The sequence below is a fragment of the Ipomoea triloba genome, chromosome 4, assembly GCF_003576645.1.
Source record: "Ipomoea triloba cultivar NCNSP0323 chromosome 4, ASM357664v1".
NCBI classification, from domain to species: domain Eukaryota; kingdom Viridiplantae; phylum Streptophyta; class Magnoliopsida; order Solanales; family Convolvulaceae; genus Ipomoea; species Ipomoea triloba.
Window position 1 is genome coordinate 4981104 of NC_044919.1, and position 68863 is coordinate 5049966.

Consider the following 68863-nt stretch of genomic DNA (forward strand, 5'->3'; position numbering starts at 1 on the left):
TATTGTTTAGTCAAATTAGTTTTATCACTGATTGAATAATTGGGTAAGCACCCGACTCGAATCACAGGCATACAAGCGGACGCAGGAAGTCAAACGGCTACCCATTACACTTGCAATATGTTTGGTTCACATAATGAATTTTAAGGGAATATTTAAAGTGGACCTTGAGATTATTTGGGAAGTTATATGGTGTATGTTAACATTCCAAATTTATGAAATTAGAGTTTTGGTTTATTGTCTAAGTTAATTGAATGCTTCTATGACTCAACTATCTTTTGGCTATTTTGATGAGTGGAAGTGGCAGACGTGTCAATTCCAAGCTATTAGCCGTTAGAGGTAGTGTTTAATTTCAGTTATAAAAAGAGTCATGGAATACAGTTAGCATTATGCTAACATTAAGAGATCTTACTTAAGGCATGCTTTTAAGGATTTTAGAAATCATAAAATGTACTCTTTTGTACAAATAATTTGGATGGTTTCTTCTCTTCAGTTGTGCACATAATATATTTTGAGAAACATCCCTTAAGTTACTGAGAATAAACATTGGGTTTGTTCATGAGGGACCTAAGTTGGAGAATTAAAATGCATGTAATCATAATGGATATTACTCTGTAAAATAGAGACATATCATTATGATTCGTGTGTTTTGTTCTTTGATGAGGGTTGTGCTAGTACTTGCACCAAGTGGGAGAATGCAAGATTTTTCCTAATATATATATATATATATATATATATATATATATATATATATATATATATATATATATATATATATATATATATATATATATATATGGGTTTTAATTAAGTTGTGCAAGTTGACTGGGCTTATTAAGTGGTTTGGTTGGACTGAATAACTAGTAGTTATTATTCAACCAGACTCTGTGCCTATATAAACCTGTATTGATGGGATACATGATAAGCATTATATAGCACATACAGTTCGCGGTACTCATACAGCAGTCAAGAGGCATCACATCAACTATCAAGGTCAAGTTTCTCGTAAACTATTTTGTATCTATTCTGTATCGCTAATTCGCTACTACGAGGTCAGGTTTCTCGTAAATTAAACTATTCTATATGGTTAGATTATTTATATATCTAACACCTCATACCCGTGCGGGTATACAAAATTCCCCCATCTCCGTATTTGTTACCATATCGTGCAAGTATTTTAAAACTCATTAAGACGGAAATGTTGAGAACTTATAAAGTACGAGTAGAATTGTCATCCCTATCTACAATACACTTGCAAGGAAAACAATGGAAAATGTGGCAGTCAAAATGCGAAATTTCAATGAAACTTGGCTAGGATTGAATGACAAGGACAATGCATGACATGCACATGCCTTGCCTACAAACTTCCATAGTAGTAAAATACAAATCTCAACATTTTATTATATAATATGGTACATCCATTTGACTGATATATCCATTGTTAAGTCAGCCACGAAATCTTTTGACTTTTCCAATCTATATATATTTTAGTTTACTTTTCTTATTATTTTTTTTAGTTAGACTTTATAAAAATGCCAGAAAAATGTCAAATAAATTTTTTAAGTATGTAATTAAGTTTCTTTGGTGAAATTAAAAGAAAAAATCATTCAAACCTAAAATGTGAACAAATTAAAAGAATATAATTAACTCCCTTAGTAAGTGAATCAATTTATTTTATATTTGATGGTCTATCTTTGTCCATGCATGGCTATTCCGTGTGGGTGTAGTTTTTATTTTATTTATTTTTAAGTCATACAAGGACATTCCTAGACAAATTAGAACAATCTTTGCAAAGGCTTCCTAGCTAGCATCATGGCCTTAACTAACCTAACTTCAATATCTTGATCAATTAATACGCCCCTTCAACCCAACAACATATATATTTGGCTAAAGTCCAATGAAATCATGACCCATTCGGTATCCTAAACCAATCCACCCTTCAATATATCACTTGATATTATATTTTAGAATTTCAATGTTGGTTCAAGACATCGAAATCCATTTACAGAATTGAATTTAGGTAGCTGTAGCTCCATTTGGAATAAGAACTTATAAAAGTGGAAGAAGAGTCTCTAGGCAATAATTTCCACTATATATTCTATGGAAGTACAAGCTAAGGCATGAAGGAAAGGATAAAGACTCCGTCAATAATTCCATGAAAGAAATCTCAGGTCTATTTTTATACTTAGATTGGATCAGTAGTGCAGTTAACTTGTTTGACAATAACCTTCAATTAGTTGGAATAGTGTTAACATACAAGGAACGCGTTAATTGTATAATGAAAAGTTTATTACAATCTCACTTAGTTGGGTCAAATAGAATACAACAAATTATTACTACGTACATTTTTTCTTAAAAACAATAATGAATTATGAAGAAAAAAAATACAATTGATTAAATTGATGGGGGAGGAAAACTAAATTGAAGAATGAAGCTAGTTCAAAGCACCACACACTTTCCTAATGATCCCATTTTGACTGGTGAGGGGTTGAATTTCAGACATTTTAATCATGGCTGAAGCAAAATCTGCTTGGAATGCCCGAGGGCTCCTGGCATACTCTGAAACAATACTGTCCGTTGCTCCACCACTAAATAGAACTTGATCCGATTGAAGCAGACCTTTCTTTTGCAATAGGTTCTTGTAGTAGTTGTTATCGAAAGAATTTGGGGTCACTAAATCAAGCGGTGCCAAATTCCCATTTCCGGTGTCTTTAGGACATTGGCGTCTTCTAGTGCTAGCAAAACCGGCATCAATGTCAGTACCATTGCCGTAAATTCTATCACGAAATAGGAAGCATTGAGCTTGGCCGAGAGTGTGTGCACCAGACAAGGCAACCATGTCTCTTGTATTAAGGCCTTTGCGTGCAAAGCTCGATATTAGTTTATCCAGATTGTCGAAAGGGCCGGGAAGATCAGTTTCAGCTAGGGTATGGCTAGCCGTGGTGGAATCTCTTCTTCCTAGCTTCACTGTCCAAGAAGGACCTCCCACAGCAGCTGACGCATCACGCGCTGCCACGGACAATACATCAGCACAAGACACAATACCGGGACAAGATTTCTCCAACTCACGCTTGGCAGCCTCTATCACGTCGTAACCCCTAGCAGAGCCAAGGTTAGGCAACGCAGTCTTTTCGCTCTCGATGGTTGGTGACTCGTCCAGTAAGATGGAAGCATCGCAACCCTGAACAAAGCAATCATGGAAATGGAGACGAACCAAGGAGGCGGCCATGCGGCGCTCACGAGAAACTGCTTGCCTTACAGCAGTGCGAATGATGTTTAGAGCGTTGGGACATGTTTTATTGTAAAATGTAGGGGAGAGTTGCCCTTGACATTTCGAGGAGGAGAGCAGCAAAATGAGGGAGTATACCAATAATACTGCAAACGCCATGCAAGGCCTGTTAGACGCCATTATTATTATTATTATTATATATAACTATAAATAATGGGATTGAAAGAAGAGTTGAGTTGAGAAGATGAGAATGGAGATAGGCAAGGTGATGAGAGAATGGAGAGGGTACAGGGAGTATTTATAGGAAAGGGAAGGGGAAAAGTAAAGTAAAATGGTCACTATTGGCTGCGACGCCGCGTTATGTATGTATTTTACAACGTTAAGTTGTAGAACAGCAGTGTTTGCATTCCAGCTAAGAAGGGCTGACGTGACCCAGTCACCTATCCTTGACTTCTAAATCTCACAACTGCTTTCCCATTGGCCATTCTTATATATATGTTCTTCAATTTAATTAATATTTATACAACTCCGTAAATATTCGGTCGCACTTTGAGTTTCCACATGCATACTCGGTGCCTTGCACACCCCAAGGCTCTTTACATCTTTCTTATATATAATTTGCCCACCATCATTGATTCATTGGTGCTAAATAAAACATAACTGTATTTAGAAATAACCTTTTAATTTCTTGTCTAAAAACGAGGCCTAATGACTAAGATAATAATTTGTCTCTCTAACAGAAAGGCATATAAATAAGTAAATAACTTGCTTCGTGAGATTCACATAGTTAAATTAAATTAGCTATTGAAAAATTATTAAAGTTACGTGGTTAAAGTTGGGGTTCAAATTACTATTCCCAAAATTATATTACCATGAGTTCTATATAATTTACATGTACTAATACACTCAAAACACAATAGAATTTGACTAGCTCTAACCCAAGAAGAACTATGGTTTTCATTATGATTTTATGTTAAAATTTTCGTGTCTTGGTTATTTTATATAATTTACTTTAATTTATATTTTGTATTTTACATGTAAAATTGCCATTTAGTGAAATTAGTTTTATCACTGTAAAAAGAAAAGAAAAAAAAAAACTTCAATTGCTCATTATTTATTAATTTCTAATTTTGTATTTATATTTTATCAATGCTTATACCCTTTAGGGAAATTTGAAATGAAATTGAAATGGTATTGTTTACAATAGCACTTGCCGAAAAACAATGGAAATGTCGTAGTCAAAAATCAAAATGCGAAATTTCCATGAAACTTAGGATTGAATGACAACGACAGTGCATGCCATTCACCTGCTTTAGCTACCAACTTCCATATCTAGTAATAAAATACAAATCTCAATATTTTATTATATAATATGGCACATCCATTTGACTGATGTATCCATTGTTAAGTCAGCCAAAACGCTTTTACTTTTTATAATATTAAGTTTAGCATTAATATATAAAATTTATATACTTAGAAAATACATTAAAAGTACTATTAAACACAAAAAAATTAAATTTAAAAATAATAAAAATTATTAAAAAAAATAAGTAATAAAGAAAAAGTAAATTTGACCCATGAATAGTAAATATGACAGGTGGTAAAATGAGACAGATGGAGTATATTTTAGTTTAGTTTTTTTATTTTTTAGTTAGACTTTATAAAAATGTCAGATAAATGTCAAGTAAATTTTTAAAGTATGTAATTAATTTTGTTTCTTAGGTAAAAAAAAAATCATTCAAACTTAAAATGTGAATGACAATTACCTTAATTCCAGATCTAGTTGTCTAGGACAATGAAGGTAGACAGGGAGAGGTTGTCTTTGTCCGCCTTTGTCCGGTAATATTTTAAATATATTTTAAAAATCTTAGTCCATGAAATTATCACGATACACAATGTTAAATTAGTGTCAATTTATTAATTTCAAATTAAAAATATATGAGATCCAATATAGGTATACCTAACATTAATTTATCATCAACTCATCAGCCTCTTTAACTTGCTAAATGAGACAATTGCATTTCGGTCTACTTTTGAGTTCCGGATGAATGTTTTTTTTTTTTAAATGTTTGAGGATTAATTTACACTATTTTAGCTGTTTCAACAACTTAGACACTTATAGCTAAAAATATTGTGTATGTATATACTTGGTGTGATTATGGTCATGTTTGGTAAATAATCAGCCTATTAGCCAATTTTGGCTTATTTGACCACTATTAGTTGTTTGACTTGGTTAAAAAGTCAATGTAAGTGTTTGGTTAATAAGCTTTTTGTAACTCCAAAATATTAAAATTCAAAAGGCTACTCAAAGCAACATTTTCAATTAGCTTTTTGAGAAATGAAATTATACCAAACAGCTATTAGCTAACAACTAATTTATCAAACAACTTTCTACAATCAACCAATGTTATCAACTAATCATACTTTCTAACACAATCCGCTAACAACCATTTACCAAACAGGGCCTATATCATTATAAATATTGCCACCATAAAACTTATGGTTCCACCCATACCACCAAAGTCATAATACAGATTATTATTATTATTATTACTATACTTAATAATATATTCCTTATTGCTTAAAGTGAAGCGGCCAGTTATTATATTAGCTGGATTACAAAAATATAGAATTGGCATGCACTACATCTGATCCTTAACGCGACGTCGCAGACAATAGAGACCACCTTCTTCCTTGCACCAACGGTACTGACATTGATGCAGGTTTTGCTAGTACTAGCTAGAAGATGCTAATGTTCAAAAGACACCAAAAATAGAAATTTGGCACCACTTGATTTAGTGACCCCAAACTCCTTCGATAACTACTATTACAAAAACCTGTTGCAAAAGAAAGGTCTGCTTCAATCGGATCAAGTTCTATTCAGTGGTGGAGCAACTGACAGTATTGTTTCCGGACATTTCAAGCAGATTTTGCTTTAGCGATGATTAAAATGTTTGAAATTCAATCGCTCACGGGTCAAAATGAGATTATTAAGAAATTAAAGTCTGCGGTGCTATGAACTAGTTTCGTTCTTGAATTCAACACTTTTGTGGGTCCATTAGAAAGAGAAAAACAAAGGAAAAGTAAGACACGTGCGCATTTCGCCATTTACTGGGCGAGTAAATCTTAATTTTTTTTCTTGAAGTTTTTTGGTATGGACTAAAATAAAAATAAGACAAATAAAGTGAAACATTCAAATTACATATCTAAATGTACAAATAACTAAGTATATATATAAATATATCCGAAATATTTATCTAATTACAGAATTTCTTATATAATAAATATGACAAATAATATCCAACCCAAAAAACAACTTTCATATTCCTTAGTCTAATAAATTATATGTCATTACAGAAAATACAAATAAATATTTAATTAAATGTATTTGTCACTTTACTCCAAATGCATTTACTATGGCCCTGTTTGGTAAATAATCAGCCTATCAGCCAATTTTGGCTTATTTGACCACTATTATTTGTTTGACTTGGTTAAAAAATCAATATTAGTGTTTGGTTAATAAGCTTTTTTATAACTCCAAAATGCTAAAATTCAAAAGGCTACTCAAAGTAGTCTTTTCAATTAGATTTTTGAGAAAAGAAATTATACCAAACAGCTATCACCTAACAGCTAATTTATCAAACAACTTTCTACAATCAGCTAATGTTATCAACAAATCATACATTCTAACCCAAACAGCCAACAACTATTACCAAACAGGGCCTATATATAATTATCACTCTTACTAATATAATAATATTGTTATTTTTGAAGAAAAATATTACTCACAGTACACATATCATTATCACTATATTTTCATCATTACATGATCTGATAATATTTACAAGATTACCATGCTTCGAATATCGTTACCATAGTATGAATTTGAAAGATGTTATCAAATTCAAACATTTTTGTGGGCCATTAAAGAGAGAAAAACAAAGGAAAAGTAAGACACGTGCGCATTTCGCGCAACTTGGCGAATAAATCTTATTTTTTTTTCTTGAAGTTTTTTGGTTTGGACTAAAATAAAAATAAGACAAATAAAGTGAAACATTCATATTACATATCTAAATGTACAAATAACTAAGTATATCTATAAATATATACGAAATATTTATATAAGTACGAAATTCCTTATATAATAAATATGACAAATAATATCCAACCCAAAAAACAACTTTCATATTCCTTAGTCTAATAAATTATACGTGTCATTAAAGAAAATCTAAATAAATATTTAAATGTATTTGTCACTTTACTCCAAATGCATGTACTATATATAATTATCACTCTTACTAATATAATAATATTGTTATTTTTCCAGAAAAATATTACTCACACATATCATTATCACTATATTTTCATCATTACATGATTTGATAATATTTACATGGTTACCATGCATCGAATATCGTTACCATAGTATGAAATTTGAAAGATGTTATCAAATTCAACATTTTTGTGGGACCATTAGAGAAAGAAAAACAAAGTAAAAGTAAAAAACGTGCGCATTTCGTGCATTTACTGGGCGAGTAAATCTAAATTATTTTTCTTGAAGTTTATTGGTATGAACTAAATTAAAAATAAGACAAATAAAGTGAAACAATCAGATTACATATCTAAATGTACAAATAACTAAGTATATAAATATATATGTAATATTTATCTAAGTACGAAATTCCTTAAAATAATAAATAAGACAAATTATATCCAACCCAAAAAACAACTTTCATATTCCTTAGTCTAATAAATTATACGTGTCATTAAAGAAAATTCAAATAAATATTTCAATGTATTTGTCACTTTACTCCAAATGCATTTACTATATATAATTATCACCCTTACTAATATAATAACATTGTTACTTTTCAGGAAAAATATTACTCACACATATCAGTATCACTATATTTTCATCATTACATGATCTGTTAATATTTACCATAGTATGAAATTTGAAAGATGTTATCAAATTCAACATTTTTATAGGCCCCATTAGAGAGAGAAAAATGAAAGAAAAGTAAGGCACGTGCGCATTTCGCGCATCTATTGTGCGAGTAAGGGCTAAAAGTACTATATCACCAAAATACGTGGACCAAATTAATTAACTATTTTTCCAATTCAATTAAAAAAAAATTGAAACCCCAATTTTTTTCTTCCCAAATTATTATTTTTATACCATAGAAGGAAGCCATGATGATTCAATTATAAATAGTTGCCCATAAACCCACCTTGCTAATATGGATGAGTTTTGAGACAAGTTCAATGTGCCTCAAATCCAACAGTTGGAGGATCGGAGAAGATGGCCTGGAAAGACTTAAACGGGTGTTAGTTTTTGAATTAATGTGGGGTGGGGTACGATTTTTTATTAATTTTTTCCTCCGGCAAATTCAACATTTTTTTGGGCCCTATTAGAGAGAGAGATAAACGAAGGAAAAGTAAGACACGTGAGTGTTTCACACATCTATTTGGCGAATAAATCTAGTTTTTTTTTTCTTGAAAATTTTTAAATCTAACGAAACAATGGATGGATCCGAAACCATCATCCCTAGCCGACATAACAAAATCAACACCTCAAAAAAAAAAAAAAGAACTAAAATTACTATATCACCAAAATACATGGACAAAATTAATTAACTATTTTCCCAGTTACAAATTTTTTTTAAACCAAAATTATTAATTTTTATAGCATAGAAGGAAGCTCGAATGCAACTATAAATATCTGCCCATAAGAACACCTCTTCATGAACATCATTCCCTTTTGATCATACACAAATCAAAGATCAAAGAAGAATGAGTGAAAGTGATGAGACAAGATCCCAGATGGTCAATTTTTGTAAGGAGCGAAATGCAATCGTGAAGACAGCAAACTAGATATCCACTCTTTGTACCGCAATTGTTGTTATCATATGTTTCTCCATTTACGGTCAAATATTTGTATCTGGTGATAAAACTATAATCAATGCTTTTGAAGCAGAAAACGCATACCAGTGCACATTCAAATGCATAACTCACAAACCCCAGGATTTTTTTAAGCTTCAAAAGTGGAGAACAAGAACGAAAACTTTGCTTCTCTTGCCACACGGAGAAAGTACAGAAGAATGGTGGCAAAAGTCCTATAAACCCCCTGCTAATATGGATGGGTTTTTATTCAAGCTCTATCTGCCTCAAATCGAACAATTGGAGGATCGGAGAATGTACAAGAATTTAAAGAGATAATGTCTCAATATATAGTATCTATTCCTATGCACTCAACATAATTGTTGGTGATGGACAATTTTAATAAAGTCATCGTAAATGCACGAATCACGATAGTAATAGTGTGTAACAGTAAAGATTGTACTCACAAGGAATGCAATTTAAAGACTTGAAATAATTGACTTAATAATTTAAAGTGCTTAAAACCAATCAATAATCAACATGCGTTCAGCTAAATGAATTGCACTTAGGAAACAAAGGTACCAATCAAGGGTTTTGTGGTCAAGTGGTATAGCTATGACCCCTCCAAGTGAGAGGTCACAAGTTCGATTTCCAGTGAGGGTGTTGGCATGGCCACTAATATTAGTTTAATTTTGCCAATCAATTACGTGCTTTTACATTCATATACAGGCACCCCATTAAATACTAAAAGAATTACGGAATACCCAATTTTAATTTGTAACCTAATAAATAATCTAATAAGACAATCAAATTATTTATCATTTTATCCTACAAAGCATGGAATTGAAAGGCATTTGTGTATTTTTTAAACAAATGAAAAGATGACGCCCCAGTGGGGTTCACCTTTTGGCATAATAACTATGCAATTGAGGCGCAGATTCGCGCCCAGGCGAGCGCGTGCACTCGGGCGCGTAATATTATTTTTTTAGTTTTTTTTTTATTTGTTTTGTCAGCTTTTTTTTTTTAATTTTTTTTCTTTTCTTTTTTTCTTCTGCCCTCATTTTCTCTTTCCTAGTCACACTTACAAAATCTCCTCAAAAACAACACCAAAATTTTATCTATTGTAGAAGGCCTTATAAAATTCATTTCCAACTTTTGTTAATAATGTCAAAAGCAAACTGATCATCACCATACCAAGTCAGCCACCAACTCTTTTGACTATCCCATTTGTATATTTTTATTAATATTATTATTCTTGTCTTCCTGATTTTTTTTTTTTTTGTAATCTTATCCTTACTCTTTTCATTTATTTGTGTACCCATCAATAAAATAATGTTATATCTAAAGAAAAAAAATTGCCCAAGAAAGTAATCATATGCAAGGTGCCCAGACTAAGTCATTGTCACGAATATTCCTCATTTTCTTAAAGTGAACCGCCCAGTTATTACATTATTAGCTGGATTACAAAATCCTTAACGCGTCGTCGCAGACAATAGCGACCATCTTCTTCGTTGCAACAACTATAAATTCACTTCCATTTTCCGATCCCATTCTCCATCATCAAACCAAACCAACCTAACCTTCAGTTTATGTTTTCTGAGCAATAATCCATTCATTTTCCTTCTGCAACTAAGCTCTATCTACACGTACCTATATAGATAGCGCCATTTCTCTATCTATCAATCCTATAATTAATATATGGCTTCTCATACTACAACGGCATGCATTGCTGCCTTCTTATCATGTTTGCTTCTTCTTCTCTCTTCCTCGCAATGCCAAGGACAGTTGTCCCCTACATTTTACGACAAGACATGCCCCAACGCTCTCAACATCATTCGCATTGCTGTAAGGCAAGCCGTATCCCGTGAGCGTCGCATGGCCGCTTCCCTGGTTCGTCTCCATTTCCACGACTGCTTTGTCCAGGGTTGCGACGCTTCCATCTTATTGGACGAGTCACCAACCATTGAGAGCGAAAAGACCGCGTTGCCTAACCTTGGTTCTGCGAGGGGTTACGACGTGATAGAGGCAGCTAAGCGCGAGCTGGAGAAAGCTTGTCCTGGTGTTGTATCTTGTGCTGATGTCTTGTCAGTAGCTGCACGTGATGCATCTGCTGCTGTGGGAGGTCCGTCGTGGACAGTGAAGCTGGGAAGAAGAGATTCCACCACGGCTAGCCATACCCTAGCTGAAACTGATCTTCCCGGTCCTTTTGACAATTTGGATAAACTCATATCCAGCTTCTCTAGAAAAGGCCTTAATACAAGAGACATGGTTGCCTTATCTGGTGCACATACTCTAGGCCAAGCTCAATGCTTCCTATTTCGCGATAGAATTTATAGTAATGGTACTGACATTGATGCGGGTTTTGCTAGCACTAGAAGACGCCAATGTCCAAAAGACACCGGAAATGGAAATTTGGCGGCACTTGATCTAGTGACCCCAAACTCCTTTGATAACAACTACTACAAGAACCTATTGCAAAAGAAAGGTTTACTTCAATCGGATCAAGTTCTTTTCAGCGGTGGAGCAACAGACAGCATTGTTTCAGAGTACGCCAGCAGCCCACGAGCATTTCAAGCAGATTTTGCTTCAGCCATGATTAAAATGTCTGAAATTCAGCCCCTCACAGGTCAAAACGGGATCATTAGGAAGGTGTGTGGTGCTTTGAACTAGCTTCGTTGTTTAGCTACCGCGTGCTACATACTTTCTCTTCGGCACTGTTGTTTTTCTAGAGTATTTAATAATTTAGTTTTCTACTCTCATCAATTTCATTGTATTTTTTTTCTTCATAACCATTGATTTGTTATTTAGAAAAATGCAATAATATTATTTGTTGTATTCTAATCAATCAATATATTGTACGCTCCCCCGATAATGCATGGATGAATGAAACATTGATTATATTCCCAAAGTAAACTCATTTGAATTGAAAAAGTGGTTAGGGAAAGACGAAACTTTTGTCCTTATTAAAAAAAGAAGTGAATTTACACTAATATAAATACAAGTCCTTTTTTAGAAGAGCTTGAATTATATAAGATAAAGGTTTTCTCTATCTCTCTCCGAATTTTAATACACCTACCTCAAAATTATACATCCTCTTTTTCAAGTTGCTAATTTTCAAAATGAAAAATCCATAAAGATTATTCACCCCTACCCCTCTTATCTCTACATAACATTTTCTAATATAACCTCTTATTCACCTGAGTATATCACTTGATATTTTTAGAATTTAATTCCTTTACTAAAAAGGTTTTATTCATTGTTAGCCTATCTTGTGGGGGCGAGCACTTAGGTGCCAAACTTAGTTGAATATATATATATATATAGAGAGAGAGAGAGATTTTATTTGGGTTACAATTATTGAATGACAAGGACAGTAGTACATGCCTTGGCTACCAACAATTACATAATAAAATTCAAACTCAAAATTTTATTATATAATATGGCGCATCCATTTGACTGATATACCCATTCTTAAGTCAGCCCTCGAAATCTTTTGACTTTTCCAATATATATATATTTTTTTAGTTTACTTTTCTTGTTTTTTAGTTACACTTTATAAAAATGCCATATAAATGCCAAATAAATTTTAAAGTATGTAATTGGCACAAACAGAAATTGTATATGCACAATTGTAAAATTATAGGAATGTACAATCAGGTATTACAAGATATATAATCATAATTATAAAAATAGTTACAGAAATACGTATTTATTTTCACATTTTAGAATGCCTAATTACTTGTCTGCCGAGGTACAATCAGACATTTCAAGATGCACAATAAGTTAGTTTGCACAAAAAATGTGATTCTCATTTGATCATGCCCCTACATTTTACAACAAAACATGTCCCGACCCTCTCAACATCTTTCACACTGTAGTAAGGCAAGGCCGCTTCCCTGGTTAGTCACTATTTCCACGATTATGACGTTGTCTAGGGCTGCGACACTTCCATCTTATTGGACGAGTCACCAACCATCGAGAGCAAAAGATGGTGTTGCGGCTCGATCTGTCAGGGTTACGACGTGAATCGTGATAGAAGATATCAAACGCGAGCTAGAGAAAGCTTGTCTTGATTTAATAATTTAGTTTTCCTCTCAATCAATCCTTGTGTATTTTTTTCATAACTCTTTTTTTTTTTTTTTTGGTGAATTAAGAGAGGCTAAGCCTCAAAATTATCTAATTCTACGGGTGGACGCGGGAACGCGCCTCTCGCGTCCAATTGTTATGCCATGGACCCGGGTCCACTTGCAAGGTGGACTCGAGTCTATATTCACAATTTCATAATTCCATGTCCATAATTTCATAACTCCATGTTCACATTTTCATAACTCTATGTTTACAATTTCATAATTCTATGTTCACAATTTCATAACTCCATGTTCACAATTTCTTAGCTTTATGTTCACAATTTTATTACTCCAAGTTCACAATTTTATAACTCCATGTTCACAATTTCATAACTCTATATTGTGAACATAAAGTTCTAAAATTGTGAACATAGAGTTCAAAATTACTTATATAAATTGTGAACATAGAATTCTAAAATTATGAACATATAGTTATAATATTGTGAACATAAATCCGGGTCCACCTTACAAGGTGGACTCGTGTCCATAATATAATTTGCCTCCCGCGTCACTCCTGAGAACACTGACCAATCCCTCCGCCGTACATCAAGAATTGATGTGCCCCATTTTCTGTGATTTAATTGTTGTATTCTATTTCATTAAGTGAGATTACAATAAACGTACTTCTCATTGTAAGTTTATTTTAATTATTTATGGAACATGTGCATACGAACGGAAAAGCAGTGGTGAGATTATGAAGTCAACGACAGCTTTCTGAGTCAACGTCAGCCTTCTAATTAGCTGGCATGCAAATGCTAGTGTTCTGTGACGCTATAACGCGGCGTCGCGGCCTCCAATAGTGACCGGACATTGCCTTGCTCCATGCATGCATTTGACTTACTATATTTTATTATGGGTCACACTTGTGCAGTTGTTTTACTGTGGACCATGGTCATGACTGATACTGCAGTTGTGTTGAATTGATACTGTAGTTGTATTGAAAGAGAACTGCAGTTGCGCGGAACAGATACCGTTTCATTTGTCTGTTTTCATTAATCAAAACGACGTCGTTTTGATGCTGCGATCCACAGTAAAATTTGCGACACTTGTGTGAGACCGTCTCTCGTATCTTTATTTGTGATGCGGGTCGGGTCGAATCAATATACAAATGTCATACTTATATGCTCAAATATAATACTAATCAGGAATAAAATTTTTGTCATCTATAAGGGGAAATGTAATACTTTTGAAGAAAAAATGTATATAAGTATTACATTTGAGCATATAAGTATGACATTTGTGCATATAAGTATTACATTTTCACATTGATCCGATCCGACCCGATTCGTCTCACACAAGTTTTTGCTTTTTATCATAGTTTATACCCTTAGAAAATAGAAAAAATGATAATTTTTTTCTTTTTGAATTATACCTTTCTAAATTATTCATATATCTATATTTTAAAAGTGGCGGTTTTTCCCCTCTCTAATAATTAAATAGGCCTTTGATTAGTTAAAAATAAAGAAAAATAGATAATTTAACTCAATTTCCTTCTCAAACAAACTATTGTTTATATGGACAATTATAATAAAAGCAAAAAAAAAAAAAAAAAACAAACTATAAATGTTATATATAATTATAATTTTAAACTAATTTTAGAAATAGAATTAAGACTTAAATACAAATAATTAATTATTTTAAAATTATAAATATAATTTTAAACTAATGCTAGTAACATATAGTTAAGACTTGAACACAAATTTAGTAATAATGAAAAAAAAAAAGTTAGACTACTAGCTTATTTGGAACGCTACACACTCTTATTTTAAGCTACTAACTTATTTTATTAAACAAAATTTATAATTTATTAGTAGTTTAAAATAAATTATAAGCTTTTAAATAGACTCTGCAAATAAAACCTTAATGTAATTTATAAATATATAAATGTTATATAATAATTTTAAACTTATGCTGTGTAACTTAGATAGGATCATAGTGTTACTATTATTGAATGAGGAGGACAGTACATATATGCATGGTGTGCTATACCAACTTCCATTATAAAATTCATCTTCAAGTTTTGTTAATATAATAATGTCGATCAAAAGCAGACCGATCATCACCGTACCAAGTCAGCGGTCAACTTTTTGTCGTTTAATTAATATACAGAGTAATAGGTAAAAATTTAAATGAAAACAAAATTCTGAAAGAATAAAAATAATAATAATGTATTATTATTATATGGTTACACCTTCCCTCTCACTTTACTATTGTGAATATTCTTTTATTATTTCTTATCTGACTAGGACTATGTATCCCTAATTCCTTATCTGAATAGGACTATTAGTATCCTATAAATAATCTCTATATGTACTTTGCATAGCCAAATTATTCAATATTAATAATCTTCTCACTTTCCTATTCAAAGCTAGCTACAATCCCTTCATTTTTCCTTCACCGTAACTAACCTACCTTGCGCCATTTCCCTATCTATCTATAATATATACATATGGCTTCTCATACTTTGCCATGCATTGCAGCTTTATCATGTTTGCTTCTGCTGCTCTCCTCTTTCTCGCAATGCCAAGCGCAGCTCTCCCCTACATTTTACAACAACACATGCCCTAATGCTCTCAACATCATTCGCACTTCCGTAAGACAAGCCGTGTCCACTGAGCGTCGCATGGCTGCTTCCTTGGTTCGTCTCCATTTCCATGACTGCTTTGTCCAGGGTTGCGACGCTTCCATCTTATTGGACGAGTCACCGACCATTAAGAGTGAAAAGACAGCGTTGCCCAACCTTGGCTCTGTCAGGGGTTATGATGTGATAGAGGCTGCAAAGAGCGAGCTAGAGAAAGCTTGTCCCGGTATTGTATCTTGTGCTGATGTATTGTCTGTGGCTACACGTGATGCGACTGTTGCTGTGGGAGGTCCATCTTGGACAGTGAAGTTGGGAAGAAGAGATTCCACCATGGCTAGTCATACCATAGATCTCCCTAGCCCTTTCGACAATTTGGATAGACTTATATCCAGCTTTGCAAGCAAAGGCCTTAATACAAGAGACATGGTTGCCTTGTCTGGTGCACATACTCTTGGCCAAGCTCAATGCTTCCTATTTCGCGATAGAATATATGGCAACCGAACTGACATTGATGCCGGTTTTGCTAACACTAGAAGACGGAATTGTCCAAAAGAAACCGGAAATGGAAATTTGGCACCCCTTGATTTGGTGACACCAAATTCCTTTGATAACAACTATTATAAGAACTTGTTGCAAAAGAAAGGTCTGCTTCAATCGGATCAAGTTCTATTTAGCGGTGGAGCAACTGATAGCATAGTTTCCGAGTATGCAAGGAGCCCTCAAGCATTCCAAACAGATTTCGCGTCAGCAATGATTAAACTATCTGAAGTTCAGCCACTCACACGTCAAAATGGGATCATTAGGAAGGTCTGCGGTTCTTTGAACTAGCTTCATTTCTTCAATTTAGTTTTTCCTCTCCATCAAATTAATTAATTGTATTTCTTTTCTTCATGATTGTACTTATTGATTGGTATTTTAGAAAAATGCATGTAATACTTTGTTGTACTTTTCACTGGATATCTACAACGCAACCTGTTTCTTTTATTGAACATCATTCCAATATTATTGTCAAATACATTTTTTTTCCGATTATATTATGAACAACAATCATAATGAATGTCTACTGTAAAATTTATACTTTGTATAGGAAATTAATTTATACAAAAATCACAAATGAATCACAATCTTTAATTTAAATTAATAAAAATTTGAAATTACATTCTACATATATGGATTTTGGAATTACTTAAAGTATAATATATAAATCACCTCCTTTTTCGTTAAATTATAATTGGAATGGCGTTCAGTCACCTGATAGAAATTTAATACGTACAAAGTTGTACAAAGAACATGTGTATATGTCAAGAATCTTGTGCTTAATTAGCACTTCTCTGACTTTCAATGAGAGAAGTTTATAAGATCGAATCCCGGTGATGAGATATTGACTCTTTAAACTACAACTAAGTACTATCAAAAGTTAAAAAAAATTTATATTTAAAAAAACATGTGTATACGAACGGGAAACCAGTGGTGAGATTATGAAATCAACCACAGCTTACTGAGTCAACGTCAGCCTTCTAATTGACCGCCGTCGCTTCCTCGCCGCCGCATGGGTGGTCGTTGTGTCGGTCGTCCCCGACTGGCCGACTATGCAGTCGCAACGATTTCTGCTGCTTCATTCGTGTTTCCAAGCTGGTTAGTTCTATTACTCTAATTGTTAAACCCTAATCACTAAGTTCCTGATTTCATAAATTCCTAATTCCATTTATACCTAAATCCTAATTTCATTTTGCCCTAAAATATTGCATTTACAATATAAAATTGTTTAGTACTGCAAAGCTTGATAAGTGATCTCTTTGCTTATGCATTTACAATATCTTTGCTTTATATAGCTTGATATGTGCTCTCTTTGTTGTACTCTGTAGATTATTTATCTTAAAGCAATTTTCTTTTTTTTTTGAAATAATCTTAAAGCAATTTTCTTTTGTGTGATATTGCTTTATATTAGTTGATGATTGTGTTGAGTTTGAAAAAAATCTGATGGTGGTTATCAACTTGTGAAGAATAATAATGGAACTTAGAATGTAAGGGAAATGGTTGTGCTAAGTTTGAAGAATCTGATGGTGGTGCTCTCTGGGACATCTTTAGAAAGGAAGATGTCTCTAAGTTGGAAGAGTATCTAAGGGACTTCAAATAGTTCAGGGGTACAACTGTTTGCATTAACCTTTTAAGAGATGTATGACTGTATGTTCCTTTTGGTGATTCTTTTGTTTTGATTATCTTTCATCTTTTCTTTACTTAGGTTGTTCACCCAGTACTTGACTGTTGAACATAAGAAAAGGCTTAAAGAATAATAATATGGCTAGTTTTCTTCCGTCAGCTTACACTTTTTTTAAATACATTTTTAAAAATTTCTCATACATGCTATGGTGGGGATAGTTTTCTTCTGTCAGCTTACACTTTTTTTAAATACATTTTTAAAAATTTCTCATACATGCTATGGTGGATGATGAACTGTTTATGGTTTGAACCATGGTCATTCGTTCAAAATTTAGGAGATGCTATTATTATACCAGCACGTTGTCCTCATCTAGTTAGAAATTTGAAGGTATATTAGTTTTTCCTTTTCTTGTTTTGTTTTTGTGATTTAATGGTTGCTTCAGGATACTTTTGGATCTCGTTTGATCCTTATATAGCACTTTTTTTTTTTTGGTTAAGACTTAAGATATGAATGTTTAGTGATTTGGTAAAAAGAAGTGTTACATTCTCTAGTGTGTACAATGGAATTATATATCCTTGCACACTGCTAATGGCTAGGAGTATACCAGTTTTATATTCTGCAATGTGTTTTGTTTTGAATATCCAATTGGTAAATATTAATAATTATCTAGATGCTAATGGTGTTTGGGTTGAGATTAACATTACCATCATCTGAGAAAAACATAGATTGTTTAAGCATATGCTGATGTTTACTTTTATTTGTTATTATTACTTGGTGTTTTTTCTATTTTGCAGCTAACTGTTATGCTAAAGAAAGAGGACATGGACCAAAGAAGAGCCAATGCAATGAGTACTGACTGCTATGCTAGAGGTTTGGTTGAGATGAAGTTTCCTTTGTTTAGAAATCACTTTAGAAATGCATGAGAAAAATGTTAATCTTACCAATTAATACTCTTCTTTAGACAGCTCCTTTTAATCTTGCTGATAACCTTCAATACATAGAAGGCTTCTAGGCTTTGAAGTAGAAGGCTGATCAAAGCTACCATCATCTACACTTGGTCAAAGTCATTGAAGTAGAAGACTGTGGATGCTGCATTTATCAAAGCCATTGAAGCAGTGCTGGATTTGAAGGCTTATTTGGGTGTTACTAGCATACTTAAAGTAATATATATTTTCATGACTTTTTATGTATGTTAATAGTCAATTGTTGGAAGTACTATGTTAGACATACTATAATTTTTGTTGTAAATAATTTTGATGTTTAAATATATTTTAAAAGTTTTGGGTCTAATTGACTTCTCATATAAAGTTCGAAGTACATTTAACCTTTTTTCCTAAATTATTTAAATTTTAAATGGTTACTTGATTATAATGATTTCATTACTTCAATATTTAATTTCTTACTTTGTACAATAATATTCATGACTTATGACTGTAGTTTAATTAAAATACAGAGTAATAGGTAAAAATTTTAATGAAAAAGAATTTCTGAAGGATTAATATAATAATAATAATGTTCGAATCCCAGTATGGGGTATTAACTCTTTGTGCTTAGTAGGTTGAGAAAGTATGTATGAACAGATACTATTGTAACAGAGTCAATAGTACTAAAAAAATATAATAATAATAATAATAATAATAATAATAATGTATTATTATTATATATATTCTTTTATCATTCCTTATCTAATTAGGACTATTTATCCCTAATTCCTTATCTAAGTAGGATTATTTGTATCCTATAAATAAACCTTCTATGTACTTTGCATAGTCAAATTATTCAATATTAATAATCTTCTCACTTTCCCATACAGAGCTAGCTATAATCCCTTTCAATTTCCTCTTGCAACTAGCCTAAACCTTGCGCCATTTCTCTATGGCTTCTCATACTACGCCATGCATTGCAGCTCTCCTTCTCGCAATGCCAAGCTCAACTGTCCCCTACATACGACAACACATGCCCTAACGCTCTCAACATCATTCGCACTGTCGTAAGGCAAGCCGTGTCCACTGAGCGTCGCATGGCTGCTTCCTTGGTTCGTCTCCATTTCCACGACTGCTTTGTCCAGGGTTGCGACGCTTCCATCTTGTTGGACGAGTCACCGACCATTATGAGCGAAAAGACAGCGTTGCCCAACCTTGGCTCTGTCAGGGGTTATGATGTGATAGAGGCTGCAAAGGGCGAGCTAGAGAAAGTTTGTCCCGGTATTGTATCTTGTGCTGATGTATTGTCTGTGGCTACACGTGATGCGACTGTTGTTGTGGGAGGTCCGTCTTGGACAGTGAAGTTGGGAAGAAGAGATTCCACCATGGCTAGTCATACCATAGATCTCCCTAGCCCTTTCGACAATTTGGATAGACTTATATCCAGCTTTGCAAGCAAAGGCCTTAATACAAGAGACATGGTTGCCTTGTCTGGTGCACATACTCTCGGCCAAGCTCAATGCTTCCTATTTCGCGATAGAATATATGGCAACCGAACTGACATTGATGCCGGTTTTGCTAACACTAGAAGACGGAATTGTCCAAAAGAAACCGGAAATGGAAATTTAGCACCCCTTGATTTGGTGACACCAAATTCCTTTGATAACAACTACTATAAGAACTTGTTGCAAAAGAAAGGTCTACTTCAATCGGATCAAGTTCTATTTAGCGGTGGAGCAACTGACAACATAGTTTCCGAGTATGCAAGGAGCCCTCAAGCATTCCAAGCATATTTCGCGTCAGCAATGGTTAAACTATCTGAAATTCAGCCACTCACAGGTCAAAATGGGATCATTAGGAAGGTCTGCAGTGCTTTGAACTAGCTTCATTTCTTCAATTTAATTTTTCCTCTCTATCAATTTAATTAATTGTATTTCTTTTCTTCATAACCGTACTCATTGATTCGTATTTTAGAAAAATACATGTAATAATTTGTTGTGTTTTTCATTGCATATCTACAAGGCAACCCATTTCTTTAAACATTATAATATTCCAAATAATTGAAGGTTAGTTTATTGTCAACAAAGTTAGAAGCATGCACTGATCCACTCAAATTGCATATATTATTAGGCCTAAGATTTCGATTCTGTCATGGAATTATTGACAGATCGGAGTGTTTATATCCTTTCCTTCATGCCTCGCAGTTTCATGCTACAAAAGATATTATATTGTAGGCAAGACAATTCATATGAAAGTAATAGTTCAACAGGCTTGGGGTTCGTCAATAGTTAGGCTCGGGCTTGATTTACGAACTATTACACAAGAGTATAGTTTACCCCATTCACATTCTCATATATTGATTGCGGTTTTGCGGGTTTCACTCATCACCCAAAAAAATAAATAAAAATAAAAAATAAAAAAACTATTAAAATTTTCTAGACCAAATATTGAATTATTGATCAACCGTGATTATTATCTTTTATTATTTATAGAAATTTAGGTAGAAATTATAAATAAATTTGCCTTCAACAAACCCATCAATTTTTCACCATCATTAGAAAATGTGTTAGAAAATGTGGGTTGGTGAGTGGACTTTTTTGGTCATTAACTGCCCCCATCCTTTTCCTATGTCTGAACGTTCCAATGTAACAGTACATAATCTGCCCAGGTTTGGTTAACGCCGGTCAAACATTGTTTTCTGCTTTCTTCTAACATTTCCCATTAACCTTAGCTTTGTACCAACGTTTCTCAAAGCTGTTCAACCAAATTTACCTAAATAGCAGGACAACAGTTCTTTCACCCATCCCCAAAAATAGCTTACATTTATCAAATACCAACCCCATGACTAAAGTGTCTGGGTGGGGCAGGAGACGGGGACGGAAAATGGGTGATGATAAAAATTGATGAGACACAAAAAAAAGTTAAAAAGTAAACGTTTTCATAATTTAGAAACGTTTTTTTCGAAACATATTACGTTTCGTATTATGCTTTTCTCTTTGTTCCATTTCTTATTTCCATGCTACCCAAATAGAAGCAGGAGGGAAAAATCGTAACCATTACTCAATGATGTGTATTGGATAAATCTCATCTTATGATGCTAACTAGCAAAAAATCACAAGGAAGTAAATCAGCTTAGGTTTCCCACTGCTAATCAGCTCAACCAAGAAGGTCAATAGGCTGCTCCTACTAAAGTCAAACTTGGAACCTTGTGGTTATCAAGTTAATAGTCTAACCAACTTGGCTAAAGTTGCATCCAGATGTTGGTGTTCAATATAAAGCCAATTCCATACCTTCTTAGTAAGAATCAAACCCTACACACTGCGACTAGTAATGGTGAAGACTACTGACTTATTTGCATTGGTCAACCAGTTGAATTGTATTTGGGAACGAGAAGCTATATTTAGCAACTACTGTATCATATACTGTGCAACATAACAAAGTAAAGCTTTCATATTGGTGATTACCATAGAATAGGCATCAGACAGCAAGCAAGAAAGTTTTCAATTGAAAATAATTCATAATACTCTGATCTGTTCATTATTACAATGTTTAAAAAGATGTTACAGAATTCTGAAACTTATTTCACATGCAATGCTACAGACAAAAGGAATCAAAGCCAAAGACTTAATTAAGCTCTAAGGAATGGCTATTGAGATGCCTTCCACCCAAATTTTGTTTCAGTTTTATGGATCAATATTTACAATGAAATACTGTTTCTATGTGCAGAAAATGAACAACTAAGTACAAAGATGTGAACTTTATGAGAAAAACAAATGGAAGACAATAATAGTTCTGCTAGCCTGAATTGAAGCTGGAAGTGAAACTTAGGTTGTCAAGCCATGAAACTAGCTGCTGTGTCGATGGCCTTACTTTTGGCGATTCGTGCAAGCAGAGGCAAGCGATCTCGAGGACCCATAACATCTCGTCAGCGTGTTGCTTATCGTACACCAAGGGATCAAACACTTCGGTTTGCCTCTTCTCCTTCTTCATTTGGATCACCCACGAGATTAGGTCGCGACTTCCTTTTGGTTTGCACATGTCCATTGGCCTTTTAGCGGTGAGAAGCTCCAAAAGAACGACCCCAAAGCTATACACGTCGCCTTTGTAGGTAGCTACAGAAGCTTGGCAATACTCGGGAGGGATATAGCCTAAAGTCCCGACAACATCAGTGGTCACATGAGTGTCGTGGGGCAGAATTAGCCTCGCGAGGCCAAAATCAGCTAAATGAGCTTCGAAATGTTCATCGAGAAGGATGTTGCTGGACTTTATATCCCGGTGTAGGATATGAGGATCGCACGCTTGGTGCAAGTAAGCCAGCCCTCGGGCCGCCCCTTGAGCAATCACAAGCCTCTTATCCCAGCTCAGCAAGGACGGTCCATCGAGTTTTTCGTGCAACCAATAATCCAAGCTTCCATTCTCCATGTAAGAATATATCAATAGCCTATCATTCTTATACCTACAATACCCTTGGAGAAGGACAAGATTCGGATGCTGGGCTCTCGAGAGTGCTTCCACTTCAGCTTCGAATTCTCGTTCCATCTGACCATACTCGCCCGTGAGCCGCTTGATGGCAACCTTCCTGCCGTCGTTGAGGATGGCCTTGTAGACCAAACCGAACCCCCCACATCCAACAATGTTCGATTGATCAAAGTTGTCGGTGAACTTGAGAAGATCATCGAGTGTCATCTCTTTGTCATTGTCTTTGTGCTGGAAAAATATCACCAGACTCGAGCCTAATTCGTCCAATTCCTTCTCGGCACCGTTAACCTCGTTTTCTGGATCAACTACTCTCCGAGTACTGGCACGTAGAACAATCAAGAACATAAGAGTAAGAAGAAAAACAGTTCCTAGAGCAATCCCAATTCCCATTCCAATTATAGTCCCTCGAGGTCGCCTTGCTTTCCTTGCTGATCCATGTGGAAAATTATCGTTATGGTCACAAGGTGTACTATGTTCACCACAAAGACCTGCATTCCCCTCGAAGCTAGAATTCGTGAACGTTGAAAACTGGCCTCCGGTAGGGATTTCCCCCGAAAGTTTATTGAAAGCCACACTGAACTTTGACAGGAAACTGCAATTAACCAATGAAGGCGGGATTGTTCCAACCAGATTGTTGTGAGACAGATCCAATGTTTCTAAGCTCTTCATACCCGACAGACTACTGGGAATAGTTCCAGATAAATTGTTGCATTTCAGATCGAAAATATGTAAGCCTTTAAGGTTTCCAAACTCGGGCCAGATCTCTCCTGTGAGATAATTGTTACCAAGCTCCAAAGTCGGGGGGAGGCTCCAAATCTGATTATACTGCAACCCTCCAAGACTCACGTTTCGTTTCACAAAGAATGGGAAGTCTAGTGATGAATTCTCGGACGAAATATTATTAGAGATGAGACTCTGCAGCCCTGTAAGTTCCTTTGGGATATCCCCGGTGAGCGAGTTGTTAGACAGGTCGAGATAAAAGAGAGAGTCGAAATCACCAAACCAAGGCGGGATTGTTCCCTCTAAACGATTCCATGACAAATCCAACAACTGCAGTTTGCTCGAGCCTCTCAGCCACTGGGGAATTGATCCCATGAGTCTGCAATTGGCAATTACAAGAGCTTTCAGCTCCCCGAACTGCAGATTAGGGTCAGAAGGCAATTGTTCATCACGGAAATTCAATGTCAGGACCAAAGTAGTCAGGTTTCGACAGTGCTGCAAAATTCGGAGGGCAGCTGAAATATTAGAAATGCTGGAATTGGAGAGCGAAAGCGAGGAGAGGCTCTGAAAGTTCTTGAAAGTTTCCGGGACTTGCCCATCAAAGTTGTTCCTACCAAGATTAACAGTTCTCAATCTCGGGCACTCAGGAAGGTTTCGGGGAATCAACCCGCGGAACTGATTCGTAGCAACATCAAGTGACTCGAGACTAGTCATTGCAGAACAATTAAGATCAATAGTACCACTCAAGGAATTATTTCTCAAAGTGAGCACGCGTATAGTCTGAGAATTCGCTATAGATAGAGGTATACTACCAGCAAATAAATTCGAGTGAGCAGAGAAATATGTTAAGTTTCTAAACCTATGAAACACATCTGGGATAGCTTCTGAGAACTCATTTAAACATATATCCAAATACTCAAGATTAGAGAGGTTACCAATTAGGGGATTAAGCTGCCCAGAGAATCTGTTCTGTTGAAGGTTCAAACTGGCTAATCTTGGCAGCTTGAAGAGATCATCAGGTAAACTGCCAGACAGAATATTTGCACCCAAACAGAGATTCTCCAATGAAGAGCAATCCCCAAGGCCTATAGGAACAGTCCCACTGAAGTTATTGGCACCCAGTTTGAGGGCAGAAATCTGGGTTGAATTCTTGCAAATACCCACAGGAATTGAGCCAATTAAAGAATTGTCAGAGACATTGAGAACTTGAATAGCAGGGAGGTTTAGAGTGCCCGGAAATGGGCCGGAGAATTCATTGCTGGTCAAATCAAGGACCTCCAAGTGAGGGAGATGAAATAGGGATTCTGGGAGGGAGCCTTGGAAGAAATTGTGGGAGAGATTGAGGGTTCTAAGGTGCTCCAAATTGCCTATAGATTCTGAAACTTTGCCATTAAGCCTTCTTCTCCCAAGGTCCAGTTTGACCACCCTGCCAGAATTTGAGGCCTCATTTAACCCAAGAGATAAAGAAGACTGGCAAGTTATGCCAACCCAATTGCAGCAATTGAGAGAAGAAGAAGATGAAGATGAAGAATTTCTCTCCCACCCATCAACACTAGACTCCAGTAAATCCAAGAACCCCTCCAGAGCTCTCAAATCCACCGGATTACATGTCAGTTTCTGGGGATTCTGGGCCTGAGATTCTACAGAAACCCCAAGAAGAATGAAAATCACACAAAGAATCAGCAAACCCATCTCTTATTCCCCAAAAAGCTCAAATCTTTTTCACCAATACTCCTCCTTTCTCAACATTTCGCCCCAAGATCAACTCAAAACACACAAACAACAGAATCTTTGGGTAATTTGGCTTCAACCCCAAGAAGTTAAAAAGGAAAGAGAAGGAGGAGAAGCAAGAATGAAGGAAGAGAATATTGACTTCAACCTTCGTTTAATGGTCTAAATAGGAGACGGCTGACGCTGCGTTCTGCTCTCCAAGTTGAAGACTTTTTAGAGAGAGAGAGGGAGAGGGAGAGAGAGAGAGAGTATGAACTATCTATGAAGAAGCCGTTGGGAGGGAGAGGTTGAATATCTGTTAAACATAATTTATAAGAAATTAAGAATAGTCATCATCTTCCTCAGCCGATGCTAGTGGGAAAGGGAATAGTTTCCATTAATCAAAACCAATTTTATAAACAAAATTTTTGTAATCTTTTGTGCAAAGTCTTCTGAAAATTAAAGTTTCTTCCCATCTTTTGTTTTTTAAGCAACAAGTTGACTACTTTCCCCACTCTTCCTATCAGCCTTGCCTCAACCAATGCAGCTTCACTTAATATTCACTTATTTCCAATGTGTATCCGTAATATATCTTTTTAATTCTTGAAATAAAAATTTTAAAGAATTAAGTCACCAATTTTTACGGTTGCAAACTTTTAATCTTGCCCATAAAATGCGGAGTCTCTTGTCTCGAGATCCCCACACTCTATCCGACTGGAAGCTGTGAATCAGGATGAAATAAAATTTTACAATATTGAATAATAAACATATACATAAAAATTTAAGTTTTGTTTTAAAGTGCTTTGACTTTCTGATCAAAATTGGATTACTAAAATTAAAATTAAATTGTTTGTTAAATTTTTGTTTATGATTTTTTTAAAAAATTTGACTAATATTTTTTTAAAAAAATTTGACTATTATTGTGACATAATAATGGAATAAACATCCCTCGTGAGTTTTGTTTAATTTTGAATTTCTGTCAGAATTAAAAAATAAAATCTAATGGCATGTTCAATAGTATCGAAACTATTTAATTTAGGTACTCATTTTGTCAAAATTTAAAGTCAAATAATTAAAAAATGAAATAAATTCTTAATTTTAAGACTTAAGTATTGATTAGATGTGCCTCACAACTTCTTGAAAATATTAATTTAAAAAATAGATAATTATTAAAATAGATAATAAAAATTGAAAAGTGGAAATTGGGGCCAATTTTACAAACTTTGATTTTGGCAATAAGTTGGTATAACCAATAACTACACCTTAAATGCAGTGAATATGGCACTCATAAATGTTTATTATTTTGTAGGTCTGGTTGATATTTACATACAGAACACACTGTATTTGGTGGACGCACATAATCTCAGATATTACGTTTATATACAAAACAAATTACATTATTAAAAAAAAAAAAAAGCTATAATCCTATAACACTCATCATTAAAGATTATTATACCAAAGACCATGGTCTACCGTACCTTATAAGGTGAACCAAATTATAAAAATTTTGTATAATCCTATAACACTCATCATTAACTATTGTAATTTTTAAATTGAATGGTCCAATTATCATTTTTGTGTGTAATTTGATAGCCTATATGATCATATTCATAATAATTATATTGGTACATTTAAGCATAATATTAATAAATGAAAATGTGTATATAATCATTTTCACTATTTTAATTTCACCAATAAATTGCAGTAATATGATTTTTTTAAATAGATTTTTCACATAATTACTCTAACCCAAGCATTAAGGATGAGTATTATACGATTATTATAGCTTCTTCTTCTTTCTTTTTTTAATTACAAATTTTAGTTTGGTAAATTTTAAGAAAATGACGATGGAATATAAGATCTCTTATTTAAAACTATGTGTTTATACTATTAGATTATAAAGCATTTGATATCTAGATTCTAGATTACGGGCAAAATAATTTATTATAAATAATTGAAAAAGAAGATAATTAGATTACAGTAGTACAAATAGAATTATAATATAAATGCTTAAAGATTTAATTTAGTCATTATACTAATATTACTATTGCGAAGTCAATTTTGTCATTTTTAATTAATTTTAATTTATATTTTCAATATTTTGATTAATCTGATTATTTTAATATCAACTATTGTGGGTAGGGGCGTTATAAGTAAGTCGAAATAATCAGCTTAATTTGACTAATGTTCAAACTTGATTCGATTACTATTAATTCAATCAAGTTTGAACTCACATATAGTTTGAGTAATAAATTAAATCGAACTTAATTAAACTTTTTAACACTCGAATTTAGTTGAATTGAATCTCGAACGAAGGTAAATCGCATGATGTGCTTCAACTAGTCGATATGTTTTAAATTTTTACATTAGTGTTCACAACAAAATTAAATACATACTTGATCTCTATTTATGTATTCTTAGTAAACAAAGTTTACGAATTTATTTTAGATTGTTTGATCAGTTCAACTAGATTTAATTATACCCACGTGAAGGAGAGGGGATAGAGATGAGAAAGTCAAAAGGGTTGGGTAGGACACGTGCACAGGTGCAGGCACGCCGGGCCTCCTCCGACAACCTTCGACGGTTCAATTCGCCGGCTTCCGGTAATTACTTTAACGGCCTATTGCGTCGCTTCTGTCTGCGACACATAAATTTTACATCATCGTACGGAATATATTGATGTGCGTAAATATCGGTACGTGTATTCTTTAATTTAGTCATGTGAATATTATTATTTTCATGTTCCTACAAATTCTTGTGAAAATACTTTCAACCCATGCAAGGCTGCAACGTAACTTTATTCACGCAAACATTCACGCCTTTTTTATGTGAATATTCTATTATAATTACTAGAACAATTTAATTACTTTTTGGTCAAATATGTCTAATTCAATTAATAAAATTTTATTAAAGTTTTACTCCCTTTTATTCAAATAATAATAATAATAATAATGTTTGTGACTTGAAAAAGTTATGAAAAAAATATTGTAAAGGTATTATATTTTTTCATTAAAAGTATTATATTTTCCCTCTTATAAGTAATCTTGGTAAGTGCATGTTGGTTACTTATAAGAGAAAATGTAATACTTTTCTTCAAGATGTAAAAGTATTATATTTTTATTCAAAAATATTACATTTTCTAGTAATAAATATTTTATTCCTTAGATTATTAGTATTATATTTTTTAGTATAAGTATCAAATTTTTGTCTATGTATATAACGAAAATAAAAAGCTAAGGAAATAATGTCAAACAAAATTGTTGAATGCAAAGTGTAGAACAAGCATCACAAAGCCAAAGCAATCGAGACTGTACAGTTTTTACCTCGTACGTTGTACGTTCAACTCTAACCTAAGTATGAATGCATGGACTAGAACGAAGATTCCACGTTGGAAACTGGAAAATCTTTACAATCGAATTAAGCCTTAACTGAATTGACTTTTAATAACTGAAAATTCAGCTTCAAATATAACTGCTGCAGCTACCATTATATTTAAAATAATAATAATAAAATGTATATATATATAGCTGTTGTGTCATGGACAAATTAAACCCCCAGATGCCAAAGTCAAACTTATACTAATGATTACAATTATGCATCATCATTAACGACCAGATCCATTGTCACGTCATTAATTTCCTTAATTCCTTTCCGTTTAAGAAAATCTAGAACCTACACATAATATTTTGAATAGAAATGAAGCGTTTAAAAAATATTTTGCGTTTAAGAAAATCTGGAACACATCTTCTATTACATGTGAGAGTATTTAAATATTTTGAATAGAAATGAAGCGTTTAAAAAAAATTGAGCACTAAAATTGGGTAAAGGAAATTACAACCATATACTATATACTATACGTTTAAATTGAACCCCCAAAGGCTGATGAATATATAATCAAATGGTTTGACAATTGCTTAGAGCGCAAGTGTGGGGTTGAAAATTAACCCACAATAGCAAATTTGGGGGGAGCCCATGTTGGGGTTTGAAAAATTAGCAATATTTCCTTTTTCTAATATATTTCATAGGAAGTGGGGGTGTTAATTATTATTTTCCTTTGAAAAATAAATTAATAATATAGTTTAATTAATGCCCATACACAATAATGTTGTAGCTAGGTTAATATAATATATATTTGAAAATAAAAAAAGTGGATAATGATTTTTTTGGTCCACCATCGAATTATAGGTACCTCTATTGTTCTGAGTGAGACAGTTGGACAGTTGGTCTGGATGTTTAAGGTTGTTTCATACCCAAAATACAGTTAAGGATTGAACCCTTAATATTTGGTTAAAGATGGATGAATCTCTTCCACTTAATCATAGTCGACAACTCAAATTTAAAAGTGGATATATATAATGATATAATAACAACTTGGTTACTTTGCCTAGAAGACACCTTTATAACCTTAAAATTAAAATATGTTGTTGTGTTTTGCGTTATGGTGTATTTCCTAGGAGGCTCTTTAGACATGGTGGAGCACCAATTAAGTACAATTGCGCAATATAATTAAGATTTCCCAAAAGTAAGTGGTGTGCTCCATATGCTGCCTCTTCATTTGCTGCCCAATTCAAGCAATTTCTTTTTTTTTTTTCCAATTTTTTAAACTATGAGTGGAATAACAGAACATATTGGCTGAAGAAAATCATGATTGTCAACTCAATTGGCATTATATATAAGTTAGTTATTATGATATTGAAACTAAACTACCTACCATAAATTAACATTATATCTTCATCACAACAACCTAGGCCGGTCATAAATAAATAAATATATATATATATATATATATATATATATATATATATATATATATTAATCGGGGTGTAATAATTCGATCAATTTGAATCATCTTTTATAAAGAACATAATATTATTTTTTTAAAAATAACGGGGTTAAACTGGATTCATATATCGATAGCTTAGAAACAGTTAAAACTAATGCATAAATGATTAAATTTTCTTTTTTAAACAATTACGGAGTCTTCGATCTTATAATATTATATGCTCACATTGAACACTTCTAATTAAGAGATAGAGCGAATTAATTTTCACGAGATTCTAGTTTATTATATGATTTAGTGAAAATTCCCTATTACAGATTTTCACGTCTAACATTTTCATAAATTCTCTCCGATCTCTTGAATTCGTGAGAGGCTAGGGTGATTTCCCTATTATTAATTTCCCCCACTTTATGTCTTAAAGGTACGTGTTGAGCATAAATAATAAATGTGCCGTCCAACTATCAGCTTAGACTTTTAATTGAGATGGAGCACATACTTCAATTTGGTATCAACCAACATAAATAATAAATGTGCAGTCCCAAGTCCTGATATTTTTAGTACAACCAATGGGCAAAGAAAATATTTTGGCAAAAGGAGCTAACAAGAGACCAACTCTCCCTTATTCTCCCACCTAAAAAAAAATGATGTACCAAAAAGTCATATCTAATTCTACATTGGTATGCCAATGACCAATATATATATATATATATATATATATATATATATATATATATATAAAATAATTAGAAGAACATATATAGTTTATGCCATTTAAGATTAAAAAAAATTAGAAGAACATATATAGTTTATGACATTTAAGATTAAAAAAAAAATTAGAGTCTAACTTTTTTTAACATAAAAATTGTAATAATATTGTTGTATTCATCATATATATCAATTAAAACCGACAGAATTCTACTTCATTCTGAATTAGATAAAAGCTAAGTAAATTGAAATTTGTTCTAAATATAAAAATAAATCAAAATCTGTTCTAAAGCACACATACACAAGGGTCGTCTAGGATTTGCATGTGATGAGACCAGCTAGTATAGATGAGAGAATGAATTGACATTTTATGGATTTTGCAATTTATGGCAACCATAATCCTTGTGATAAGTAAAAAGTAGAAGAATATGGTAATTGGAAGTACACTAGGGTGATGTGCATATATATATAAAGATATGATAGAGCAATCACAATCCATCAACTTTTGAGTTGTGCAAAGCACTTGAGTAGCATATTTATGTCCATTATTATTATATACTAATCCATTCAAATCTATGGAGATTTAGTGGACAAGATGTACTCACCTTCCCACTTAATTATGTGAAGTGTCTGTGCAGAGGATCCACCTAGGGCTAATCAGGACATTGGGATAACACCAAAGTGGGCTGGCCTAGATTGTGTCCACTATCAAGGGCTGGGTTTCATCATATATACTTTTATGATAAACCAAGTTTTCGATTTCATCAGATTATATATCATGAATCTTATGAATCCGTTCTTAGGGCTATGAGAAGGTAAATTCAGTCAATTTAATTTTGAAACTCAATATCAAACTGTACACTACTGTGTACAAAGAGTTCAGTCCAAACCCTAACTAACTCTAATGTTCGTGACAGGAATTGAACCCCTACCATACCGCTAGAAGTAAGGATTAAGTGAGTTCAAACAACAATCATTTTAATTAATAATGTATTTACTGACGAAATAAAATTTTTATTTTTTAGAATAATAAAAAATTTAATAAAGAAGAATATAGCTAGAATCCGTTTATTTGTACATTTCTATAGTTTGGAGAATAAAAGATGATGGAAAATGAAAAATCAAGAAGTGGAGTAAACATGTACGGTCCATAATTATCTTCTTTTCTTGGATTTTTCTATTAGTCTTTTTCCGTTTAAAGTGGAGGCCAACTTTGATGATAGAATCCCATCAAATACTGCAGGTGATATTGTTGTTCCTTTGAAAATGTTTTGATGGCCAATGCAACCTAGGATAATATAATGTCATTGTTTGGTCTTTTATAAATTTTTTGATCCCCACTTATGTTGGTGTCAATTATGGTTTGGTGCAAAATTTTCCACAATGTAATCATACCATGACATAGTATCATTGAGTTTTGAAAGCCAATTAGGAGACTCAATAATTTTGACTAGCAAATGCACTAACTTGTTGATTTATTGATCAGAAATATATTAAGCAGTCGTAAATTATATTGAAGTTAGATTTAGCTAGTAAATTCAAGTGATTTTGAACTAAATATTCAACATGGTAACATTTGTCGTTATATTTAACACTATATTTTAATAAAGTATTTATAAAAACATAGAGCGTTAAAGAATAACGAATTATATTTACTATTTAGTGTATCAAGAAAAACTGCCAAAGACATGTATAGTGGTGTTGATTGTCCTAGACAACCATCTTCAAGCACGATCTTGCACTCGACGTGATTACCTTAAAGGGTTCTTCCTTACTGTTAAGATTTAAAGTGTCGGGAAAATAAATAAATTTTTAGCTAAGAGGTGAGTATTGTATAGCATCTAATGTGAAGTACAAGATCGAGAAAGGAATCCTTGAAAATACTTTTTGAGTCAAACACGCCCATGACCTTTGAGCTTTGACCTTTGACCTTAAAGCATGTACTCCATCTTAACTAAAAGTCTAAGCTAATAGTTGGATTGCATATTTATGTTTATATATTATATGCTCAACACACTGATTGATCGCTTAAAAATGATTTTCTAATCAAAATTGGTCAAATCCCATTATAATATTGGCGTTGATATTCTTATTTAGATCAATCTTGTCATGATGAAATAAATGAAATTTGGTGTGTTTGACACTGTCCGATCGCTTAGTAGGGAACTTAGTATTATTACAATGATTTTTCTAAAGTATGACATAGCTTTGGGTATTTAATATGAAGTGGAAAATGGTGGATTGTTTATGCTAAGGTTAAAATGGTGGATGATGCATTGATGCGAGAGATGGAAATTGGGCCGTGCTGATATGGCCCGTGAAGCTAAAGTAGCGGGCCGCTATCATACTAGCACGGCCCATTATTGTAGATTTTTTTTTTTAGGTTTTTTATTTTATTTTTTTGGTTCACGGAAGAAATCTATTGCTATTATTCGAGGGGATGCATTAGGTAAACTCTGATCCTGTATAATAGCCGATAAATCACTGGTAAATCTCATTACAAAGACCTTGTGTGACGAGTTCGACCAAAACAGTGTTGGCAAGAATCGAATCTGTGACCTTCACGTACGAGAATCATGCTGCACTATATCTATACTGTTAATAAAAATAAAATTCTCCATTTTAACCATCGACGACTCTCAGTTGCTTCGATCTTCCATTGCCAACATGCCATTGTAGTTTAGTTTTGAAGTTTGATGCATAAGGCTGAATACCCCTGCTTGCACTACACTTAGTTGAAACTCTTATATTGTTCCTCTTACTTCCATACTATTGTGCAATGATGAGAGTAGTGTTGGTTCTAATTTTTAAGTTAATAACAGAACATTGATGGAATGAGATGTTTTGACACTGTTTTAGCTAATGACAGTTCATATTGTATTTCCTGCCAAATCGATTCATTTCAGGCTCCGCAACTTCCATTTTTTGGACAAAGTTAGGGCAAATATTGCATTCATCTCGACTCGACCCGTCTCACAAATAAAGATTTATGATTCCACACAAATTTTCGTCTTTTTGATATGGGGTTATAGAATAGTAAGCCATAAAGCCCAAGAGTATACTACAATTCGATCGATAACAATAAAATTACTTATAGATAAATGAGCTAATAATCAAAAGCTTTCAGAGAAATAACTCAAATTACTGGAGCAAGAAACTACGTACATTAAGAACTAAACTACTTGGCAATTCATCACAATATCAGAAGTATATATAAAATATGGATAACAATTAGAACCAAAGAAAGACTTGCTTCACTAACCTGGAAGGCCCCGGAAACGGCCATTGTTGGCTTGCTGCTTCCAAAGCCTTTCTTTCTGAATGAAGAACCATCAACAAAGTAAATCATGGTGGCCTGAGAAAGAAAGCATTACAAAAGTGGAAATCAAAGTAAATCACTATAAAGAAATTAAGAATATAAAAAGGAATCAATTAAACCAGGAAGAGTTCAATCTAAGAAAGAAAGCCTCACCATCATTTCACTCTCTTCTATTCCCTTGATAAATCCTTTCTTTGCAGCCTCAATTCCCTTTTTTGCTAATTTTGAAAAATTAATCTACTTTAAATTAGAATTACATTTTGTAAGTATCACAAGTGATAAGTATTGCAATATTTATCATTAGTAACATTTATTTTAACCTTAATATCACAATTTAATATATAAATATTACAATATATTTATTATAAGGATCAATTTATTTATTTCAAATTGCTATTAAATTTCTTGTAATAAGTATTATGATTTCTATTATAAGTAACAAACAATTATCATAAATTCGACCGATCTTACGAATTAAGATATGGATTTAACCAAGGTTCCAAAATACCCTAGGCGCTAGTCGGGCGCCAAAGGCTACCTAGGCGAAAGACACAAAAAACAAAGGGTGTGCGTGCGTATATTGTATTTTATATATGTATATTATACACATAAAAAAATTATTACAAAGGACTCTAGAATTGCAAAAAAAAAAAAATAATAATAATAATAATAATAAATAAAATTTAAAAATAAAAATAACTCGGCCAAATCAACTCAGCTGACTCGCCCGATTTGACCGAGTTAACTTGCCTGACTCAGTCGTTTCAACGCCAAATCGAGTTAACTTGCCCGACTCAGTCGTTTCAACGCCAAATCGACCTAGTTATGCGCCTAATCGATCGGTCTACTAGGTGGCGCCTAAATTAAAACTCGCCACGGTCAGGCGGCGCCTATAATATTGGGTTTAACACAAGTGTAACTCTTCAATATTATATATACTATATTTATATTCATTCAAGTTTATATACTCCGTATTTTATTTTAATTTGTTTCCACGAAATAAACAAATAAAAAAGAGAAAATTTTGAAAAATTCAAACAGTTCTAAAACAAAATACCGAAATCAATTAAAAAACCATAAAGTCAATTGAATAAACTACTCATAACTTTTTTTTTATTTTACTTTGAAATCAATTATACATAAAAAAAATGAAAAATTATTAATAAGTGATTTATTTTCTTTCTTTATGTTTAAACATTAAAGAGTAGTACCCAAATTAAATAAGCTACGAAATTCTGCAAAAAAAAAATAAAAAATCACTGGAGATAGACTAAGCAGTCACCACTCACCAATTTTCTCAGACTCTCTTTGGAGAGATGTGGGCTTCGCTGTTTCTTTCTTGCTTTCCCTTTCTCCACTCCGAAAAAATAAAGTTTAGTTCTAAGTGAAAAACATTTATCTTGAAGTGAAAAAAGTATTTTAAAAAAAAAAGTAGAACAGTTAATAGAATCACAACTAATTGCTCTGATATGCTTTGATCCTAGCTCTGATATGCTCTGATCTACTACCAGATGTGAGTCATCAAGAACAAATAAGTTTAGTAGTACACTGTGTTAATATGTCTAATAACAATATAATAATAAAGGTATGATAATGGTTCTAATATGAAGTAGTGGAGTTAACGGAGATCATCGTCGTCAATTCCCCTCAACTTAGTCTTGTTTCTTAGTCCACCTCCCAGCTTAGCCTGGAGTGGAGGTAACGAAGATCATCCTCAACACCTAGGTTCATCTTCACCGCTTCTGAATCTCCGGCGGGATTCCCTAATTCTTCATCCGGAACCAGAGGCGGAGATTCGTTGAGACTGAGAACCTCCATCAACTCATGTTTCAAACTGGAGAACTCAGCTTGCATTCGAACTTTGAACCTCTCAAAGAACTCCTGAGTATACTGAAATTGTGTATCCATTTTGTGGCTCAACTCTACCACCTGGGCTTCCAGCTTGTCCATCCGAGCTTCCATGGTGAATGGAGATAGGGCTGCTATGGATGAGGGCTCTGGGTTATTCACATTCACCATTTGAGACGTAGAAAAGACGAGCTCTGATACCAAATGTAATGCCCTGCTAATTTGCAGTATTGAAGAAGGGAAAAAATAGGCAGAAGAGAGGTAAGGAAGGGAGAAGTTGCAGAAAGAGAGAAGAAGCAGAGGAGAAATGGCGAAGCAGAAGAGAATTGGGGAGAAAATCTAAAATTATATTGATATCCAAAAGTCTGCCCTAATTACAATCCTACACTGATTTATAGTCCTCCTACCTATTGAGATTTACTCCAAATAACAAACAAAATAACAAAATAACATCAAATAACAGCTCAGCAACCGCAACGACCATTTGCAGCCGAAACGACGTCGTCGGACTTCCCGAGTCATTACAACTTACTTTTACATAATTCATGTAATACTCTTTTTTTTTCCTATAGATATATAAAAAAGATTTTATATGTAAAAAAAAATTGTATACGAACGATTATAATTGGGGGTGATTAAACAAAAACAAAAAAACCCTAAGCCCCTAAACCGTAAACATAAACCTAAACTCTAAAACCCTAAAACCTTAAAATTCTAATCCCCAAACCCTAAATCCCCGAGCCTAAACACCAAAACCTAAATCCTAAATCTAAACCCTAAACCCAAAACCTAAATCCTAGAATGAAAATTGAAAATTTGAAAAAAAGAAGAAAATAATAAAAATGAAAAAAAAAAAAGAGAAAAAGAGAAAAAGTGAAAGAATAGAAAAAGGGGAAAAAGAGAAAGAAAAAAGAAATGTGAAGAGTTAAAAAAAGGAAAATGAGTGAGCGAATTGAAAAGATGATAGGCTTGGTTTGTTTGAAGGCAATGATGGCTTGGCTTGTCAGGTCTAGTCTCAACGTAGGTGCCAGCGATACAAGAGGCACCCTAGTCCGAGCTGAACCTAGTCCGAGTTGAACGGTGGTCGAGCAAGATTTATCAATTCCGTTGACCTGGTCAAGCTTGCTACTGGTTAATAGTGGTTGAACCCCTTATGGGTTCCGGGTGGGGGGTTTTATGTTTGAGGGGGTGTGCTTTTCGTTCGTATTTCTGAAACTTTTCTTTCTTTTCTTTCTTCTTTTGTTTTCTTCCTTTTCTTATGCAAATAATAGAGTTGGAAGTATATGTGTTCTTGTTCATGCATGCTTCCCTTCTGTTTTTAATTTAGCTTCTGAGGCATTTTTTGATCTGTTGATTCGTTTGGTTTGGCCCTTGTGGGTATCTTTTGAACAGATCATGCCTCAACATAGGTGCTTACGATAAAAAGTTACACTCTGACTTGGGCTGAACGATGGCCGGGTAGGAATTCATCAAATTCGATGACGGTTTGTCCAGGCTTGTTGTTGGCCTATAGTAGCTAATCCTATTGGGGTTTCTGGATTTGAGCTGCTTTCTAATTTATGTTGTCATTTGCTGGCCTGCGTGCCATCTTGTTTTATGTTGGATCATTTCATTTTTGATTTATGGTTTTATCTTGTACTATTGGGTGGCATGTGTGCTTATGTCGTTTGGATGGCCTGTGTGCCGTGTGATGTGCTTGGTGTGCTTGACAGGTGTTTTTGGACGTCATATGGTCCTAAAAACATTTGTTATGCTGCCCGGTCTCCGGTGGGATGGTGCAACATATTTATGTATGCAACCCTAAACATAGTACACGTACAAAATTACCCATGTACGGTGTTGGAAAGGATGCTGGTATTCTGTAATACATTTAAGATACAATAAAAATATAGAAGAACAAGGGAACAAAATTGGATCATCTGGCCTCTTCAGGGGTGTAATGACTTTCCTATAAGCTTTAAATCTCCCTCAGAAAAAAGTAATAAAGGTTCAAGATTTAATCTTATAGGATACAAGAAGATGAATGAAATTCTTAAGTTGCTTTGTTTAAAAATTTCTTGTAGAATTGTAGGACTGTGAAATATCAAGGTTTCATGCAAATTAATTGTGTGCATAATCATATGAATCTCCTATGATTTCATAGAGATAAAATATGATGTTAGGAGAAGTTACTGGAAGTTTATAGCAGTTAAAAAATCAACTTCCAAAAATATATATATGAAATATATATGATTTTGGTATTAATTCACGTAATACTCTGAACCTATGCATGAAATATAATTGAACAATTATATTTGTATCTTAGTATCTCACATGCATGTGAACATGCAAATCAAGAAATATTCAAGTATATAATCACGTGCATAGAATTAGAGTGAATTTCAAAATGAAATGTTCATGCCTGCACGAGAGGTGACTTCCCTTTATTTTCAACATGCGAGACATAAACCATTTGCCATGCAAGAGATTTGCTTTACTAAGCATCTTTTTAATTGCACTATACAATATTTGATATTATAATTTATATAATTATATATCAATCCAAATATTCTTTAAAATATTATAACAAATCAATTCCGTGCATCACACGGGTGAAAATACTAGTTGTGATTAATTAACAAGAACAAAGATTGATAATAATAATAATAATAATAACAAAAAGTAAAGAATACAAGATTTATGTAGTTTGGCAACATGCCTATGTCCATGAAAACAAAGTTCCTCTTTTATTAATAATGATAATAAAACATCCAAAGTTATCAGCAACATATTTATATATGCAACCCTAAACATAGTACACGTACAAAATTACCCATGTACCGTACTGCAGAGCGCTGCCCCGCTATATATATATGATTTGTGAAGTTGTCTACACAATGGCAAAGTATGACTTCTTTATAACTTTCATAAACAGCAAGTGGATGGTTACAAAGGTTTGGGACAACCTTAAAACCTGAAAATGTGACATTAACCAATGTTTCAGATGAGCTAATTAATTCTCTGATCTCCTCCATCACCTTGTATTTACAATGTTCTTTGGAGAATTGCAGGAAATGATTTATGTTGCAACAGCAAAGCTTTCCTGCAGCCATTTTGCTCGAATTTCCAGCCCCGCGTCTCTCAGAGCGTTCAGAGCAGACCGGTAAAGCCTCTCGTCTAGCTTGGTCTCGTGCGTCTTCAAATCCTGCAGGAGTTTAACCAATTCGTCGACTTTGTTCATCTTGGAGAAAACCCCGACCATTATGCCCGCCATTGCCCTGTCCGTCTTGCCCCCGTTTAGCTTGAATTCTTGGTAGTATTTGATGCAGTTCTCGAACTCCTTGGCCTTGCTGTAAGCGTTTATAACGCTGGTGTAGCTAACTCGGTCTGGCACGACTTTTCGTCGTTTCATCTCTTTCCATATCTTCTCCACTTGCTTCGTGTTCGAGGCCCTCCCGTGGATGTCCAAGAGAGTGTTGTAAATCCACACGTTCGGCTCGCAACCCCTCTCCTTCATCTTGGCTACAAGCCTCATTGCCTCTTTGTGCCTGCCTGTTTTCCCATACATATTCACCATGCTGGAATAGGCCACAATGCACTTATCAAACCCCTTTTGTTCCATTTCTGCAAAGATCATTTCAGCCTTGGAATAGAGCCCAATTCTGCAGTAAATGTTCAAGATTGAAGCATAGGTTACTTGGCCTGGCTCACACCCCTGGAATACTAATTTTTCATAAACTTTTGCTGCAACTCTAGGCCCTCGTTTTCTCGAGAAAGCGTTCACAATCGCGCAGGAAATGCAATCAGAAACGCGGATTTTCGCCCGGTTCATCACAGCAATCACACCGAAAGTCCTCTCCAGCATTCCCTCTTCAATGTACATGAGCACCAGCTTCAAGAACAGAGCTGGATCCCTCACCATTCCCTTCCCTTCTGCCTCCTCCAGAAGCTCTTCGGCCAGTTTCACTTCCCGGGCAGTCGCAAAGGCGCATATCAGCGAAGAATAGAAGCTCTGATCCTCGGGAATTCCCTTCCTCGTCATCTCCCTGAAATACTCCAACGCCTCGAAAGGCCGCCCCAGTTTCTCCAGAGCCTTGCATAAACACCTGTAGATTTGGGCATGAAATTGTGTGGATTTGGATTCCACTCTCCTCCCTTCAAATTCTTGAAACAGAGACACCACTTTCTCATACTTTCCCATTTTCAAGAAAGCCTCCATGGTGCCACAATAGCAACCAGGCTCTAAAACAAGACCTGCAGATTTCATCCTTCTGTATAAAACAACAGTGCTGCTATACATATGTAAACTGTTATACCCTTTCATTGCAGAATCAAACCCTAAAACAGCAGCCCCTTTATCATCATCTCCAATCAAAGATTCAAGCAAACTATCTACAATCTTGAACTTCCTAGCCCTAACAGAGCTAATAATCAGTCTACAGCAGGTGGAACTATCAGGGAAAACATGGAAAGCCCTGAAATCCTGAACCAACAAAGAGATTGAGCCCCAGTTTCTGGAGCTCATAAAGTACCTGACAAGAAGATTCAGGGTGGATTTTTGCGGGATAAACCCCGGATTCTCCTTCGCCTTCTCGTAATACTCGTGCCCGATCCCTGCAGTCTGGGGATCCTTGAGCAAGCTGCAGATTAGCCCATTCAAATCCTCAGGCTCTGGCAAAGGAGAAGGGCAAAGATCCTGAAGCTGCAAATCCAATCCTATGGAGGTTTGAGTGCAAGAAGCTTGGTGTTCAAGAACTGGGGCTGAACAACTGGAGGATCTTGCAGAAACCCTGCTGGAATTGAAGCAGAGAAGAGAGAGCAAAGGGAGGTTTCTGCTCATATTCATCACTCTGCTGTTACTACTCATCCTTGCAGTGTTATTGCAAGGGATCATCCATGGCTGTGCCCAATCTGGAGTGGTGGGAAATGCCATGGGAAATTTGGGAACAGAAAATATTTTTTTTCACATTGGTTTCAAGAATTTTTTTTTGGGGGAAGATGATGATGATGATGGTTTGTGTGTGTATGGGAATCTAAGAATCTTAGCTTAGCTTATCAGGTTTGGATTGTGCCATGCATGCGACTTGTATTAGCCACTGCCTGCATGACACGTTTGGGTTTGTGGACCTTTAACTTATCACACTCATTCCTAGCCACTTATAAAAGTGCATTTTTACGGACAAGAATATCTTGTAAAATGTAGAATTATTTAGTTTGTTAGTTGACTATGCTGGAAAATACTTGGCCATAATAAGTAAAATATTTCACTATTAGCAAAAGAAAAATAATAATTTATCGTGGCTATTTATTAAACACGTACTTTTTTTATTTAACACTTTCACATGTACTTTTAGATGTGATAGTAATATGACTAAATTAATTAAACAACTTTTTTTTAAAAATAAATTAAATTAAATTAAGAGATAATCGTGGCTATTTATTTCTAACAGCCATGGCTAGTTACAATATAGAGACAATCTGGCAGCCATGGCTAGTTACAATATAGAGACAATCATACCCACATGAACAGCTTAACTGATTACAATTGTGAAGTTTGGAAAAGAAAAATATAGAGACAATAGTGATTGTTTCTGTCCAGTATTTTCATCTAATTAGTGAAAGTACACTAAATAAGTAACAATCAAGATCGGAGGGGGAAACCCCAAGGGTACCCTCTAGGTAGTCACCTAACAATGTGGGAACTATTCAATTGACTTAAGATTAATTTGACAGTTTTTTAATAGAGTTTTTTCCACTTTTGGTTCTATGACTTTAGTGTTTCCGTCAATTTAGGTACACGACTTTCATTTTGCCACTTTTAGTCCTTGACTTTAATTTTTTTGCCACTTTTAGTCCTTGACTTTGATTTTTTTTCCACTTTTAGTCCTTTCGGTCACTCGAGCGACAACTTTAAATCGAAATCAACAAATTGTTGTCCATTAATGGTAAATAACATTTAATGTATTTAGAGATTTATCAATAGACAATTTTACACTTAATGGCACAATATTTTATTGATTCAGATTAAAAGTTGTTGCTTAAAAAGCGAAGCAGAACAAGCAAATAACGTTTCTTTTTCCTATTTTTTATCTGATTTTATTTATAAATATATTTAGAACTTTATCAAAATACACTTTTACCCTTAATGGCACAACAATTTGTTGATTTCGATTAAAAGTTGTCGCTCGAATGGCCGAAAGGACTAAAAGTGAAAAAAAAAAAAATCAAAGTCGTGTACCTAAATTGACGGAAACACTAAAGTCATAGGACCAAAAGTGGAAAAAACTCTTTCCAATATGACCTGAAATAAGTGTCATAATATTTCTACCAAACCCCAATCAAAAGTGGGTATAGTAGATGGTATAAAATTTGGTTCAAGTAGCATTATTTTGTGATGTTGGGAACAAAATCAACTAATTCTAAGAGAGGGTGAGTGACAACTATATCTGGGATACAAGTATACAACAGTTCATATTCTGATATACATCCAAAAAGAAATAATAGTTATCCAACAGCCTAAACAGGAAACAAGAAATTGGTTTGAATTATGCACAAACTGGATGATCTTGTTGCAAGAATCAAGTTGTTTGCTAGTGTTGTGTATACAGAATCAGATGCATATGCAAATGCATTTCAATTGCTGTAAGAGATTGTTATCACAATGAGCTAGAAGAAACTCTCCTCAAGTTTTCAACCAGAAACAGCATTTGAATCATTCATGATCTATCAAATTCTCACAACCAATATCCTGCACAAATTCAATAGCTTGACCGAGTCATCTGAATCAAAATATCTCACTGAAACATGTCTCATGAGAATAACCTATGCTACAATGTTTACAATATGTATTGTTCCTAGAAAGTTGGATCACATAAACAAACTTTCCACCCTGCTCTTTTTGGGGTGATGAAGGAAGCCCGCAACCACTACCTAAAGGTATGCACGGGTAAATCCCGCCTTGTAACTCTAGCGGGCAAAGAACCACAAGGAGGTAAACCAACCTAGGTTGCCCATAGTTAACCGGCTCAAACCAAAGGTTTGGGATTCGAACTCATGACTTTGTGGTTACAAGTTTGTATCCTTAGCTATCTTAGCTGGTTTACCCCTCTCCACCAGCTCTTTTGTTCATTTGCTGGATGCCTTTCATACATTGTTTCTATTACCTCCAAATGACTTCCTTGCCAAAAACAGCTAAGTTACACAAGCTTTCTTCCTTAACTCAAATTTCTAGTATCAGCAAATATAGTGTTACTGGAAAAGCAAGACATAATGGCCTAATGGGATCGGATCGGGGAGGGTATATCAGATAACAACTCTTGAGGCTAAATAGTCACAAGCACATAGCTCTAGAGTTGTTCCTCTCGAGGTGGTTAACTGCACTTGCTGAAAACTATATATTATTTATAGGAACATATAAAAATGCACTGGGAATTCAATACAAACATGAAACAACAAAAGAAAATTCTTTCCTTCCTAAAGATGTGCTGCACTGTAAAATTAGAACACAAATGCACAAGCAGTGACCTCTCTATAGCATTGTAAAGCATTTTACTGGGAAAGAATCAAATTCTTTAACCCTAAAGAAATATCATATGGTTCACTGTGAAATAAAGATGAGTAACAAGGTAAAAACTCGAGGGAATTCATCAGTTTCAGCAGATAACCTAATCAACAATCAACAGAGTAACAGGTCACCCAGCAAAATCAAAACACATGATAAGCCAATCTTTAACTGAGAACAAGAACAAGATCCTAATCCAAGAAAATTTGAAGAGTTCTTAACCTTGATCAAAGAATTATCAAAATAGACAGATATTGTTCAAGTCAATAACATTTATTGTCAGAAATGCAGGATTCATCCAAGTACATTCTGAAATGAGACACATTCAAGTAAGTATCATTTTTCGATGATGATAGTATCTACTCTATCACTTTCTTATAAAACTCTTACTCATATTTAAGTAATCAAAAGTTGATCTTTAGGACTATGCCAGGTTATTAACTAATAACTATCTATATAAGCCTTCTTCTTACCCCGAAAAAAGGGCAATTGCTGCAATGGTGCTCAAATGCAGATTCATTTCCCCTCCTCATCCATCCCAAAAAGCTTCATCCGCGACAATGGAGACCTCAAGTAGCCTTCCACCTCAAATTTCTTGGGAGAAAGCTCCCGATACTTGGCGAATTGCTCTCTAGCCTCTTCATTCCTATCGAGCAAACTGTAAATCACCCCTTTACAGAAGTATGGCCTAAAATCACTAGGGTCCTCACTCAAAAGTTCATCATAGCTCCTCAATGCCCCCTCCACATTCTTCTGCAAGAACTTCATCTGTGCCATAATCAACTTAACATCCCTAGCTTCCTTGGCCCTAGTCTCCTCCTCAGCCATCTTCAGTGCTTCCTCTAACCTCTCAAGCACCTTCTCCCCCTCTCCACTCCTGTCCATTAGCAATGCATTCTCAAACAAAGCCTCGAATGAGAGCGGATTGCCGGACAAAACCTCCTCGAAAACGGCTCTAGATTCCTGGACCTTCCCCATCTTGTGGTACAGCCTGGCAATCATGAACTTCCACTCCGTGTTCTCCGGCTGGGCGGCGGCCAATTTGTTGAGCAATTTGAGGCTCTCCTCGTCCTCCCCGGCCTCCACCTTCTCCTGGAGGAGCGCTTTTAGGGATTCAACGGCCTCGGGACTCGATTCCAGGAACTGATTCAGCGGCGAATCCTCTTTCTCCTCCAATTCCTCAACAACCTCTTGCTGCTCCTCTTCCACGACAGCCGGGGCCTGCGCCTCGGCTCTCGCGAGCGGCATTGACGACAACTTCCCGAACGTGACGGCGGCGAAAACCGCCGCGATTCCTGCGGATTTGAGAGTCGCAATCAACGGATTCTGATTAGAACTCGCGGAAGCTCTGATGGTGAACCTCTTGTTATTGCTGCAAGGCGCGGAAAGGCGGGATATGGAGTGAGGTTTCTGGACGGTTTTAGGGAAATGGAATGTGGATGAAGAAGCGCCTAAAGACAACTCCATGGCTTGTGAGTTTTGCAGAGGGAGAGAGGAAGAAGAAGAAGAAGAAATGGTGTGTGAGTGTGAGGCGGAAGACACAAATTATTTGTAGGGTTTTAGGTGAAAAGTTTGAGTTCGTTGTTGGTGGCTATCCGATAAACAACATATTCTGTATCTTTCTTTTAGATACCATATATGGTCCAACGAATAAATACTTTTCTTAAAGACTCTTGGATCTACTAAATATATAATTTTTAAATGAATTTAGATCGTATTGTCTATACGATGTGATGATACTCTTGTTGCCATTTAGTGGTTACAATATAATTTTTTTTAATACTACTGATATTACAATGTAGTATCTGTTCATAACTACTTTTTCAATCCACCTCCCATATAAAGGGAAGGGTTTGATGCCACTGGACTACAAGGTCCTTGGCTAGTGGTCACAATATATAGTATGAAACAAATATTATATTATAAAGAACTATAAATGTTTAAAAAAATAGATTGTATCACGTGTTTAGCATTAGTTAATACGAGTAGTTGTGTGTTCTGTTACGAGGATTATAATATGTAAACCAAGTTTAAAGTAACTAAGATATGTTGATATATAATATGCACAAGTATTTAACCAATGTGTAATCTAATAAAACACATTTAATTTGATGGTATAAATTGGTTCGGGTCAACCTACATTTGCATAAGTGAATAATAGAAAAAGGGTAACGAGACAAGACATTTTACGTGTGAATTCAAAAGGAACAAAATATGAGCTATTGTGGGTTGAGTTAGGTTAGAATTCACTATTATTGTTGAAATATTACAAGTTCCAACCTACTATACTTAATACTGGTCAACTAGTGTAATATAAATTAAAATACAAGAGGGAAAACGAGGTCAGGAAGCTACTAAGATCCGAGTGTCCGACCTTACGTGGTCAGGACTTGGGAGACTAACTAAGGGTCCAACAATATATAGTCAGGAAGCTCTGGTTGGTGTGGTGTAAGTTGGGGGAAACAGGTCCCCATAATAGACATAGTGCTTTATTTATACTAAGTGGCAATGGATATAATGATGGCAAAGTACTGATGTAGTTGTCATGACATCTATTGACTGAACATTTAGATCGGCCATGACATGTATAAATTGTTGAGGGGGTGGCTGGTGAGGTGATGTATGAGTTGACTTATCTAGCGGTGATTGTCGAGAAATTTACTAATACAATGATCAGTATGTCCACCTATATGAAGGCAATAAGTCTACATATATGAAGGTTGGTAAGTTTACTGATACAAAGGTCAGTAAGTCTACATACATGAAGGCCAGTAAGTATACTAACATATATGTTAGTATATACTATAGACATGTAATTCTTATGGTCGGGAAATATACTTGGTCGCATCTATTAGGACCTTCTAGGTTGGGAATTGCACATGTAAACTCTCCAAGGGTTGGGAAGTGCACGTGTAGATCATTTTGGGCCGAGAAGTAGACCATGTATGACAAGTAGGACTGCCCTATAACCCTATCACTAGTCTCTCACTGTTGGCGATGTGAGAATCACCAGCACAAAAGAGTAGACATAATGGTGTCTACAATCCAACGATGGGATTAACCACTGTATCCGACGGTGAAAACATTGGGTTACGCCCAAAAAAAAAATAGTGGTATGACAACTTTTTGAGCTCATTCGGGTATGACCACTTATTGAGCTCCTTCACTTTCGGCTGGTGAATAAACTTCATGAATAAATAAATATTATAAATTCAAAAGTTCAAGAACAAGTTACATGAATAAACTTCACAAGATTTAAAACCTTTTAAGAAAAGTAGACACTCATAAATCAAATTGACCAACACTTTGCCTCCTATAGCTCAAAAGGGTCCTAACTCATTATCGGTCAAAAAGATAATTTTCAAAAATGCTATAGATATGATCTTTTATTATCGTGCCAAAGACCTTATGGTCAAGTGATATGGAGTGACTCTCCCAACTAGGAGGTCATGGGTTCACGAACCTCAGTGAAAGCGATATTGACTCGTTGAGCTTAAATCTCGACAGTAATCAAAAGATTTGAATTGGGACTAATAATTTACACTAAAAATCTAAAATTGACTAGTTTTAACACAGCTAATGAAACTAAAAATAAAAATCAAAAATAAAATGTTAACTTAATTGACAAATTATTTAACTAGTACAACGTTAAAGGGATGAGTTCCTTTGTTGTAATATGCTAATTGGATTAATGACTCTGTTGTTTCACTACTACGACAAAGAATAGGACAAATGGGCTAGCAATCAATTAAGACTATCTTTTATTGTTTAAACTAGCTAATACTACTTTGGTTGGAGTTATAAAAAAAAAAAAAAATGAGCTCATTGAATATTCACAGATAATGGATTAAAATAGTTAAGCTTTCTTATTTTAGTCTTCTTGTTGTTATTATAGGTACAAATATAAAACACAAAAGAATATAAAATTAATACGTTTACTAATATTTATTGATCCAAAATAAATAAAATAAAGTATATAGTTTGCATTTATCAAGCATCAATGCTTAGATTATGTTAGTTGATACTTGGTCAAAACCCAATTGTGCTATTGGAGGGGTGTGCAAGTATGTTTGTGAAGTACAGTTAATGATCAAGGAAATAGCACCAACCGGAATATAAGTTGTCTTCTACAGTACTTCCACATATATAACTAAAGCATATATCATATGAGTCCTCCGAGTATAATAATTTTGTCATGTTTAGTCTTAAATTTTTAAATTGACTACTCGCAGTCCTACGATTTCAAATTGTTACCATCTGTGGTCTAAGTTAATCACATATAGTCTTTCAACTATCAAATTTTAACCACCCATGATCTTTTCAGGAGAATCACGGCTGGTTAAATTTTGAAAGTTGAAAGGCCATGTGTGATTAACTTGGACGACATATTCTAACAATGTAAAAGTCAAAGAATCGTGAGTAAAAAATCATTATACTCGAAACACCTCGTAAGAGCTTGAAGAAAAAATCCTCTTAAAAAAGTATTGTCATGTAAACTAAACAGGCTATTATGAGTTATATAGATTTGAAAAAGCATTTAAAAAATAATGAAATATAATGGGACAAGGATACAAATTATGGGGAAACTATGTAATTATAGTAAATTAGAGGGGTCGGAAATGAATTAAACGGAAAGTAAAAGAGGAGTAAATTGCAAAAAGGAAAATTTCTCTAAAGCTCAAACTTTAAAGGCTCCCGTCACCACATCTGACTCCTCTTTCCAGAGCCTCATTCCTCTCTCCCTCTCCCTCTCTCTCTCTCTGTCTCTCTCTCTATAAAACCATCTAATTCTCGGCGACTTTTTCCGGCCATCAAACCCCCGGGGTTCGAATTGCAAGCCGGATCAGCTATACTGATTCAGATGTGTCACTGACGCGCATTTATACACACATATATCAGGCGGAGTTCTGGAACCCTAGATCCGGCCGCAGTCTGTGAAAGATCTCCTAGGGTTTTCCTCAGAAACCCAACGCCATGGATAGTTCTCACCGGCCGAATCCGCAAGCACCGCCTCCGCCAGCTGGAGCAGCAGCAGCAGCCGCAGCCGCGCCGCCGCCGATGACGTCAGCTGAGGAAGAAGCTATCAAGAAAAACACAGATTGCGTTTACTTCCTCGCCTCTCCTCTAACGTGCAAGAAGGTCCAGCTCCTCCGCTTTTATTATAAAGTTTCCTTTTTCTTTTTTTTTTTTTTAAAAAATAATTGATTTTGTCATCTGTCAAGTATTATTACAAAGTATATCATATACTGTATGCCTGTGTATGTATATTTATGTGAATATATAGGTATTTCGGTGTCTTCTTTATCTGATTTGAGGGTTGCATGCAGATTTGAGTACTAGATCTGTGGAGTGGCTGATAAAAATTGTTTTTTTTTCTTCTTAATTTTAGTTTTGTGATTTTGTATGCTTTTATTTTTATAGCTGATTTTGTTATTTGATAACTGATCTATAGAATTGCTATGTTCCTGATTACTATGTATTAATACAATAATACATGTACAGTAATAGTTTAACATGTACAATTTGGATCCAATTTTTGTATAATCTTTCATTTGTCAAGATGAATTAGAATGAGTGAAGTGCAAATCTTGTCAATCTTCTTGTATAAATACCTAGGTTGTTATTAATGATGCCTATGCTTTTTTGTCCATCAATAGGGAAGTGAATGTGAGTATCGCCATAGTGATAATGCTCGGCTTAACCCGAGAGATTGCTGGTATTGGTTGAATGGGAATTGCTTAAATCCGAAGTGTGCATTCCGGCACCCTGTGAGTTCTCTTACCAATTCTACTACAGATAAACTCTTTACATTTATATGTTATGTTTTCTCGTTATGAGGCGTTAAATTTTTCTTTTTTATACAGCCTCTTGATGGATTACTAGGCAACCAAGCCCCAAATCCGGTGGAGCCATTCATGCCTCCTGTGCAGGCACCGTTCATGCCTCCTGTGCAGGCTGCGGCCCCTGCGGCTCAGGTTCCCTATTTTGCTAATAAGCAGGGAGTACCTTGCATCTTCTTCCAGAAAGGGATTTGCTTGAAAGGGGACAGGTGTCCTTTCTTGCATGGACCCAACACTCTGATTAACAAAGCCCCCCCACAGAAGCAAGGTGTTCTTCCCACCACTGAGGTTTCTTCGAAGAAGACTTTTGGTGGGCTTGAAAAGTGCACGCAGGAGAAGAATACCCCACAAAATAATGTTCTGAAGACAGGAGAGCGACCTCAGGTGGCAAAACCAGTAGCCAAAGAGGGACCTGCACTCGCAAAGAATCACTTTCTTGTTGACAAAAACATGGCACCAATTTCCGTAATTGATAATGAGCCTCTCAAGTATAAGCCAACTAGTGTTCCTCCGAATGGAAATCCTGTCGGTAGGTCAAGCCAAATGCAGCATCAACATGGGTTTGATGACCCCAGCATGCATAATAAGGATGACGAGATCTCAAGAGAGGCCTCTCCTGGCTTTGATGTTCTTGTGGATGATGAGCTTAGAGATTCTGATTATTATCCTGTTGAAGATCAATATGGAGGAGCAGGGGACCATGAGAGGAATGAATATGATATTGACCCCGCTGCTGATTACTCAATTGGAGATATTGACCAAGATATGTATCGGGATGCACATGGTTATGACTCTTATGCCCACTATGGTTGGGAGCAGCGTGGAGCTTCATCCGAGAGGAAATCAGGGAGATCATCACATCCTGAAAGGAGGTATGGTAATGCTGACAGCTCAGATCAATTTAGCGAGTCAGATTTAAGACATAGGTTGTCAAAGCATCGGAGGGTTAATGGTTTACGATCAGTCATTAGCCATGAACAAACCCGTGAAAGACATGTTGAGGATCAGAGCTACCGGAGTTCGCGGAGAGAGTCTAACAATCTGTCTTCACATGAGAGTTCCCTTAGCAATCGCCTTCGGGGACGGATAAAGATTCCTGGCAGATCATCTTCACCAACTGATGTTGCTGAGAATCGCTCAGATAGAGAAATGGACAGGGGCAGAGACCGTGGCAGATTCTCTCACGGAAGGCCACAAGTTCCATCTCACCAGGTAAGGCTTCAAGACAGAATAAAGGGAAGAGTGCAAGAGGATCTTAATTATGTTGGGAGAAATATCAGAGGCCCACCATTAAGAGGGGATATGTTAAGTGAGACTAATATAAATTTTGCCGGGCCAAAAAGTCTAGCAGAACTGAAAGGAAAGAAGGGCGGCATTGAAGGCAATGGGCCACAGTCCCTAGGGAAAAGGAAGCACCAAAAGTATGATGACCAGCTGCAATCTGGAGGGGATCTGTCATTTGAAGGGCCAAAGCCTTTAGAAGAGATTTTAAAGCGGAAAAGAAGAGCTGGTGAGAATGAAGACTATAACCAACAGGAAAGAACTACAACCACGGAACCTTACTCACACAAGAATGAAGCTGACCATGGAGCTCAGAAGGAAGACTTTCAGCCTCCATCAGGCAACAACACTGGTGCACTCGAAAATAAATCAGCAGAGGATCTTGAAGTTGAAGATGGAATGCTAGCTGATGAAGGGGCAGAGTATCAAGATGGCGAGGGCTACGATCCACAGGATGGGGACTACAATTACGAGCAGGTTGATGGGGAAGATGTTAATTTAGATGAAGCTGAGAATGGAGACCCAGATGAGGAATACCTGGAAGACGACGATGATGCTGACGACTTTGCAAAGAAGATGGCTGTTGTGTTCTCATAAAATAGATATGTTATTCTTCAATTACTGCCGCTCTTGGTTTCCTGTAGCCTTCACGAGCCCCCCTTAGCTTGGCACCAGATGAGCAATTCAACAGGCTCTCTACTGATTTTGTCATTAGAAGTAGAGGAATCATTCTTATTTTACATTTTTTTTTGTTACTCTTTGTACTATTAAATTGTTTTTCTCGATGGGATGGGGTCATTTCCTCATCCATGGATGGCTCTTGCTTTTTTATCATTTAGCATTGCCCAAAGGGTCATGGCCGTAACATTAGATTTGTCTAATAATAATTTGATCTTTTATACTCATCTATTTTTAACATTCCTTTGAGCCACTTTGCTTTCACTATTTTGTATGCTCTATTGTAAAATCAAAATGTTTGGTTGAAGATGGATGGATGAATTACCATTACACCTATGGAATTCAAGGGATAAACCAGCCTATACTCCTATAGTGTCCATAGCTGATCGGTTCAAACTGCTCAAATCAATAAAATTAATTTTGGAACATTGATTTCCTAACATGGTTTGATCTGAATGTTGCAGGTAAAGATGCTTTCAGTAGTGTTGAAAATGGTCCGATCCTTTTTGCCATTACTCTTTGGTGGATTTGGAGGTGGAGAAACGAAATAATCTTCAAAGGTAAAAACATGGATATTGATCATAAAATTAGGTGGATTAATATGCAGGTTGCAGAATCTGTTAGAGCCTTTGAGAAGATTTCACAACCGGCTAGCAATACTCATAATAAGGTCCAACGCCTCATTCGTTGGACTAAACCCCCAGATGGTTGGACGAAGATGAACATTGATGGAAGCCGAGATACACTCACAGGCCATGCAAGTTGTGGAGGACTCCTCAGGGATGTTAACGGCAACTGGCTGCTTGGTTTTAAAGCAAAAGTTGGCCACTGTTCCATTGAAGAAGCGGAAGCCTGGAGTATTCTTAAGGGGCTTAAAACTATTTGGAATCATGGCTACCGCAAAGTTATCATTGAATCAGATGCCAAACGCGTTGTGGATTGGATTAATGCTAGTGAGTACGAGAAATCCCCTACTGGTATGGTGGCTAATATCATTAATGAGTGTAGGAAGTGGTTGAGGATGAATTGGCAGATTCAATTAAATCATGTATTTAGAGAACAAAATAAAGTAGCCGACGCTTTGGCAAGGATGGCTTTGAAATCGACGAATGATTGGATGTTCCTGCCTCAACCGGAGAGCGAGCTTCTTGGGTTGCTCAATGATGATATTTTGGGTATTCCGGTGTCCCGACTAGTTTGCACCGAAAGCTAATCCTTGGGGTGTCCCCCTCCCGTTTGTAATAAAATAAAAAATAAAATTAATACGTCGCTCCTGTTGGGAGTTGAACTTATAAATAACAAGTTAATAATCTGACTAACTTGATCTGGTTGCCCCACAAAAAAAGACAGTTTTAGGAAGAGAAAACGTTGCAAGTCTTAATTTCAAATCATTGGATCAACTGAACCAAAAGATGTACAGAGAACAATATTACAGCAATACCTCTCACTATAATGCAATGCATGTATAGATTTACCATTTTTGTTCCAACCATGTTAAGTAATTGGGGGTAATTTGAGCAGAAACTACATAAAATCACCAATGGAAGCAGCAACACGAGGATGGCACATGTCCTGTTCGTCGTATATGTTCTGCTTGCTTCTCCGATTTTGAAGCGTGATCATTCCTCCTAGCCTCGGCTGCAGCTCGCTTCTCTTCAGCTTTGTGCCTCACCGATGCTAGCTTGTTCATTAACTCATCTTGGGCTCTCGCCCTCATCCGTTCCACCTTCACCTGAAAAACGTTTCGTTGGCAAAACATTTAGGTAGCATATTTCAACATCTTTCAAGAAGCAGTGACAGGTCATGGTTGATCGAAACTTCGAAAGTCATTTCAGATATGGCATATGATCAAATATTTGTTGCAGATAGGACATTTCAAAACAAGTATGCCGTTAAATGAAAGACTTCAGTTGAACTTCAAGTTAAGACGAATGTCAAAAACTATAAACAACTATACGTCCACAGCATCAAAAGCAAAGATTGCACGGTTTAGAAAAAGTACCTTCATCTATTTGAAGCCTAATAGTAATTTACAAGCTCACGATTATCAAACCAAATGCCTGCCATTATGAAAATGATTCTTGAAGAGTGACTTTTTAAACGGAAACAACATTTCACGTTAAATATGATTCGAATTCCTCCATCTAGCAACTTTAGAACTTGAAATTCAACATTAGGATCTTCAAATCTAGAACAACATTATTATGATTTTGTTGCAAGATAGAAATAATTCTAATTAGAATTTTTTGGTTCCACTACCATTACTAGAATCACAGAATTGAGGTCAATTTACATTTTGCACTCTCCCTTTGATCTTTTATCCTTCACATTTTATAGGATAAAGGGTAAAATAGGCCACTAAACTAGATGCAAAAATGCAAATTGGGTCACTGAACCTTTAAAAAGTGCAGCCAACTCCGAGAGCAAGCTAAACTTAGGCAAATCCATCAAGTTTCTTACATGGATCATTACGAAGAAAAAAATTCTATTGTGGACTGCGGTTCTACCAACCTTAAAAAATCCAAATAAAATTTTTTTCTTATGAGCTGAGCCGACCTTATGAAGCATGTGATTGCTAATCTTCTACACAACTCAATTGGTTTCTTTCTCTTGGACATTAGTTTTCCGGCAAACAAAAGCTGCAAGTCAAGCAGGAGAAAAAAAAACACTTTCCAACCAACACCACTAACATGTCACCAGTAAGGCAGTAACCGCTGGAGACAAAGAAGATGAAGCATCTTCATCTTGTTCTGAGATGGCTCCTTCGTCTTAAATATGAGATGAAGAAGCTTCATATCAGATCAATTGCATGTGTGTATGGCTCGGTTGCCTATTTGACCCTTTTTCCCATTTTCTATTAAGCTACTTTCTTTATCTGTTTTTTAATGTCTTTTCCTCTCCCACTTTTATTTCTCCACTTTCTAGCTATTTCAGTGAAACTATGAAAGATGGTCCAATTTTGGAGCTTTTCCAGCTGTTGCTTTTGGAACATCTTCTTCACTGACAGAAATATGAAATGCAGATACTCTTTATTTCTCATACAGAAAGCCAGAAAGGCCAATTTACGAGAGTAACTGTACGGCTGCAGTGTCTACAAACAAGTCCGAGGTACTATTATTCCCATGAACTTTTATTGCATATTTCTATTAAGCAAAAAGCTATAAAAAAAATACTTTATATTTTTAATTGACAAGTAAAAGTGGAAAACAATGTATAGAACAAACTACCTCAGTTTTCCTCATCTCAGCCTCTGCCTTAGCTATCTGATGATTTTCCCATGCTTGTATCTTGATTTCTTCTCTCTGGAATCTGAGAATAGATCAAATTTAGCTTTTTATAATATTTTTTCAAAGGAATACAGTTAGTTGCTATTTTTATTTTCTAAAACATTTATGACTCAGTAGACATTTTTATACTAGACAACTAAGCTATGATGGATTATACCACAGCAGGAAACCTATATACACAGAAAACACCCAGGCACATGATCATGAACAATATTAACTTGAATTATGAGAACTAGTCAACTAGAGACACTCAAAATTTTGATGATTCACAAACTAGCTAGGCTCTAGCAAGAATTGGCAACAGCTTAAATAATTACAGGAGCTATGGAAGTAAGGAGAGTGCACATAACTAGATGTACACAAACAAGATCTTCAGGGAAGCATCCAAAAAAAAAAAAAAAAAGAACGGGAAAATGTAACAAAAGAAATTAACCTGGCCATGTATTTGGCATTCTCTGCCTCCTCCCAAGCTGCTGCTCGAGTATTGACAACACTTGAGGATTGTTCTGCCCCAACAGCGTTTTGCAAAGTGGGTTCATTTTTATCATCATCCTCATTGCTAGCCCAGGCAGCAATATTCATCTTACCAAGTTTAGTTCCTAGAGCCATGATTTCCCTCCGAGTTTTCATCTGTAATTCCTTCTCAAACAACTCCTTTCTCTGGGGATCCAGAAAATCACTTGGATGGTTGATGAGAGAGGAGCTTGGAGCTGCTCCAGGAGTTGATGGCCGAGAAGAAGTTGGACTTCGAGTCGGAGTTGTGGCTCTCACAGGCGTTCCTGTCCTGGAAGGCTCTTGGCTTGCAATTGGAGTCATTTCAGTGCCCATATCTCTCATGGAGACAGACCTAGCGGTTGAAGGTAGTGGAACAAATGCTGTTGCACTATGGATAGAAACACACGAGTCATGGCGGCTCAAATTGACTGCAAAAAATGCAACCATGATATCAATCTAGTAGGTTGCACAATAATAATTTTAGGTTGTAGCAACATAGTTATATAGGCATGTTATCAAAATTTGTATTGCTAAAATGCCAGTAAATATAAGGGGATCCCTGCCATGGGGTTGATTTTAATCTTACTTGCTGATTCTTCAGTACAGTTTTCAATCATGAGCGTCGCCTTTCCATAAGATTCAGCAACTGGGTGTGATTCAGATTCCCAACTCAAATACTTTTGTACTGCACTGTCCTTAGCGTGGCTTGAATCAACCAATTTTGTATCAGCAGGCTCCTCAGAGTGAACCACCCGCCGATCAGAGACCTCAGAGACATGTTTTGTGGACACCTGCAGGTTGCCATGTCCATAATGACTAGTCTTTCGTGGTCCCACCCCTTGCCCGCCTTGAGATCTTGGCCGGTTGGATGTCGGGCTAGCTATCCACTTCTGTGCATCATCCCATTTGGACGGGGCAGGTTTCGAAAAAGGTGCAACGGGAACTCTCTGTGCCCGCTCTGACTTCTGAAACTCAAAAGGCGATGATGTTGTGACCATTCCATCAAGCCCACCACCATCACAATTCAGATCTTGAGACCTAAACCTCGAAGTGACCAGCGATTGGTCCTTCAATCTATCCTTAACCATTTCCGAGGCAACTGATGAACCAAATTCCCACTCCCTAGAACTCCCATGTAGCACACTTACAACAGCCACATCTTTGCAATTCTCCGATCCAGCCTCTGATACACCAATCCAATAACGCGTTTAACTAATACTGCATTAATATTTAATAACTGAATTGCAAAAATATTCAGAGCAATACAGGAAGCATAAACCTACTCACTACTCCTTAAACTCCTTCAAAGAGAAGTTAAGGGCAATTTGGAAAGAAGATTATTTTTCTGTCAAGACAGAGATCCCTTTCCTAGTCTGTTTTGATTTTCAAATAGAAGATGGCAGATTGTCAGAATCCTGGATAAAATTGCCTAAAGAACATATCTTTATGGATTTATAAAGCATATTCTACTTAAATGAGGGAAAAGCACAATGATCTCTTTCCCCTTTTTACAATTTAAAACCTTTTCAAATTTCAAAAGCCACTAATTAATTACAAAGATTTGTCTCTTATTTTGTTCACTTTTTTTTTTGAAGGTCAGAAAGTGAACCTGCAAGATTGGATAAAGTCATTGCAGATTCATAAATTTATTTATTTATAGATATTTACCCTAAATTATAGCAAAAAGATTAGATAGAAGTATGCAAAACAAGATAAAAACACATATTTTTTAAAATAAAAAAAAATACAAAAAAAATAAAAAATAAAAACTTCCCCTAGGTAGAATACAAGAATGCAAGAGAAGAGAAGAAAAAACAAACCAGATTCATGGATCTCAGATTCGGATCTCAAAGATACACCAAGCTCCGGGTCATCGTCTTCTTCTTCTTCTTCTTCCTCTTCCTCTTCCGCTTGAGGTTTCCTCCTTTTCTGAGTCCCAAGGAGCATACTCCGCAGTTTCTTCGGGGACAACTGTACAAATATATATACGAAAATATATAAGAAGAAGAAAACTAATCACTAATGACAGCAATCCTTCAGCCCAAAACTGCAACTTTTCCACAACAGAAAAAAAAAAAATCTCGAATTGACAGAAAAGCAAAAGGCGAAATTCCCATTATTGTTCCTTGCATTGGGATGTGAAAAGCCCATTGGGAAGTGGGAAAAGCAGGAGGAGGAACAATGAATTGAAGCGACGAGAAATGGGAGGATTGGGTGCGGATAATGGCTGGCTCACCTGTAGATGACTAGTGCAAGTGTTGGGCTTTTCTATTCTTTCGTAACACTCCATTTAGTGGCGGCAATGGCGGAATCTGAGCTCCAGTGTTGGGGGATGAAGTTGAGAGAGAGAGAGAAGAAGAAGCGAATGGACAAAAGATGGAGTAGAGAGTGGCAGTTTAGTTTGCAGAGGGAAATAGGGAGGGGACAGTGAAGACTGCCCCACCGGACCACTCCACTCTTCATGTGCAGTGTTAGCAATTGACTCTTCCCATTCAAAAAACTATTGTCGCAGCCTCCATTCCATTAGTGTAATTATATTTTGAGAGCATGTCTACGGCTTAACTGGTCACATGAATAAAATTTTGAAAGAATATTGAGTCTCACCAAATTGATCACATGAGTAAAATCTTGAAGGCCACCAAGTTGGTGGTCACCCATCTCGGTCACTAAAGATGGCGACCAGTTCCATCTCCACTACCGGAGAAGGCGACCAACTTGGTCGCCTTCTGCACCACCAGAAGCCACAGGCGATTGTGACGGTGGCACTGTGGTTGATGGTTTGGCTTGTTCGTTGGAACTTCTTCGGAGGATCACTGGAGTTGGTCGTAATAGTTGTTGACCTGCAATCACAGGTCACAAATAGGTTAAAAGAGCTTATTTGTTTCAAAATAACAAGTTTGATGGCCTAATTGAAACCTTTTGAAGTTGAAAGACATAATTGCACAATTGGGTATAATTTGAGGATCTATTTAACACTTATAAAAAAAATTCAATTAGACCCTTAATTTGTTAAATTTATACGCTTAACCTATTTAACAAATTACCAAAAGATAATCTATCAATTTTGCTTATATGGCATCTTACGTGATATTCTATTCAAAATTTAAAAAAAATATTTTTTTAAAACTAATTAAAAATTATTTTTTAAAACTATTTTTAAAAAAAACTTTTTAATGCGATTTGACGGCGTCAAGCTTCTTCGTCCATGGCAGCCAAGCTGCGGGGCTGTCATAGACGACTGCCAGGCTGTTTGGCTACCATGGCGGGCTTCTCTGTCCAAGATGGAGAAGCCTACCAATGTCCTTCATCCATGGCAGCGAAGTTGCCGTGGAAGATTGATATTTTTTTAAAAAATAAATAAATATTAATATTTATAAAAATATAATTTTAAAGAAATACTAATCTAAGTGGCATCCTATGTGGCATGTGACTTAAGAGTAACATGATATTATAAGTCAAATAGCTTAATTGCACAAATTTAACAAGTGTAAGTGTCTAATTGAAGATTTTTTTTTAGTTCGAGGATCTCATTGCACTTTGATATATAGTTGGATGGTCTATTTGATCCGATATTTTTTATTTTTTATTTTACACGTTACTTATCTCAATTTACACTTGTCTAATCCGAAAACCCTCATAATCTTTACCCAAGAATTATATAAGGAGGTAAATCACGAATCACCAACTCATCAATTGAATCATGAACCCACCCACACAAATATTTACTCCGTATTAAATAATAAGTGAATTGATGAGTTGGTGATTCGTGATTTACCTCCTTATGTGATTCTTGGGTAAAGATTATGAGGTAAATCACCAGCTAACAAAAGTCAAACCAGAAACACTATGGCATTGCTATGGGTTATTTGGAAAGGCAGAAATGATCTGAAATAATCATATTGAAAATAATCATTTTTATTTATATATAATTAATATTGATATTTAAAATTATACTAAGTATTTACTTATTTTAATTTTTGTACTGGACATTAATTTAATCGCGCAATGCGCACATTATAACTAGTATAATTATACAAAACAAGTCTAACAAGTATCATTAGCATAATTAGTCTTGCTAAGATTATATTAATTGAAAGGATAATGGTTTAAATTATTGTATAAACAATATTTTTAAATACTAAACCATTAACCTATTGGATAAACTTGGGGTGTGGGTGGTGGGTTATACGAGTTGGCCTATGTAGCCTGCATGATACATGAACCGGGCTCATTTTGACCATGTATGAATAATTCCATTCTAATGCACAATAAAAATGGGTGCACCGAATTAGACCGGTTTTGACATCTTTACTTATGTGAATCATAAGTATACCATTTTTATTTTGTTTTGGTTTTATTCAAATAGACACTAACCGCCGACTATTTTTATTAATCAATAGTCTATGGGTTATATATCAAATAAATAAGACAACCATGAAGGCAGTAATGACCACATTCGTTGTTCAAGGTGGAAGCTGACTAAGGCTGGTTGCCTTTATTTGTCCAAATTTAAATATGCATGGCTGCCTTGTTCATTTTACGGACAACCAGTGACAAACCTTTTTTTTTTTTTTTTAGTTATGAGACTCAGTTAAACTATTTATTGGACTTATGAGGCTAATTGGACACTTTTCTTACTTTTTATTAGATTACACATTTTTTATTCACTCGTCGGAAAAAAAATAATACATAAATTTTATTCATTTTATTCTTCTTTCTCCAATATAATCAAACATAGTAATTATATTTTTGGAATTGCACTTATCAGTTTTTAAAAATATCAATCCTAGCAGACAATTATATATGCTAGATATTGTCATCTCTATTAATCTATCTTGGAAAATAAATTAAAATTTGATTGTTTTCTGAATTCTGACCATTTAACGGGGCGTTTGGTTGGAGAGAAGGAATTAAGTGGGAAAGGAATTGTAATTCCATGGGAAAAGAATAGTGTGGGAATAAAGTGTGAGTTTAAATTCCAATGTTTTGTTGGTAGGAATAAAATTATTGGGAATTTCAATTCCAATGTTTGGTTTATATGGGAATTGAAAGGGAATAAGTAGTATAAAATCTAAAATGCTCATTGTTATTGTTATTGTTATTGTTATTATTATTATTATTATTATTATTATTATTATTATTATTATTAATCTTAAATGACAAGTAGCTCTTGGACCCATTTGCATATTTAAACATAAAAAAATATAACATATTAAATTTAAATACCACTCATCTACCGTATCTCTTGAACTAGACATATTGTAATTAATTTTCATACAAATACTTCATCAAATGTTAAACTTCATAAGCTCACATAAAAAAATCATAAAATCATCGAATGTTAGCCTAGAATGATTATTGCTCAGGAATGACGTTCTCTGTTGACAGTAGTCGAAGAATAATACATGCTATAATCTAGAAGGTAATGACATATATCAATTTTAGGTTAACAAAAAGGGAAGGATAATTTTGTCTCAAAATTATCTTTTTTCTTCCGAAAATCCATTGAATTAAAATCCCAAGGGGGGCCATGGGATTCTAATTCCATAAAAATGAGGGAATTGCAATTACGTGGAATTGCAAATTCCCTCCAACCAAACGAAGGAATTTAGTTGCCTTCGGAATTATGTGGGAATTAAGTAGGAATGGAATTGCAATTCCCACCAACCTGTTTGGTTGTTGAAAATATTAGTAAATTATGGTATTTAATATTATATTTCTAAAAACATAATAAGTGTCAATCAAATTATATCCCTAATTTATTTCCATGTTTTTATTGTTAATCATTTTGTACATTATGCTTTTAGAGTTGTATTATACTCCGTATAATTTTTTGGGCACAATAAGTCTCAATCAAAGTTATATCCCTAATTTATGTCCATGTTTTTAGTGCTAATCATTTTGTAATTTATACATTGTGCTTTTAGAATTGTACTATATAATTTTTTGGATAAAGATACCCTTATTAACTTCCGTTATCTTTTTCATTATTGTTACTATTCGCATGCATCCACCATATATTTTCTTATATATTCTTTAATGGTAATAATATTTGTAGATATTATATATTGGATTAATATAATAAATAAATTTGATTTCATATAGATTTTAATTAGTAAGGCCACCCCATTAGCCATTTTAGCATGGTTTTTGAGTAGGTTTTAATACCTTGGAGGAGAGAGGGAAGAAAGAGAAAGGGAAAGGTCCTTCTGGTAATTTGAAGTTTTTTCAGAGATGTGGGGTCCACTAATGAGGAAGAGAGTTGCATGTCACCATGTGTGAGGCGCAACTCTCGCGCTTAGGCAGGTGCGTGCACTGCACTGTCTACATGTGCCCGCCTAGGTGCGTAAATCTTTTTTTTTTTTTATTTTTAGATTTTGCTTTTTTTTTTCTTTTTTTTTCCCTCACTCTCATTTTCTCTTTCTTAGTCACACTTGCAAAATCTCCTCAAAAACCTCACACTATTGAGGATGGCCTCAGAGCATCCATTAGAGGGATTTTTTGAGGTGAATAGTAAATAGTGGGGTGGAAGAAAGAGAAAGGGGAGAGAAGGGCAAAGTATCATTTGCAAAAATAAAGTTTTTGGAACAATATCCAAAACAAAGTTAGAGCTCTGAAACGCGCACAGCAGGCGCTCGGTCGGGCGCGGCTGACAAAGCTGTTTTTTTATTAATTTTTTTAAAAAAATCATATTTGTGTTTTTTTTTCCTTGGGCCTCCCATTGTCTCTTTCCTAATCACACTTACAAAAACCACCAAAAAAAAAAAAAACCCTCCATTGGTAAGGATGCTCAAGGGTTTGTTAGTTATTTTAAAAAAATATAAATATTGAGCATTTGTTTCTGCGCATAAAATATTAGTATATGAAATAAAAGACAAATAGTCTATCAAAGTATTTTGAAATAAATAGTTAAATCTTTATTAAAAAAACAATGAAATGAAGGTTTTTTTTTTTGTTTTGTTTTGTTTTTTTTTTTTTTAAGAATGCAATTAACATTTTTAAAATTTAAAAAGTTACCCTAACCTGCTAACAAAATAATGCTTTGGTAGTTATATTTAGTTTTAATGCTATCATGTCATGTAATCCTCCTCACTTTTATCCAAGTAAGCATTTCAAAAATAAAGAATACAAATTTTATGATTAACTATTAAATTTTGCAATAAACAAATAAAATATAAAATTGAAATTGAAGGTCATCGTCCTTAGTTGCCATGTCAATAGTCATCTTTTTGGGAACAATGTCAATAGTCATCTTGTCTTTAATGCAATTATATGGTAAGATAAATGAATGAATTATATATGGACTATATTAATTGGCATCTACATCTCTTGTGCTAAGTACAAATTTAAAAAATCTGGAAAATATTTTAAGTTTGTGTTAGAACATATTTGTCTCCACAGTGCTCAGTACAAATTCAAAATGTTTTCGATCTTTCACTTTGGGTTATATCAAATGTAAAAAGCACTTGTGTTGATCTCATTTCAGAATTTTCTTATAACAAATTTCACTTTTAGTCATCTATTATTGGGATCGACATTGTCACATTTAGTAATTATTTTATTTTTGCCACATTATATCTTTGACTTTTATTTGTTTGTCATGAATAGTTCTTCATTTAAAATGATTAATTGTGGCAAACAAATGAAAGTTAATGATGTAATGCAACATAATTAAAAGAGTATAATTAAATGTGACAATTTAATAATAGTCGATTACTAAAAGTGAAAATTTCTCAATTTTTTTTTTAAATATATGATGTGTAAATTTATTGAATTTGTTTATCAAATTTGGATCTTATATACCTTTCTTCTTCTTCTTTTTAATATAATAGGGATCTATATCGACATTTATTATAAAGAGTGTTATATCTGATCTATATTCTACATTATAAGATTGTAGGTAAATTTGGATCTAACCTTTTACATCAAATATTTTTTTAATTTGATTGAAGTATTCAAAAGCATAACACCTCATCATCATTAGAATAAAAGGTGAATCTTCATTATTAAAACTTAAAAGAGTCTGTAACCATGTGAATTAGGCCTGTATATTATGATATTATTATTGTTATCGAGTGATGCAATCAAATGATCAATATACTTCCAACTTCAATCAATTTCATTGGATAGTCAAATGTATCTCTAGATATAGGGTGATTTTTAGTTGGCAATCACTTTAAATTAAATCTCTTAATGGACGCTCTGTGTGCTTCCAAACACGAGTAATTTTTTCTTTTAAATACTTAAAATCCAATTTTAACAGTAAGACGTAGTTTTTAGGTTTTTGCCACATGAATGCTTCACATTGATAAAAATAAAAAGTTTAAAAATTAATAAATAAGAATGACTAATAGGAGTATGATACAAATTAAGGTAGTCTAGAATGTTATGATGGCAATTGGTATTATATCGAATGGGTCTGGCTTAGTTTGACCCACATATATAGTAAACTTGTGTGACCGTATTAGCACATAATATGTAGATGAATCAATCTGTCTATTGATTTATATTGAATTTTTTTAATAATTATTTTATTAAATTATTAATTTTATAAGTTCATTGATTTATAATAAACAAGAAGATCAGTACAGTTATTGACTTATTGTTTATTAAGATATTAACTATTAGGTTTATTTATTTAAGAAATTATATGAAATTACTTTTCAAACATTATAAAATATTCATAATGTACTAAGTTGTAAAGAAAAATAAGTTAAACAATTATTTTGTTAAATATTTAAAATTGTTAAACAGTTTCTCAACAATTTTGTTACAGTAAGTTGGCCATTAGACTCTCCCTCCAGCCACCACCCCATGGCTCGACCTATTTATTGCCTCTAACTTCTAATTTGTAAAAATAAAATAAAGAAGAATTGAAGCTTCTAAGGTACATAGATTAATCAATTGTTATAATAAAAGACCATGGTCCATCATGTTTAGATTATGTATATTTAATTAACAAATTACAATTAACATATTATGTATATTCAATTAGCATATTATGTACATATTTAGTCAACATATTCGTGGATTTTGTTTACTTATATGATATAATCTGTTAATTGAAGGTACATAATATATTAGTTGTAAGTATATAATCTGAATGTCGTTTTAAATAATGATCCACAATACAATATGGATATTAGTCCATATTAAAATTTGTGTATACCAATGATACCTTGACTCTGTTTGGCATAATTAGCTTAAAGCTGAAAGTTTAAAAGTAATTAATAATGACTAGATTATTCTGGAACGCTACTCTAAAGTAAATTATTATTTCAAGCTCCATATAATTTATCAAACAGATTTTATTGTTTATTTATAACTTAAAATAAGTTATAAACTATAAAATAAACAAAACTAATGTCTAATCCTATTTAATTATTCTTTAATTATGAGTCTGCCCTCACCTAAAGGCCAATAAAGTTTCCCAATATATTGGAACTCATATGAAGAATTAAATATGATTAATTATTCAAAAAATATGATTAATTTTATTTGAGGTTTACAATTGTAAAAAAGAAAAAAAAGGTAGCAGACTTTGCATTAAACTATCACATGATTCCAAAATGTCTTATAACACGCTTCATCTAGCTCATCTTTTCTTTCATTTTGAGTTTCATTTTCTTTAGGAAGAAATGCTTTCAAAACTCAACCGTGTACATATAACATCTCAAAAGAAATAGTAGAATCTTTTAACTTATAACATTGAAAAAGATTGTAATTTATTATCTTTATACCTATCCACGAAGAAAACCCCACATTCTTTCATTTATTTAAGCTTTACTACATATTATATAAACAAACGAGTATTTATTCATAATACTTTGAACCGACTATACTCGAAAATAATAAGTACTCATACCGTCCTTGTTTTTGTTAAATTTTTTACCAAATTTTGAATTTAAATTAAATATTTTTAAAATCAATACCCAAAAATGCAAGCTAATGATCAAAAGTAAATATTGTTGGAAAATTTTTGATAAACTTATAAATAAATTACTTGTCCAATGATTAAAAGAGAAAATTATATTATATTTGTGTATAGATATGAAACAAAATTTTTTTTTTTTAATAGAATAGTGATATGGACTTTTTGGACTCACCAAGAAGAAAAGAATTTGATCGAACATTCTTGCTTATGTTCAATCTTAATCCAAAGAGGAGACGGGAAGCTACTCACGTGACGTAACTGAAATCCAGGGATGACTCACCGCCCAGAGGGCCCCACCTCATCCTGAGCCCACGTGTAGCTTAATCCTCAGTGCACGCGCATCTTGTCCCTACAACACATGCCAGCTGTACTTTTAGGACAGTTTTACCCCTGCATCTCGGCGTACAACATCGTTTAATGCACAAAATCCAGGCAGTTACGGTGGTGCGAGGAGCAGGAGATTAGAGTTCCCTATATAGTAAACCGCCGAGCCTTAAAAACCACCAAAATTCAATACGGGCTTTCTCGCCGGCCGTTTTAAAGGGACCGAAAAAGTTAAAAAGGGGGAAGAAAATAAAAAATAAAGAGGAAATAAATCTGATCGTGATCGGAGGTTGCAGACGGCGATGGGGCGGGCAGGAATGGCGTTGAGCCCGTCGGCGGTTGTAGCGCTCGACCTCAAAGATGCCAGAAGCTGGTGGGACCACGTCAATGAGTCTCCTCTCTGGCAAGACCGTATCTTCCACGCACTCGCTATTCTCTACGGATTCGTCGCCGCCGTTGCTCTTGTATGTAATTCCTTGATTAATCCATTTCGGTAATCGTTTCCTGTGTAAAAAAAATTGTTGTATTGTTAATCTCGTAGCGTAGCATTTCTTTTCTTGTTATATTCAGATTGTATCGGGTTAGTTTCGCTAGGGTTTTATATGTCTGTCGTGGAATTGGATGTTTGACGTATTGCCGAAATGGATAATCCAATCTTGAAGGGGCGATTGAAATTTAATAAACAATTTGGATTGCTTAAGGTTCTGAGAGAACTAGAAATTCGTTACCTAATCGATGTTGACAAGAGAACATTGACGTTGTTGGCTATTTATTATTTATTACTAGTAATGATTTCTCGGTTTATGCCTCTAAGGAAATTCTTCATTTCTTAATTTAATAATCACAATACGGAGTTTTTTCATTATTATATTATTTTTATTTTTTATTTCATTGAATTGTTATAAAGAAAATCTATCTTTCTTTGGATTTATTGTTTTACTTGAATGCTTTTGGTTGTGAAATCATTTTGTAAATCCTGTAGCTACGCACAGAACATTTCAGCATTGCCAATTGTGCTTCTTTTTTTACCAATAAATGTAGTATGTGGGTAATTGTTATACATGTGCCACTAACATTGTTTGTGTCATTGTTGAACATTGACATTCTTCAACATTTTGTGTATGTGTGTGTGTGTTTCTATGCTCTGAATGCCACCTAATACTTGTAGTTTGACAATTTTAGGTACAACTTATTCGCATTCAAATGAGAGTGCCCGAGTATGGTTGGACCACTCAGAAAGTTTTCCATTTTCTTAATTTCTTGGTGAATGGAGGTTTGTATCTCCTTTTTCCACTGTTAATTCCATTTGACAATTGACTATTTTCAGGAAACTGACTGCACTCTTGTATTGCCAGAGGTTCTACATCGCTGTCTTAGTTCAGTTATTTCATATCATTGGCTTTTGTATTGACTGAGTTTGAATGTAACTTTTGTTTGAATCAAGTATAAATGTACTTTTGCAGTTCGTTCTTTGGTATTTGCTTTTCGTCGGGACATCCAAAAGTTGCACCCTGAGGTTAGACATACTCAATTTGCAAAATCATTAGTTGCTAAAGATTTGAATTTCCATGCAGTTTGTAACTTGCTTTTCCATCTTTGGTAGATTATGCAACATGTTTTGCTTGATATGCCAAGTCTTGCGTTCTTCACAACCTATGCATTGTTAGTGTTGTTCTGGGCTGAAATATACTATCAGGTTTGTTTGATATTCATATCTTCTTTCTGGGTATTTTTCTTTTCTGGTGGATATTCTGATCTGTTTCATCTTTGCAGGCACGAGCTGTATCTACTGATGGGCTCAGGCCTACTTTCTTCACAATTAATGGTGTTGTTTATGCTATCCAGGTGATGATTCAGTACTGCCACTACACATTTAGAATTTTTTTGTTGATTGTAGACACAAATACCAGCGTCCATATCCACAACCAAAAAAAGTAAAAAGAAAATTCATCCAGGAAATTGAAGATTCATTTTAGACTGAACCTTATTTATTTTTGAGGTTTGCTTGTAATTAGGAGTGCACTTTTTCATAAAGTGCATGAATGACACCTATGCCCTTTGATATTGATGTTGCTTTCTTACCATAATGTAGGGATATAGAAAGAAATGGAAAGTTATGGATTTAGGAATCATTGTGGAAAGGGAAAACGAATAAGCATATGCTAAAGATGGAAAGTAGTGTGTAATTTTTAGGCAACAGCATAACCGTTCAGAATGGTATTCTAGATTGGATCTAACTCTGGGTGTGATAAGATGTATGTTCAGGCTTTTACCCTCTATCATCAGGTCTTTTATAGAAAAAAAAAACTGAAGATAATTTTTTATTTTTTATTTTTTATTTTCAAATGAGAGCCATAATTGCCAATATATTCCTAATAAAGAACTATATTGTATACCTCAATTGAACTTTATAATGAAAACCTGGCAATCTTCACTGGTGATACATTGGCACAGTTCTCCAAAAGCTTTCTAATAACAACTTGGCAATATTTATTGCTTTTTATATTCATTTCTTCCTTACATGGTAGTTAACAATTTAACATAAGAGAACATCTGACTTAAATAGCTTATTGGTTGAAAACAATACACATTTGCATATACTGATATACATATGTTTATTTTTAATTTATTCACCACTAGGTACGTGGCAGGTATATGTTGGTTGATGAACTCCTCTTTTCAATGTCTTGCAGATACTTTTGTGGTTGGTTTTATGGTGGAAGCCTATGCCAGTTTTGGTCATATTGTCTAAAATGTTCTTTGCAGGTTTGTATGATACTTTATGACATAACTGTTTAGTGTAAAGCTATACTACAATGCACTAATACATCTCAATTGCAGGTGTTTCCTTATTTGCGGCCCTGGGCTTTTTACTTTATGGTGGAAGGTAGAGAGTCCTTTTTTTTTTTCTTTTTTTTTTTCCTGTCATTGATCTGAATTTCCAAACTTATCTGCCCCCCCCCCCCCCCCCCCCCCCCCCCCCCCCCCCCCCCCCCCCCCCCCCCCCCCCCCCCCCCCCCCCCCC

General features: G+C 34.7%; 10 protein-coding genes and 1 long non-coding RNA gene across 12 annotated transcripts in view; 6 read left to right on the plus strand and 5 right to left on the minus strand.

Moving 5' to 3' along the window:
- Positions 1-2268: 2268 nt before the first annotated feature.
- On the minus strand, positions 2269-3474 carry LOC116017173 (lignin-forming anionic peroxidase-like). Its single transcript, XM_031257707.1, has one exon. The coding sequence runs from the start codon at positions 3404-3406 to the stop codon at positions 2432-2434; it is 975 nt and encodes a 324-aa protein (XP_031113567.1). The 5' UTR covers positions 3407-3474; the 3' UTR covers positions 2269-2431.
- Positions 3475-10705: 7231 nt separating this feature from the next.
- Positions 10706-11951, plus strand: LOC116017465 (lignin-forming anionic peroxidase-like). The gene has a single exon (XM_031258058.1). The coding sequence runs from the start codon at positions 10805-10807 to the stop codon at positions 11774-11776; it is 972 nt and encodes a 323-aa protein (XP_031113918.1). The 5' UTR covers positions 10706-10804; the 3' UTR covers positions 11777-11951.
- Positions 11952-15676: 3725 nt separating this feature from the next.
- Positions 15677-16642, plus strand: LOC116014949 (lignin-forming anionic peroxidase-like; the record flags this gene model as incomplete). The annotated part of the gene is made up of 1 exon (XM_031254924.1): positions 15677-16642. A coding segment is annotated over one exon (966 nt), but the record flags the coding sequence as incomplete, so codon positions are not given.
- Positions 16643-17296: 654 nt separating this feature from the next.
- LOC116017600 lies at positions 17297-19278 on the plus strand. Its single transcript, XR_004097937.1, has 3 exons — positions 17297-17449; positions 18770-18845; positions 18937-19278. It is a non-coding gene; the product is annotated as an uncharacterized LOC116017600 (long non-coding RNA).
- Positions 19279-19402: 124 nt separating this feature from the next.
- Positions 19403-20781, plus strand: LOC116014954 (lignin-forming anionic peroxidase-like). The gene is made up of 2 exons (XM_031254930.1): positions 19403-19408; positions 19828-20781. Exons 1-2 carry the CDS (start codon positions 19403-19405, stop codon positions 20779-20781), a joined length of 960 nt encoding a protein of 319 aa, XP_031110790.1.
- A 1614-nt stretch (positions 20782-22395) lies between these two features.
- Positions 22396-26170, minus strand: LOC116016708 (phytosulfokine receptor 1). The gene has a single exon (XM_031257081.1). It carries the CDS (start codon positions 25787-25789, stop codon positions 22694-22696), a length of 3096 nt encoding a protein of 1031 aa, XP_031112941.1. The 5' UTR covers positions 25790-26170; the 3' UTR covers positions 22396-22693.
- A 12990-nt stretch (positions 26171-39160) lies between these two features.
- On the minus strand, positions 39161-41454 carry LOC116016593 (pentatricopeptide repeat-containing protein At5g13770, chloroplastic). The gene has a single exon (XM_031256929.1). It carries the CDS (start codon positions 41369-41371, stop codon positions 39518-39520), a length of 1854 nt encoding a protein of 617 aa, XP_031112789.1. The 5' UTR covers positions 41372-41454; the 3' UTR covers positions 39161-39517.
- A 2740-nt stretch (positions 41455-44194) lies between these two features.
- Positions 44195-45601, minus strand: LOC116015081 (protein SLOW GREEN 1, chloroplastic). Its single transcript, XM_031255081.1, has one exon. The coding sequence runs from the start codon at positions 45464-45466 to the stop codon at positions 44516-44518; it is 951 nt and encodes a 316-aa protein (XP_031110941.1). The 5' UTR covers positions 45467-45601; the 3' UTR covers positions 44195-44515.
- A 3118-nt stretch (positions 45602-48719) lies between these two features.
- LOC116016498 (zinc finger CCCH domain-containing protein 17) lies at positions 48720-52036 on the plus strand. The gene is made up of 3 exons (XM_031256790.1): positions 48720-49138; positions 49657-49767; positions 49864-52036. The coding sequence occupies exons 1-3, from the start codon at positions 48974-48976 to the stop codon at positions 51715-51717; spliced, it is 2130 nt and encodes a 709-aa protein (XP_031112650.1). The 5' UTR covers positions 48720-48973; the 3' UTR covers positions 51718-52036.
- A 1091-nt stretch (positions 52037-53127) lies between these two features.
- LOC116014911 lies at positions 53128-58050 on the minus strand. Of its 2 annotated transcripts, XM_031254870.1 has the most exons (7): positions 57817-58050; positions 57401-57551; positions 56167-56763; positions 55519-56008; positions 55026-55107; positions 53801-53858; positions 53389-53530 (listed from the first exon to the last, which is right to left on the minus strand). In XM_031254870.1, exons 1-6 carry the CDS (start codon positions 57868-57870, stop codon positions 53829-53831), a joined length of 1404 nt encoding a protein of 467 aa, XP_031110730.1. In that variant the 5' UTR covers positions 57871-58050; the 3' UTR covers positions 53389-53530; positions 53801-53828. The 2 variants fall into 2 exon arrangements, with proteins under 2 accessions (XP_031110729.1, XP_031110730.1); XM_031254869.1 differs by lacking the exon at positions 53801-53858 and having other exon boundaries at positions 53128-53530; positions 57817-58048.
- A 7963-nt stretch (positions 58051-66013) lies between these two features.
- LOC116016571 (tobamovirus multiplication protein 3) overlaps positions 66014-68863 on the plus strand; it is a 6654-nt gene continuing 3804 nt past the window's right edge. Inside the window, exons 1-7 of the mRNA XM_031256902.1 lie at positions 66014-66302; positions 67021-67111; positions 67302-67354; positions 67442-67534; positions 67612-67683; positions 68532-68604; positions 68680-68725. Of these exons, the coding sequence (XP_031112762.1) occupies positions 66141-66302; positions 67021-67111; positions 67302-67354; positions 67442-67534; positions 67612-67683; positions 68532-68604; positions 68680-68725 (590 nt within the window). The 5' untranslated portion in view covers positions 66014-66140. The remainder of the gene's footprint in view (positions 66303-67020; positions 67112-67301; positions 67355-67441; positions 67535-67611; positions 67684-68531; positions 68605-68679; positions 68726-68863) is intronic.

What these genes read in the sequence shown, in the direction of transcription:
- LOC116016708 (XM_031257081.1), bottom strand. Translation starts at nt 25,789, where the DNA reads ATGGGTTTGCTGATTCTTTGTGTGATTTTCATTCTTCTTGGGGTTTCT.
- LOC116016498 (XM_031256790.1), top strand. Translation starts at nt 48,974, where the DNA reads ATGGATAGTTCTCACCGGCCGAATCCGCAAGCACCGCCTCCGCCAGCT. An exon ending in CTCCTCTAACGTGCAAGAAG is followed by an intron (nt 49,139 to 49,656) that starts GTCCAGCTCCTC and finishes GTCCATCAATAG; the next exon opens with GGAAGTGAATGTGAGTATCG. An exon ending in AGTGTGCATTCCGGCACCCT is followed by an intron (nt 49,768 to 49,863) that starts GTGAGTTCTCTT and finishes TTTTTTATACAG; the next exon opens with CCTCTTGATGGATTACTAGG.
- LOC116014911 (XM_031254869.1), bottom strand. Translation starts at nt 57,870, where the DNA reads ATGGAGTGTTACGAAAGAATAGAAAAGCCCAACACTTGCACTAGTCAT. An exon ending in ATCTGAGATCCATGAATCTG is followed by an intron (nt 56,764 to 57,400) that starts GTTTGTTTTTTC and finishes TTGGTGTATCAG; the next exon opens with AGGCTGGATCGGAGAATTGC. An exon ending in CTGTACTGAAGAATCAGCAA is followed by an intron (nt 56,009 to 56,166) that starts GTAAGATTAAAA and finishes CATTTTTTGCAG; the next exon opens with TCAATTTGAGCCGCCATGAC.
- LOC116017465 (XM_031258058.1), top strand. Translation starts at nt 10,805, where the DNA reads ATGGCTTCTCATACTACAACGGCATGCATTGCTGCCTTCTTATCATGT.
- LOC116017173 (XM_031257707.1), bottom strand. Translation starts at nt 3,406, where the DNA reads ATGGCGTCTAACAGGCCTTGCATGGCGTTTGCAGTATTATTGGTATAC.
- LOC116015081 (XM_031255081.1), bottom strand. Translation starts at nt 45,466, where the DNA reads ATGGAGTTGTCTTTAGGCGCTTCTTCATCCACATTCCATTTCCCTAAA.
- LOC116016593 (XM_031256929.1), bottom strand. Translation starts at nt 41,371, where the DNA reads ATGGCATTTCCCACCACTCCAGATTGGGCACAGCCATGGATGATCCCT.